This window comes from Gossypium hirsutum, chromosome D01 (genome assembly GCF_007990345.1).
Source record: "Gossypium hirsutum isolate 1008001.06 chromosome D01, Gossypium_hirsutum_v2.1, whole genome shotgun sequence".
NCBI lineage: Eukaryota > Viridiplantae > Streptophyta > Magnoliopsida > Malvales > Malvaceae > Gossypium > Gossypium hirsutum.
Window position 1 is genome coordinate 7,022,111 of NC_053437.1, and position 72,089 is coordinate 7,094,199.

General features: G+C 36.1%; 2 protein-coding genes, 1 long non-coding RNA gene and 1 other non-coding gene across 5 annotated transcripts in view; 2 read left to right on the forward strand and 2 right to left on the reverse strand.

Moving 5' to 3' along the window:
* The window catches only part of LOC107917174 (disease resistance protein RUN1), a 9,173-nt gene extending 4,673 nt beyond the window's left edge, over nt 1–4,500 (forward strand). The window contains exons 4-5 of the mRNA XM_016846550.2: nt 4,048–4,341; nt 4,447–4,500. Coding sequence (XP_016702039.2) covers nt 4,048–4,341; nt 4,447–4,500 — 348 coding nt within the window. The remainder of the gene's footprint in view (nt 1–4,047; nt 4,342–4,446) is intronic.
* A 6,126-nt stretch (nt 4,501–10,626) lies between these two features.
* LOC121213791 (uncharacterized) lies at nt 10,627–11,248 on the reverse strand. Its single transcript, XR_005909243.1, has 2 exons — nt 11,208–11,248; nt 10,627–10,935 (listed from the first exon to the last, which is right to left on the reverse strand). It is a non-coding gene; the product is annotated as an uncharacterized lncRNA (long non-coding RNA).
* A 5,901-nt stretch (nt 11,249–17,149) lies between these two features.
* LOC107917176 (TMV resistance protein N) lies at nt 17,150–58,704 on the forward strand. 2 transcript variants are annotated; one of them, XM_041086912.1, is made up of 8 exons: nt 17,150–17,868; nt 17,993–19,097; nt 19,258–19,298; nt 56,156–56,393; nt 56,509–57,588; nt 57,668–57,953; nt 58,041–58,299; nt 58,391–58,704. In XM_041086912.1, the coding sequence occupies exons 1-8, from the start codon at nt 17,339–17,341 to the stop codon at nt 58,479–58,481; spliced, it is 3,630 nt and encodes a 1,209-aa protein (XP_040942846.1). In that variant the 5' UTR covers nt 17,150–17,338; the 3' UTR covers nt 58,482–58,704. The 2 variants fall into 2 exon arrangements, with proteins under 2 accessions (XP_040942846.1, XP_040942845.1); XM_041086911.1 differs by having other exon boundaries at nt 57,668–58,299.
* On the reverse strand, nt 29,500–29,591 carry LOC121214353 (small nucleolar RNA U30). Its single transcript, XR_005909936.1, has one exon. It is a non-coding gene; the product is annotated as a small nucleolar RNA U30 (small nucleolar RNA).
* Nucleotides 58,705–72,089: the final 13,385 nt, after the last annotated feature.

Consider the following 72,089-nt stretch of genomic DNA (forward strand, 5'->3'; position numbering starts at 1 on the left):
TCAACAAAAATTGAATGAATTATCTATTTTATTAATTGAAAAAGATATCTTATACGATATTTATTTTAATAAATTTGCATCTCTAAAGTGTGAGGGGATTGATACTGAGTTCTAATTTTAATATGGTGCAGTAATGGCTCGTCTGCCCTTAATTGCACAAAGTGTGAGGCGTAAAAGAATCGGTGCTGCATTGACAATTTGGTTGGAAATCTGTACAATCGCAATTTGGTTCTTATTTAGAATGGGTGCCAGCCTTAGCCTACATACTTGTAGACCAAGGATTAGGTCCTATACCGTAGATTTTTATGCACAACGGGATTATGTGAAGAGGCTTGTATATGCTAGTGACAAGACTTGTATTGAACAAGTTAGGATGAATAGAACTGCCTTTTTTAAACTATGTGAGATGTTAGAATCGATAGGGGGATTAAAGTCGTCAAGGTTCATGCTTGTTGATGAGCAAGTAGCAATGTTTTTACATATCATCTCCTATCACCTTAAAAATCGAGTTATCAAGCATCACTTTAGAAGGTCCGGGGAAACTGTAAGCAGAGCATTTCATAGTGTTTTAAATGCTGTCATACGCTTACAAGATGTCTTATTTAAAAAGCCGGAGCCAATTACAGCCGATTCTTCTGACACAAGGTGGAAATGGTTTAAGGTATTCGACTGAGTTTTATATATAGCTTGTACAACATTTAGTTGACTTAGAATTAAATTAGTATTCTAACTCAATGTTTTATATCATGTGATATAGAATTGCTTAGGTGCTCTTGATGGAACCCACATCAAGATTAGGGTGCCAACAGTTGATAAACCTAGATATCGAACCCGAAAAGATGACATAGCAACAAATATGCTAGGTGTTTGTACACCTGAGATGCAATTTGTTTATGTTCTTCCTGGTTGGAAAGGTTCAGTTGCCGATGGACGGGTGCTTCGAGATGCCATTAGTAGAAGACATGGACTAAAAGTTCCTCATGGTACAGTGTATAGTTAGAGTAATTTGAATTATTCATTAATATCAAACTTTGTTTGCTGAATTAATCATTTTTTAAAAAAATTATTTTATAGGTTGTTATTATCTAGTTGATGCTAGATACACAAATTGTGAGGGATTTCTTGCACCATTTAGAGGACAGCGATATCATCTGAACGAGTGGCGTCAGGGTTATCAGCCAAGTTCTCCGCAAGAGTTTTTTAATATGAAACATGCCTCAGCACGTAATGTCATTGAAAGATGCTTTGGCTTATTAAAACTTAGATGGGGAATACTTAGGAGTCCATCGTTTTATCCTGTAAGGGTGCACAATAGAATTATTATTGCATGTTGTTTGCTCCATAATTTTATTCGAACCCATATGAGTATTGATCCCATTGAAGCGGAGGTGGGAGAAGGATTACCTACTAATGTGGTGGATGACGATGAACCGAATATCACAAATATTCATCCATCGGATGCTTGGGCAACTTGGAGGATGGAACTAGCCAACCAAATGTTCGATGAATGGCAAACATCTAGAAATTAGTTAGGTTTAGGGACAAATTGAGTTTGAATTGATTTGTTGATGTTATTTTATGTATCTAGTTTATGAAACTTTGGTGGTCTTTGATTAAAATTCTGTATTGTACTAAACTTTGTTGAATTATAATTTAATTATCTTTTCATTCAGCATGTGTTATAAATTTAAATTTAGTATTGAACTACCGATATAATATTATAAACTGTTCACCTTTTGATTCATGATATTCAAAATAGTAAATAATGTTAATTTGTTTTTTTCTTAAGAACAATATCTCAGGTGTTCCACCAACGGGTGCTTCTTCTCAAGCTTCTCGAGGAAGCAAAAGAAAATGGGTTCCAGAAGAGGATGCAGCCTTGGTTTCTTGCATGGTGGATTTGCACAATGTAGGAACATTTAATGCTGATACCGGGTTCAAAGCCAGTTATTTGAACGAGCTAGAGAAAATGCTAGAAAAGGCTTTACCAAGAGCAATGTTGAAGGCGAAACCAAATATTGAATCTCGGATTAGGTGCCTAAAAAGGGAATGGTCAGTCGTCTACGACATGCTTGATGGCCAAAACAACAGTGGTTTTGGTTGGGACGAGCATAGGCAGCTCGTTGTTGCTGAAGATGCAGTTTGGGAATCATATGTAAAGGTAAAATGTATTTCAAGTATTTATTTGTTTTTTTACAAAACTTATAACTAATATGATTTCCTCATTTTTTTAGAGTCACAAAGAAGCCTCTCAGTTCAGACATCGTTCTTTCCCTTACTACAACCAGCTTACTGCGATATACGCAAGAGATCGGGCGACTGGGAAAGACGCTTAAACAGCTGCTGATGTTCTTGAAGAAATACATGCTGAGGATGAACGTACTATAGATATGAATGAAGAGAGAAACACATTCTATGACTGCGAAGCTGACGTCTCTTTAGACGACATGGATGTTTCTGGTACAGATCCGCGAGGAGATAGAGACCAAGGGGGTTCCTCATCTTCAAACAAGAGAAAGAAGAAATCTGATGCTCGTGATAATGTGTATTCTTCATTTGAGGAGGCTGCCACCTTGCTGGGGGAAAAAATCCAGGCCGTTGGCGATCAAATCAGTAGGAGTATTGCCTCCGAGGTGGTAGTTCAGCAGAAGTCAGAAGAAAAGATGGAAGAGAAAGCTTCAAATTTATATTCAGCCTTATGGTCAATTGAAGGTTTAACCGACGATCAGCGGTATGATGCTTTGAGTAAAATTCCCGATCATCCAACTCAAATGATCGTTTTCTTTAGTTTAGCTTCTGTTGCCCGATTGGAATGGGTCAGAAGATTTCTTTCTCACCATTAAATATCAATGTTCAAACTTTTTGATGTTGTAAAACTATATAACATATGGATTATAATGTACAATTTCATTTTCATCTAACTTTTTCTTAGTATAAGTTAATTATGTTTATGCAGAATATAATTCTCAAGTTATATATTGATTTTAGTAAATTCATAAGAACATTTTATGAAATTATATTTAATAATAATTATTTTAAATTGTATTAAATCATATATTTAATTAAAATATATTTAATATTAATTATTTCAAATTTTCATTTATAGTATCATATATTATGATTTGAGTAAATTCATATAAGAATATGAATTATTAAGAATTTTATTAAATTATATATTTTAATTATAATATATTTAATAATAATTATGTTTAAATATGATTAAATTATTTATTATTGATATTAATAATCTTATTAAAATTTAAATAACAATAACAATAATAATTTACCAAAACCAATTTCTGTTAATTATAAGAATTTTATTAAATTATATATTTTAATTAAAATATATTTAATAATAATTATGTTTAAATATGATTAAAATATTTATTACTGATAATAATAATCTTATTAAAATTTAAATAACAATAACAATAATCATTTACCAAAACAATTTTATGCTAAGGGTATTCTAGTCATTTTAGTTTTTTCCATTATGCTATTACACCTCTATTCCATTCAACCAAACACAAGATTACTATTACGCCTCTATTCCATTACATTCAACCAAACAGTTGATTTGCTATTACACCTCTAATCCAATACACCTCTAATCCAATACAGCGAACCAAACGCACCCTAAGTCTTCAAGTAAACATTAGTATTAAGTGCTACATTTGGTAGGGGTATTATTATTTTTTGCTTATTTAAGTATAGGAGTTAACTATAAATTAGTTATAATTGATAATTTTTAGCCACTCACATAATTTGTTTGTCACAAAGGGAGGTATCTTTTTTCTTATATTGAAGAGGTCTTATTTACTTATTATTTGTAAATTTGCACTAATTGTTTGTATTTTATATTTAATTATATAAGCTTTTTCTATTACTCTAGTAACTAAACTTGTCATAGTTGTTATATGCCGAGTTGAGCCATTAAATTTATTATTAATTGTCGATTACTCTGATTTTCAGGCTACGGAAGCTGTTCAAGGAATAGTCTTGGATTATACCGGGTACAAATTCATACATCTATCTGTTTATTTGTAGTTGATTACTCTGTATTTTTTGGAGGCCATTCATCATTTGCCCTTGGTTATCAGCGAACAAAATAAGACCTGGACTTTGAGTGCTGATGCCTTCTTGAAGATGAAAAGGTTAAGATTGCTCAGGTTCTTCAATGCCCCAAATTCTCGTGATATTAACTATCTTAGCAACGAGTTAAGACTTTTGGAGTGGCATGGGTATCCTTTCAAATCCTTCCCTTCAAGCTTCCAACCAGAAAAGCTTGTTGCACTTCTTCTGCCTTATAGCTGCATTCAAAAATTATGGAAGCCAGACATGGTAGGAATTACATTGTTTTATCAATTATTTGCCTAACACAGATAGCGGAAGTAACAAAAAAAATGACATTTCAATTCTTTGTTTTTCTATTATTTTTTTTTCCAGCAGCCTTTGCATAAGTTAAATTGGTCGACCTCAAATGCTCTAGAAATCTTGTGAAAGCACTAGATTTCAGAATGGTCCCAAACCTTGAAAGTTTGGTTTTGGAAGGTACTGGAATAGCAGATTTTCATCCAAGCATCAGGTTTCTAAGGAGGCTTAAGCTTTTGAATTTAAGAAACTGCAAAAGCCTTAGGAGTTTCCCATCCGAAATTGGAAAGCAATCTCTTGAAACATTAATTCTTTCAGGTTGTTCAAATATAAAATGGATTCCAGAGGTTGTGGGAGAAATGGAGTGTTTGAAAAAGCTTCATTTAGATGGGACTGGTATTAACGAACTTCCCTCTTCAATTGGACATCTCAGGAGTCTTGTGTTGTTAAATCTGAAAGATTGTTGTAAGCTTGAGAATCTCCCAAGCAGCATAGGTGGTTGTGAATTCCTCACAACTCTTGTTCTCTCTGGTTGCTCTAAGCTTGAAAATTTGCCAAAGAATTTGCAGCAAATAATGTTAGATAAATTTGGCAGCAACTAAATCAAAAAGGAAGTTTCACTAAGCAACAGCAAAACAAAACAATGGAAACAAAAGAAAGACTAAGAGCAGCGTGTAACCGATGAAGCAAAATCCTACAGCTTTCATTTCCATTTCAAAATATAAAGGAGTTACAAAAATAATAATAAGTCAGTTACCTAAACTGTAACTGCTCCTACCAAATTTGGCAAGTTGCCAACTAAAATATTACAAAAGAAAAGCTGAAAAATTCAGCTGTTACATCCATCAATTTCAAATCTAAAAATACTAGCTTTAGATATTAAGCTACTTGCCAACTTGTTAACATCACAAAAATACAAAATTTAAACAAAAAAGTTGCTTCTGGTTCAATCTTCAAACAAACATGCTGCTGCTGCTTAAGATGCTGGTAGTTTGTTGCATTGCAGACCAATGCTCAACACTCCTCCTTGGACTGTAGGCAACAAACACCAATCGAATCTCGTAAGAATTCAAACCTGATTGTGCCAAGAGGCTTTGTCAAAATGTCAGCCAATTGATCTTGTGAACTACAATATGCAAGATTCACATCCTTTGATTGTACTGCCTCTCGAACAAAATAAAATTTGAGCTTAAAGTGCTTCGTTTTGCCATGAAAAACAACATTCTTAGAGATAACTATTGCTGATTGATTATCAACCATAATCTCAGTAGGCTCAAATTGTTCCTCATTCAAATCACACAACAATTTTCTAAGCCAAATAGCTTGGCTTACTGCTCCAGCTGCTGCTATGTACTCTACCTCAGCAGTTGATTGAGCAACTGTTTGTTGCTTTTTAGAGCTCCAACAGAAAACTCCCGAACCAAGAGAAAAGAGGTAGCCTGAGGTACTCCTCATATCATCAATCGAACCTCCCCAGTCATTGTCTGAGTAGCCAGATAACTTCAGCTGACCTCCTGTCTTGAACATCACTCCAAACTTCAAGGATCCTTTCACATACCTGAGGATTCTCTTTGCAGCCTTTAAATGTGATGTGTTGCAGCTATGCATAAAACGAGATAGCAAACTGACCGAATGCATAAGGTCAGGTCTAGTTGCTGTCAAGTATAGCAAACATCCAATTAGACTTCTATACTCTCTTTCATCCACTTTTCTTCATCTCCATAGCTGCTCAACTTCTGTCCCATGACTAGAGGTGTACTCACTGGCTTGCAATTTTCCATATGAAACTTAGTGAGAATTTTCAAGGCAAATGCATGCTGGCTGATAAAAATGCCTTGATCAGACTGGTCTACTTCCATACCAAGGAAGTAAGTCATGATTCCCAAGTCTGTCATGTCAAACATGTCTTGCATATTCTTCTTGAACTCCTGAATCAAATCGACCCTGCTTCCAGTCACTAATAGATCATCCACATATATTGAGACAATCAGCAAAGTCTCATCTTTAGACTTCTTTATAAACAAAGTTGGCTCACTCAAACTTTTCTCGAAATTGAGCCTAGACAGGTAAGCATCTATCCTGTCATACCAGGCTCGAGGAGCCTGTTTTAGTCCATAGAGTGCTTTCTTCAGCTTGTAAACCTTGTCCTCCTTTCCTTGGACTTTAAATCCATCAGACTGTTCAACATAAATTTCCTCTTTAAGGAAGCCATTCAGGAAAGCTGACTTGACATCAAGCTGATGGACCTTCCACTGTTTCTATGCAGCGAAAGCAAATAGAAGCTTTATGGTATCCAGCCTTGCCACTGGAGCAAATGTCTCCTCAAAATCAATGCCAAACTGTTGATTGTACCCTTTCACCACAAGCCTTGTCTTGTGCTTGTTCAGAGAGCCATCTGCATTGAATTTGGTCCTGAAAACCCACTTGACACCTATGACCTTCTTCTGATCAGGTCTGTCTACCAAATCCCAAGTGTCATTCTTATGGATCATGTCGATTTCAACCTCCATAGCCTTCTTCCAGCTCTTGCTTCTTGCAGCTTCTTCATAGCTTGAAGGCTCAACAATGGCCATATTGCATCTTTGGTAGATATCAGCAATAGACCTGGTCCCTCTCACAGGAGCATCATCTACATTGGCATTACTGACTTCATTTTCTGCCAATTCCAGATTGCTGTCAATCTGCTCTTCTTCAAACTGACTTGTGTTAGAGCCATCTAGACTCCAAAACCTTCCTTCATCGAATTTGACATCCCTGCTTACCAAAATATTCTTGGTTGAAGGATCAAATACTCTGTAGCCCTTCTTGCAGCTACTGTAGCCAACAAATATACCAGGAACTGACCTCTTCTCGAGCTTGGTTCTTCTTTCTGCAGGGACAAGTACAAAAGACTTGCAACCAAACACTTTTAAATGGGAAACAGTTGGTTTAAGATCATACCATGCTTCAAAAGGAGTTTTATCATTCACAGCATGTGTTGGCAGCCTATTGAGCAGGTACACTGAGGTGTTGACACCTTCAGCCCAAAAAATGCTTGGAAGCTTGCTTTGAAACAACATACACCTGGTCATGTTCATCACTGTTCTGTTCTTCCTCTCACACACTCCATTTTGCTAAGGAGTGTACACTGTGGTTAACTGATGATGAATCCCAGCCTGCTCACATAGCTTCTGAAATCTTTCAGACAAGTATTCAGAACCATTGTCTGTCCTCAAGGCCTTAATCCTGCAGCCCGTTTGATTTTCTGCCAATGCCTTGAACTTTCCAAAAACTTCAAACACTTCTGACTTTTGTTTCATGAAATAAACCCAGCAAAATCTGGTTAGATCATCAATAAATAGTATAAAATACTTACTGCCATTCAGTGAAGGGGTCTTCATTGGTCCACAGACATCTGAGTGCACCAACTCAAGTCTTTCTCGAGCCCTCCATGCTTGGTTAGCTGAAAAGGGCAACCTGGCTTGTTTGCCAAGCTGACACACCTCACAAACACCTTCACTTGCACTAACCTTCACCATGTCCTCTGTCATGTTCATTTTGTGCAGCAAATCAAGTGATTTGAGGTTAACATGGCCAAACCTCTTGTGCCAAAGATCAATATTGTCAACTGAGCTTGTTTATGCACTTTTCTCAAGCTGACTCACATCCAGCATAAAACATTTATCTCCCATAGGTGCTGAGACAATCTCCCTACCATGAGCATCACTTATAACACAAGAATCATTCTTGAAAACTAGTGAAAAGCCTTTCTTGACTAGCTGGCCTACACTGAGTAAATTTTGGTCTATTTCTGGCACATAGAGCACATCAGAAATGATTTTGTTACCTGAACCAGTGTGAATCACCACATCACCTCTACCTTTTGCTTCAATCAAGTTGCCATTGCCTATCCTGACCTTCGAGACATAGCTCCTATCAAGGTTCTTGAAAAGGCTCTCATCTGCAGCCATGTGGTGTGAGCAGCCACTATCCACAAGCCAACTGCTCTTGCTGTTAGCTGCAAAACATGAAGCTGTAAATACATGCTCCTCCTGAGCTTGGACATCCTCGGCAGACTTGGCTTGTACTGGTTGTGCTTGTGCCTTCTCATGACTTCTACAGATTTTCTCATGATGACCAAACTTCTTACAGCTTTTGCACTGTATATCTGGTCTGGTCCAGCAAAATTTTTCCAGGTGATTGGTCTTCTTACAGTGAATGCATGGTGGAAACCTCCTTCTACCGGCATCTTTCTTTGATCTTTCCCTCTTTTCAAACCAAGGCTTCTTAGCTTTCTGGCTTGAGCTGGAGCCTTCTTTGACCTTTGCTTGAAAAGCACCTTCAAGACTCTCCTCCTGCCTACTTGCTCTTCTCTGCTCAAGTGCATAGAGTGAGTTAACCAACTCAGACAAAGAAATGGTTGTGAGATCTCTCGAGTCCTCCAATGAGGAGATTTTTGACTCAAACCTTTCAGGTAAGGTGGTAATAACCTTCTCAACAACCCTGCTATCACTGAAATCTTCTCCAAGGAGTCTAATATTATTGACAGTAGCCATAATCCTATCAGAATATTGCTTGATAGCTTCTGACTCCTTCATCTTCAAATTTTCAAACTCCCTTCTAAGGTTGATGACTTGTTGCTGCCTGGTCTTGTCTGATCCCATAAATTCCTCTTTCAACCTGTCCCATGCCTGCTTGGGAGAGTCACAGGCTATGATACGAGTGAAAATAACATCTGATATTCCATTCTGCAAACAGGCCATAGCTTTGTGTTTCTTGGCTCGTTCCTCACCATGTTGCCTGATCTGAGCAATGGTAGGATTTGCTCTTAATGGTGCTGGCTCAACATCATTCTCAACTGCACTCTAGAGGTCAAGTGCTTGAAGATATGTCTTCATTTTGACAACCCAAATGTGGTAGTTGTCTCCAGCAAAAACTGGTGGTGGAGGAGGAGCAAAACTCATGCTGCCAAGACTGACTTTGAAAACACAAAAAACTGACTTTGCTTTGAAAAAACTAAAACATAAACAACAGAGGTCCTCAAAGATAGGAGGCTCTGATTACCATTTGTTAGATAAATTTGGCAACAACTAAATCAAAAAGGAAGTTTCACTAAGCAACAGCAAAACAAAACAATGGAAACAAAAGAAAGACTAAGAGCAGTATGTAACCGATGAAGCAAAATCCTACAGCTTTCATTTCCATTTCAAAATATAAAGGAGTTACAAAAATAATAATAAGTCAGTTACCTAAACTGTAACTGCTCCTACCAAATTTGGCAAGTTGCCAACTAAAATATTACAAAAGAAAAGCTGAAAAATTCAGCTGTTACATCCATCAATTTCAAATCTAAAAATACTAGCTTTAGATATTAAGCTACTTGCCAACTTGTTAACATCACAAAAATACAAAATTTAAACAAAAAAGTTGCTTCTGGTTCAATCTTCAAATAGACATGATGCTGCTGCTCAAGATGCTGGTAGTTTGTTGCATTGCAGACCAATGCTCAACAAATAAAATCTTTGGAGAAACTTGACTTGAGTGGAATTGCCATAACAACACCGCCGTCCTTCATTTTTCATATGAAAAATCTGAAGTTTTTATCTTTTCGAGGATGCAAGGGACCACCATCTAGGGTACGAGCATATTGGCCTTTTATTTCGAGCGCAACAAAAGGTCCTAGTTGAGACTGTAAGAGTTTGAGGCTACCTGCAATTTTGTCAGGTTTGAGTACTTTAAGAGAGTTGGATTTAATTGATTGCAACCTTGATGAGGGGGTTATTCCTAATGATATTTGCAGCTTGTCCTCGTTGGAAATTCTACAGCTTAGTGATAACAATTTCATCACCCCACCTGCAACCCTTGGTGGACTTTCCAAGCTTACTTCTCTAGTACTGACTTGACTGCAAAAGGCTTAAATCATTTCCCGAGCTTTCAGCAGGCTTAGAATTATGGATAGATGGTTGTGCTTCATTGGAAGTAGTTGCACCTTCAACAACAGCTTTCCCTTCAGGGGTTAATGGGTACATTTGTGCTGTTAACTGCTTCAAATTGGCAGAGGATAACAATGCAGTAGCAATGCTGAAGACAGGTCTTAAGGTTAGTACCTTTAATTTTTGCTATTATCGCTCCCATTGATTTATGGTACTAGTTTCAGCAAATGTGTCTTTTTTTGCAGCTAGTAGCAAATGCAAGAACAGAACGTTATAACATTGTCATACCGGGAAGTGAAATCCCACAATGGTTTAGCAGTCAAACGGATGACTTTTCAAAATCTATAATAAAGATGCAATTGCCTCCAAATTTTCTGAATGATACACAGTTCTTAGTGTACAAGCCCAATTTTAACCCTTCCCAAACCCATTACAAAACAACCCACCAGCCCAATTCCACTACCCAAAATTTCAGACCCAAATTGCCTAATACCCAAACCCAACTAAATTAACCTAAACCCTAGCCCATTTTCAGAAAAGAAAAAAACAGCAGCCACCTAACCCTAGGTGCGCCGCACCTAGGGTCATCCACTTGCCCTGGTCGCCGGCGCCGCACGTCACGTCTCTGCCATCACCGACTCCACCCACTTGCCTGCAAAATCAGAGAAAGAAATGACAAGTAAAAAAATAATAGATCAAAATATTGTAAACATGGCTATAAAGCCATAACAACCAATGTAAAAAGGGGATCTTTTTTTTTCCTACGAGATTTTGAATGAAGAGAAATAGAAACAGAAAAAGATGGTTACCGATTTTGATCTAAAGGTTTCTTTTAATTTTTACTTCTTTTTACTCTATTTATTTTTGTTTTTATTTTAAAATATACGAAAATACAAAAAAAGAATAAAAAAGAAAGATTTTTACCTTCGTTGGTGGCGCAGGAGTGCTCAAGGAGGCCAAGGGAGCGTGTTGAAGAGAAAAAGAGGAAACTTTTCAGTTCCTGCCGTCGTGTACGGTGGTGCTGGCGCCGGCAACCGGCGGCCGGTACTGTGGCTCTCGGCCGGACCGTTGGCCGGATTCTGGGGAGAAGAAAGGGGGAAAATGAAATTTTTTGGAAAATTTTTGGAATATATAGGATATTAAAAACGGCGCTGTTTTGGAGGAGTTCAGAAAGCCTCAAAAACGACGTTGTTTTGACATGGATCGGACCGACCCAACCTGAACCACCTAGGGTCCGCGTGTTTCTGGATAAAAGGGGTTATTTGCGCCCCTGGTCCTTGCGCTTTTGAGGCTGTTTACGATTGGATCCTATTTTGTTTTTATTTTTCAATTTTGCCACAAAATTCCTTTTTTTTCTCGATTTGGTCCTCAATGAAGTTGTGCGTTTTAGAGAAGAAGGGAAAATTTCCCTTCCAGCGCCTCTATGTTATTCGCGTGTTCAATGTGGTCCCTTCCCTTTAATTTATTTATGATTTAACCCCGAATTTCGTTTTAAATTTTTAGTTTAGTCCTTTTGTTATTTTGTTTATTTTCTTAATAAATTTATTATTATTATTATTATTATTACATATCATTGTTATTCTCATTATATATATTTTCATTTATATTTACTTATGTAATTTTAAATATATGTGTCTTATTATATTAATATTATTATATATTTGCTTATATATGTATATATGTATATGAATATGTATATGTATATGTATTCTTTTTCTAACTTATTTAATATATACATAAATACTTTTTTTTATATATGTATATCTATATATATGTATATGTATATACTTTCCATTTTTTCTCACGAATATACGTATACATATTTATATATTTTTTATATGGCTTCTTTTATATCTATACATATATATATTTATCTTATTTTATTAATTTTTTTATATCTCACATGCACATTTATATATATATTATATATATTTATATAATATTTATATGTATTTGCGCATTTTATTTATATGTTACGGTTTATTATTTCGCATGTTATCGATTTGTTCTTTTTCTTTATTTTATTTTAGTATTATTGCCCGTATTATTTTTATACTTTTGTATTCATCATGGTTTTGCCATGCATAATAATGTAATTTGCTTTCACATTTTTACTACGACTTCGTGTTTTTATTTCACTCGATATAACAAAATTTGTTTTAAAAAATGACACTTCATGTTTAGATTCGAGAAGATCGTACCCTAACTTACTGGGTTTTGATTTTCACAATAAATCTAAATATACGAATCTTTTCAAATTCAAGTTTTTAAATGATCTCGGGAATTAAGAAAAGATCGTGTCCTAACTTACTGGGCAAGATCCCTTTCCTAAACCCGAGATAATAAAATATCTTTTAAATAAATAAAATTTTGGCATTCATTCGCGTATTGAAAATTCGAGACATTGTGTCCTAACTTACTGGATATGATTCTCTTTCTCGAATAACGTGAAATATGTCCCTTTTCTGAAAATTTTCAATGTTTTAATACAAGGATTGTATTTTTAAAATTCTTCAAAGTTCTCAATCTTCGACACTAAGACATTAAGTAATCAACTAGGTACCAATTTTGGGCGTATCGAGGGTGCTAATACTTCCTCGTGCGTAACCGACTCCCGAACCCGTTTTTCTGAATTTCGTGGACCAAACTTGTTGTTTTAATAAAATCAAATTGTTTATTAAAAACAAACACTTTTCGAGGTGATCCAATCACACCTCATAAAAAAGGATTGGTGGCGACTCCTATTTTTTCGTTTTCGTCAAAACACAAGAAACAAACCAGGTATATATGTTCAATGACTTTAAGAAAGCTGTGACTAAAGAATTTGAAATGACAAATATTGATGAGATGTCATGTTTTCTTGGATGCAAAGTGAAGCAAATGGAAGATGAAATATTTGTGTATCAAAAGAAGTATGTGGAACAAATCTTAAGCAAATTCTAAATGAAAGATTGCAAGCCAGTAGCCACGCTAGTGGAACCTGGTATGAAGTTAAGTGTTAATTGTAGCAAAAAGAATTTTGAGATATGTTAAAGGTACAATGGATCATTGTTTATACACGCAAATTTCAAAATTGGTTGGTTAGTCAAAAAATGATTATGGTGGTGACTTGGACTATCACAAAAGCATGTCTGGATATTTATTCCATATTGGCTCTACAACATTTCCAGGGTCATCAAAAAAGCATCAAATAGTAGCCCTCTCAGAATGTGAAGCAGAATACACCGCTATAGTTTGCCCTTGTCAAGCAATTTGGTTGAAGAATATTTTGAGCGAACTAACTCTTACACAGGAAGGTTCCATTACAATTTATGTTGACAACAAGTCTACAATATCTCTTGCAAAGAATCTTGTGTCCCATAGCCAAAGCAAGCTCATTGATACAAAGTATCACTTTATTTGAGAGTTGGTGAAGAATAAGAACATCAAGCTAATCTACTACAGAATGAAAGACCAATTGGTAAACATTTTACGAAGCAATTGAAAGAGGGCGTATTTAACAAACTTATAAAGAAAAACTTGGAATAAAGATCTCGGTTTAAGGAGAAGTGTTAGAAGTCAAACCGACTTCTCAAAGTCGGAAAAGCATGAAGCTAACAGTGGCTTTACAAATTGGTTTAAAACGTGGCATGAAATTAGTGGCAAAACAGCAACATGAAAGCTTGCTGAAAGTTTCTTAAGGATTGAAATTGTGTAATGATAAGGATAAACAAAGCATTAACAGTGGAGCTTATTGGATAACCATGGATTTGCTCGAAGCTTTACAAGCTTATTACAGCAGCCTTTAAGTCTATTTATGTTATGTTATAAATAGCCCTTATGTTAGTGTGTGTGCATCACAAGTGAAAGAAATAGAATAAAAAAAAAACAAAAAACAAAAGGAATATTGTGTGTGCAGTAGAAAGTGGCGTGAGTAAGAGTAAAAAGAAACTAGCGGCAACTAGTAATTGAGAAATATATATATATATATATTTGTAATAATTTGCTCTTGTTTTATAGATATTGTGTGAGTAAGAAAGTTGTTTCGATTTTAAGGGTTAACTATGCTTCCAACATTTATCAACTCTGCCCGTATGCATTGCACACTGTACTCAGCATGGTTACTAGTCACTCTCGATCAACATTACTTAACAATCCGCAGCTGTTAAGAGGAATTACCCGTATTTAGTATCTTTCCACCTTCAACATAATATATTTCAAGGCTCTTTGAATCATAACCTAGAGACTTTTTTCGAAAAAGAAACTTCGAGAATTTTCTTTACCTAATAGAATTTAATAACACGTTATCTACATCCTACTGATCAAACTCATTAACAAACCCATTCACATAACTGAATTCTAGGGTTCCTATAAATTTCCCCCATGGCATGCAGTACCTTTATTTAAATTATCCAAATCCAGGTAAGCTTTTTTCTTTTGGTTTCTATCCCCATTGTGGCTTGTCTCCTTCCTCCATTTCTAAGTTCTATCCATCATCAACGTTGTTCCAAACTTTTTCAACCACTTAAAAAAAAATTATATAAAAAATTATTTTTTTTCTTTTTTGGCTATTTTTTTCTCAATAAAATAATTTTTTAATAAAATGAAAAAGAGTCATGACAATGATGTCATGTTGAAAGCAAACCCCAAAAGTTTTCTTGGTTACCTTATCTTGAAGGGGCTCTAAAAGATAAAGGTTTTTAACTGTTTTTTTTTTTGAAAGTTATTCAAGAGTTTCAATTTCTTTTGTAAAATAAAATTTTATTTCTTGAATTTTATTTTATTTCAGGGTTTTTATTTTATCTTCACCGAATTCATTTATGAATGTGAAGTTGGATTATTTAATTTTTGGATGTAAAGTAAGATTTCTAAGTTGGTATTATCAATAAAAAGATATTTTTATGGAAGGAAGTAAGGATAATGTTAAGGAGAAATTTCTTCATGAAAATTTTCTTCCTTTCATTTTTCGAAGTAGATTGAGATAGAGTGGGATGGATTTGAGTGAAAAAGAAAGGTTGATGTGTAAGGCATAATAATATTATTGGGAGGATTATATCCTGTATCATAAGAAGAGTTTATTAAATTATTTCTTCAATTGAGAGAAATTACATTATATTTTTAAAGTTGGTGTTACGGATTAATCATATATTAATTTAGTTGAAAAAAAGATTAAATTTTTTTAAAATAATTATAATGATGATTCTTTGTATTTTCATACATTTATGTAGCATTTAAATAAAATAATTAAAAACCACATATCCAAAAATCTAACATATATTTAATACGAGATATATACAAATATTTTTTATATATAATTTCTTCCCCTATACATTATAGATGCTACATAATCTATTGCTAATAACATTACAACATTATATAAAAAAGCCATTTGCTTTTTATTTTTTGTTTTGTTCAACGGTGGTGTCAATCTTCGGGCTAGCTATTGTCCATCTATTTCTTCTCCCATCAACCATTTCTTTCTTCCTTCTTCTCATCCACTACACATGTCTTCTCTCTTTTCAGTTTATAAATCTATTTTGTGGGTATCTTTATTGTCTTCACAAGTTGTGATGGACAGATGACGGTGACTGTCGTTCATTAAAACTCCACTAACCACCAGTAATTTTTCTTGGAATGTGGGTGGCTCTTCGTCAACTTCTTAATATGTTTCTGTTTTGAAAGTATTTTAAATTAATAAATGACTTCACGTGTCTATTTGGATCCGTATTATCTTAAGTTTTATATTTTTTTGTTTGTTTGTTTTTTCATTGTTTAATAAGTCTTCAGTTTTAGAAGTTTTTGTCTGCTCTTGTAGCACATTTTTTAGTGTTGCTTATGCAAGTAATCTTAGTTTTACAAGTGATTTTAGGGATGATTTTGTTGTCGTCCTCTCTAGTTTGATGGATGCTCGATTCTTTTGTCGATTTTTGCTCACCGTTTTGGACCATTCAGGGCTGATTTCCTTATCGTATTAAGTACTTACAATCATTCCAGATATGTTGTGCTTGAGTTGTGACAAGCCAATTGTCAACGTGTCATAATGTTTAATTGATGCTGAGGCTAAAGCTTTTGTTGTGTTGATGGAGCTTGTCATTCACCATCTACGACAAGTGTTTACTATTTTTTTCTCTAAATTGTATGGTTTTATTTATTGAATGAATTAATGAATTTACTTTAAAAAAAACACTAAAAGATATGATGAAAAAGTAACCATGTGTACCATGTTGGAAAAGTTTAGAGCAGTACATATAATTAAGGAACCACATAAGTTAATACTAGACAATTTGGTAGTACTTGGTCATCAAAGACTGGAACAACTTTTTATGATTAAAATATTTATTTAGTAATTGTTTTATTTAGAGAATATATAGTTTACTTTTTAAAACTATATAATTTTAATATCTTTTTAAATTACAAAAAAGCTCAAACTAATAATGAGAATAATGGTAATTAAGTTTAATTATTACTAATAATGTGAAATAGTATAGTAAGAAGCACTTAATCAATATATTCAAATATGGATGAGAAATTAGCAAGAGTAATTGAGCCCCAGTTCTCTGTTGCTCAGACTCGATAAAATGAGAGTTATATTTGTGTGGACAGGGAAAATGTGTTGGATTTGTGGGATTCTTATAATTGAGTGAGAAAAGAAAAAGAAAGAAACAGAATCAAATGAAAATCGGGAAAATAAAGTTGAATGTGTCAAAAACAAGTAGAATGTTTTTTCTTTTCAACGTCTATTTCATGTGAATTACTATTCCATCAACTTGGTTTGTCTTTTGCAATCATTAAAATATTTTATTATAATGCAATCTAAGGTGATAATCAAGTTTATTGTAGATTAATCATTAATCTCTAGTATAAGAGCCTAGTTACTACTACTCACTCTCCATCAACTTTCCTCCAAATATAGCACTTCTTAATGTTTGTTTTGAGAAACTACCTCTCCTCTTTTGTTCTCAGTTTGTTTAGAGATGTGTTAATTGGCCAGCCTTTCTGCGACAAAAAAGAATCTTGAAAATCTCCAAGTACCAAGTAAATCCCATCGATTTCTTCAACTTAGCTACTAATTTCCAATGGTTAGATTCGATAATGAGACATCCTCCTCTTCCTCCTCCTCCTCATCATCATTGGAATCATCTTCTTCAGTTTCTCGAGGGAAATATGACGTTTTCTTGAGTTTTAGAGGTGAGGATACCCGCCAGAACTTCACGGATCATCTTTATGCTGCGTTCAAAAGGAGAGGAATCATCACTTTTAGGGATGACGAAAAGCTCGAGACAGGTGAAGCCATAGCACCTGAGCTCTTCAAAGCAATTCATGAGTCATGGTGCTCTGTAATCGTTTTGTCGGACGGGTATTGTTTTTCGAGTTGGTGCCTAGAAGAGCTTTCCGAGATTATTCAACAAAAAAACGCTAAGGGACATAATGTCTTCCCCATTTTCTATTATGTGGATCCATCAGATTTGAGAAAACAAACCGGGAAAGTTCAAGAAGCTTTTCTTAAGCATGAAAATAATTTTGAAGACAACAAAGAGAAGACACAAAGGTGGCGATCTGCTTTAACTCAAGTAGCTAACATCAAAGGATGGCACTTGAGTAACAGGTAACTATCATATTCTTTCACTTCAATAATATCTTACCAGTATCAAGTTTGAAATTTGAGGCATTAGCTAAGGATTGTGCCCTTAAAGTTTCACTAAGCTATTTCCTTTGCTTTGTATTTGAAGGCATGAATCAGAACTTATTGGAGAAATCATTGAAAAGGTATCAACAAAATTATGTCAAACATTTGCAAGTGCTCCTACTGACATGATTGGAATTGAATCACGTTTGGAAGAGTTGCATTGCAAAATAGGCATAGGGGAGGAAGATGATAGTGTTCAGATTATAGGGATTTGTGGAATGGGCGGGTTAGGTAAAACAACTCTTGCAAGATTTGTTTATGCGCAAATATCAAGTCCTTTTGAGGGCAAAAGCTTTCTTGCCGATGTTCGTGAAGTTGCGGAGAAACATGGGCTTGTTTATTTGCAGAAACAACTTCTTTCCCAAATTTTTCCAGAGGAAAGTTTCAACTTTTTTAATGTTCATGATGGGAATGACATCATAAGTCGTATGTTATCTCATAAAAAGATTTTTGTTGTTATTGATGATGTGGATAACATACAACACTTAAAATGTTTGATAGGCAAGCGTGGTTGGTTTGGTTTAGGAAGCAGGATCATCATAACAACAAGAGACGAGCATCTGCTGCAAATCTACGGAGTGGATGATGTGTATAATCCGACGAAATTGAATGCCAAGGAAGCACTTCGCCTTTTCAGTTTGAAAGCTTTCAAAAGTGAAACACCTGCAATGGAATTTTTTGAGCTTTCTAAACGTGTAGTGGAATATGCCAATGGCCTTCCGTTAGCTCTTGAAGTTTTTGGTTCTTTTCTGTCTGGCAGATCAGATGAAGCTCAATGGAGAAGTGCTATTAAAAGACTTAAAAAGGAGTCCAACAAAGAAATTCTAGACAGGCTTCAAATAAGCTTTGATGGGTTAGAACAGTCGGAGAAAGATATATTTTTAGATATTGCATGCTTCTTCAAAGGAGAAGACAAAGATATGGTAACCAAAATTCTCGATGGTTGTGGCTTTTTCCCGGATATTGGAATAGATGTTCTCATCAAGAAATCTCTTGTAACAATTGATGAAGACAACAAATTGTCGATGCATGACTTGTTACAAGAGATGGGAAGGAAAATTGTTTACCAAGAATCTCCTAATGAACCTGGAAAACGTAGTAGATTGTGGGAGGAAAAGGATACTGATTATGTGCTAATAGAAAACACTGTAAGTCTTTAGCGCTATTAACTGTTACTCCACCCTTGAATATTTGTTGATTCATACGATACTAGGATGCAAGTCTAGCTTTGAACTATTTTTGGACGTGCATTGCACTGTTAAGTCATTAAATTTACCATATTAATTAGTTGATTGCTCTGATTTTCAGGCAACGGAAGCTGTTCAAGGTCTAGTCATCGATTCTATCAGGTGTAAATTCATACACCTATCTGTGTATGTGTAGTTGATTACTCTGTATATTGTAAAGCTCATTCCACTTTTTCCTTTGGTGGTTATCAGGAAACAGAGCACTTGGACTTTGAATGCTGATGCCTTTTTGACGATAAACAGGAATGTCCCAAATTCTCGTGATTTCAAATATCTTAGTAACGAGTTAAGGCTTTTAGAATGGCATGGATATCCTTTCAAATCCTTCCCTTCAAGCTTCCAACCAGAGAACCTTGTTGAACTTTTTCTGCCTTATAGCCGCATTGAAAAGTTGTGGAAGCCAAACATGGTAAGAGTTACTTTGTTTGATCAATTAATTTTGACCAAGATAACATAAACACAAAATACCAAAAATAAAATGGCATTTCATCTTTGGTTTTCTTTTTCATTGTTTTCTTTTACAGGCTTTATATAAGTTAAAATTGGTCGACCTCAAAGGCTCTAAAAACCTTGTGAAAACACCAGACTTCAGTATGGCCCCAAATCTTGAAAGTTTGATTCTGGAAGGTACTGGAATAGTAGATTTTGATCCTACCGTCAAGTTTCTAAGGAGGCTGAAGCTTTTGAATTTAAGAAACTGCAAGAGACTTAGGATTTTCCCATCCAAAATTGGGAATGGATCTCTACAAACATTAATTCTTTCAGGTTGCTCAAATATAGACAGGATTCCAGAGATTGTGGGGGAAATGGAATGTCTGAAAGAGCTTTGTTTGGATGGGACTGGTATTAAAGAACTTCCCTCTTCAATTGGACATCTCAGGAGTCTTATGTTGCTAAATTTGAAAGATTGCAGTAAGCTTGAGAGTCTCCCAAGCAGCATAGGTGGGTGTGAATTCCTTAAAACTCTTCTTCTCTCTGGCTGCTCTAAACTTAAAAATTTTCCAGAGAGTTTGCGACAACTAGAATCTTTGGAGGAGCTTAACCTAAGTGAGACTGCCATAACAACACCACCATCCTTCATTTTTCATATGAAAAATCTCAAGTTTCTTTCTTTCCAAGGATGCAAGGGACCACCATATAGAGTACGATCACATTGGCGTTTTATTTCTACGCCCGCACCACGACTTAGTACGAACTCTATAACCTTGAAGCTACCTGTTATTTTGTCTGGTTTGAGTTCTTTGAAGGAGCTGAATTTAGATGACTGCAACCTTAATGATGGGGCTATTCCTGATGACATTATCAGGTTGTCCTCATTAGAAGCACTACGAATTTCTGATAACAATTTCAGGACCTTGCCTACAACCCTTGGTGGACTTTCCAAGCTTATTACTCTAGTACTGACTGACTGCAAAAGGCTTAAATCATTGCCCGAGCTACCAGCAAGCCTAAAATTATGGTTGGATGGTTGTGGTTCTTTGGAAGCAGTTGCAAATTCGACTACAGCTTTCAATTCACGGGTTACTGGATATATTTGTGCTTTTAACTGCTTCAAATTGGCAGAGGGTAACGATGTAGTAACAATGCTGAAGACACGGCTGAAGGTTAGTACCTTTATTTTTTTCTATTATTGCTCCCATTGATTTATGGTACTAGTTTCAGCAAATGTGTCTTTGTTTGCAGCTAGTAGCAAATGCAAGAACAGAATCTTATAACATTGTCATACCGGGAAGTGAAATCCCAAAATGGTTTAGCAGTCAAACGGATGACTCTTCAAAATCTATAATAAAGATGCCATTGCCTCCCAATTTTCTGAATGATACACAGTTCTTAGGATTTGTTTTCTGCTGTATTTTTTTCTCTGACTTCAATAATAAACCTCGAAGGGTGGAGCATATTTCCTATACATTTGTTATCCATGGTAGAAATTTCTCTCGGGAATTTAGAACAGATTATTTTCATTTAGAAGGTAAATCTACGAGAGTGACCGAAGACCACCTTTGGATACAATTTTTGCCTCGTAATGGCATTGATTTGTCATCCCTGGTGGAATTAGAATGCGAAGAAACTGAGGTTTCTGGATCCAGCACAGATATGTTGAAGGAAAGATTTGAAATTGAGGTTGCATTCGAAATCTGGGGCATCAATTCCATGGTGAAGAAATGCGGGGCTCGAATAATGTGTGAGGAAGATTTGGAAGAGATGGACCAAACCATACATGAACATAGCGGGTCAACTTCTTTAAATTTTGATGATATGCATTCAAACAGTGGATCAAACGGGAATAATAATGGCGCTCTTGTCAACAGAAAACGGTTAAGCCTTCACTTATTTACAGTGATTGATATATGCTGTTGACTCCTATTTTATAAGGCTAATTTACTTCATATCTTCGTGCTTTTCCAGGTTGAATGCGAAAGCAGGCGATCAGCGGAACAAAGCTCTATTTTGTCGAATCTGTCAATCATATGTTGTAAACCATCGACTACTCTCCTAGCTTTACATTGTTTTATGTTGGTGCAAGAGGCAGCAGCAAGCTGTTACTAGTCTTGCTTGAGTAGTAAGCCTCGAGGCTTGGTGAAGAAGCAAACTCGAAAGCAGAAAACAGAAAGATGAAGCTAGCAAGTGAAAAACAGAAAAGAGAGAAAAAGATTGAATGAAAATGAGCTGATGTCTTTCATTAAGCAAGCCAACAAGGCATTAAGCCATTACATATATCAGTCAACAAGTAAAACAAACAAGTAATCACCTAATAACATACCTAACACCACTAAATTGCCTAGTAACTTGGTAAACTTGATTGAAAAACAAAAAGCTTCTACCTAAACTTGTCATTCAGCACCTAATTACATCAAAATGCAGCTACCAACTAAGTTTGATCCTAACTAAATACAAAACATTCAATTAAGGAAACTAAATGGATAGCTTCAGCTTGCTGCACACCATGGCACCACTGCCTGCTGCGATTCCAGAAGCATGACCACCTTTGCATGTCGTGCATGGCCACCTTTGCATGGGAACTAAACTTAACACTCCTCCTTAGTTTCCATGCTAGTAACACCTAATTCCCTTTTGAATTTAACAAATTTAGACACATTGAGTGCCTTTGTGAAGATATCAGCAATTTGCACTTCTGAATTGCAATGAATCAGCTCGATTTCATGAGCTTGTTCCATCTCCCTTATAACATGCAACTTAATATTGAAATGCTTGGTTCTGCCATGAAAAATGGGATTTTTTGCAATTGCAACAGCAGATTTGTTGTCACAATAAATCTCTGTTGCCTCCTTTTGGTTTTGGTTTAAATCAGTCAAGATTTTTCTAAGCCATATGGCTTGGTTCACAGCAGATGCAGCAGCAACATATTCACCTTCTGCTGTTGACTGTGCCACCAGACTTTGTTTCTTAGAACTCCAGCAAAACATGCCTGAGCCAAGACTGAATGCATATCCGGATGTGCTTCTCATGTCATCACTTGATCCAGCCCAGTCACTATCAACATAGCCTATTAACTTCATGTTTTTGGCCCTTTTGAACAATACACCATGACCAATGGTGCCTTTGATGTATCTCAGCACTCTTTTAGCTGCTCGAAAGTGCTGATCATTGCAGCAATTCATGTATCTTGATAGCACACTAACAGCAAACATGATATCGGGCCTTGTGGCAGTCAAATACAACAGACTACCAATGAGACTCTTGTACATGGTCTCACAAATTGGTTCACCACTCCCTTGCCTCGAAAGCTTCACTCCAACAGCCATTGGTGTGCTTGTTGGCTTGCAGTTCTTCATAGAGAACTTGTCCAGGATCTTCATAGTAAAAGAACTCTGACAAAGAAAGATTCCCTTTTCTGTTTGGTTCACTTCCATTCCAAGGAAGTAGTTCATTCTGCCTAAATCAGACATTTCAAACATTTCCATCATTTTTCTTTTGAAATCTTCCAGCATTCTTCCATCTCCTCCAGTTATCAATAGATCATCAACATAGAGTGACAGAATAAGCTGAGTTTGAGCTTGGTTCTTCTTCACATACAGTGTTGGTTCACTGGGACTTCTTTCAAATTCCAAACTGAGCAAGTAAGAGTCAATTCGAGCATACCAGGCTCGAGGAGCCTGTTTCAGGCCATATAAAGCCTTTTTCAGTCTGTACACCATGTGTTCTTTGCCAGTGATCACAAATCCTTGAGGCTGCTCGATGTAGATCTCTTCTTCCAGGAAGCCATTGAGAAATGCAGACTTAACATCAAGCTGATGAATGGTCCACTGATGTTGAGCAGCCAAGGCAACTATCATTCTAACTGTGTCAAGCCTGGCTACTGGTGCAAATGTCTCCAGGTAGTCCAGACCATACCTTTGGCTAAATCCTTTGACAACAAGCCTGGCTTTTAGCTTGTTCAGACTGCCATCTGCATTCTGTTTTACTCGATAGACCCATTTTACTCCAATTGTCTTCTTTCCAGCAGGTTTATCAACAAGCTCCCATGTCTGGTTCTTTTCAATCATGTTGATTTCATTGATCATAGCTAGTTTCCAGCCTTCATCTGCCTCAGCCTCTTCAAAACTGCTAGGTTCTGCTATTGCAATCTGTGCCCTTTCATAAATATCATCTAGGGACCTTGTGCCTCTCACAGGCACATCATCAACATCCATTTCAGGTCCTAGCTACTCAAGTTCAGCTTGGTTAGGCACTAGGTCTTCTGAAACTGCTTCTGGCTCATTTTTCTCCCAATTCCAGCAGGCTTTTTCATCAAAGATGACATCTCTGCTCACCTGGACTTTGTTTATCAAGGGATCCAGGACCCTGTAGCCCTTCTTGACTGAGCTGTAGCCTACTAGAACACCTGGTTGAGCCCTTTTAGAGAGCTTGTCTCTCTTTGCTGCTGGTATTTGTGCATAACACAGGCAACCAAACACCTTCAGATGTGCTAAGGAAGGCTTGAAACTAGACCAAGCCTCGAAAGGTGTCTCGGATGCAAGAGCTTTAGTGGGAAGCCTGTTCTGAAGGTAAACAGCAGTGTTTACTGCCTCAGCCCACATGGTCTTGGGCAGTTTCTTCTCAAACAGCAGACATCTGGCCATATCCATCAGACTTCTATTCTTTCTTTCAGCTACCCCATTCTGCTGAGGTGTGTAGACATTTGTAAGCTGATGTTTGATACCAGCATCATTGCAAATGGCTTGAAACTGAGCTGAAGTGTACTCAGTGCCATTATCAGTCCTTATCGATTTCAGCTTGCAACCTGTTTCTGTTTCTACAGCATTTTTAAACTTCACAAACACTTGAGCTACCTCAGACTTGTGTTTTAAAAAGAAAATCCAGCAAAACCTTGTAAGGTCATCAATAAAGAGGATGAAATACCTGTTTTTGCTGAGTGATTCAGTCCTCATCGGGCCACATACATCAGAGTGCACCAGCTGCAGTCTTTCAGTAGCTCTCCAGGTTGAATTTGTAGGAAATGGCAGTCTTGCCTGTTTCCCCATTTGGCAAACTTCACACACATCATCATGCTCTACTGAGCTGATGAAGTTCTCTGCCAAGCCCTCTTTGGCCAATCGAGCCATTGATCTGAAGTTGGCATGTCCAAGCCTTTGATGCCAAAGCTTGGAGTCTTCAACAGAGGCTGTGTATGCTGAGTTTGAGTCATTTGTCCAGTGAACCTCAAAGCATTTATCAGTCATTGTGACTGTCATGAGGCTTGATCCACTTGGATCAGTAATATGGCATTGTTTATCCTTGAACACAACAGAATAACCTTTCTCGAGCAGTTGAGCTATGCTGAGAAGGTTTCTGTCAATCTGTGGTACCAACAGCACATTTGGAATGATCTTGTTGCCTGTGGGAGTACATATCAGCACTTCTCCTCTTCCTTCAGCCCTTATAAACTGACCATTTCCAACCTTGACCTTGGTTTTATAACTTTTGTCCAAGGTTTTAAACAAGGAGGCATCTGGTGACATGTGGTTAGTGCAACCACTGTCCAGCAACCGGCCTTTAGAGCATGTCTTCTCAGAAGCTACACAGGAAACAGCAAAGACCTGTTCTTCTTGGTCACTACTGTCCTCAGCTACTCGAGCTTCAACCTTTGACTGCTGAAATTGATTCTGCCTTGGCTTACTTCTGTTTTTGCAGACCCTTTCAACATGGCCCTTCTTCTTGCAGTGTTGGCATACTGCATCTGGCTTAAACCAGCATCTGTCTTCTGGATGGCCAGGCTTCTTGCAATATCTGCAGGGCTGGTCATTGCTCCTTGCAGCATCAGGCTTAGGCCTGTTTTTCCAAGGCTTTTTGCCTCTTTGAGCATTAGTGCTCGAGGTTTCTCTGGCCTTGGCATGAAATGCACCTTCTTGGTGATCTTCAGCTCTACTAGCTCTTCTTTGTTCCTGAGCATAAAAGGTGTTGATTAGCTCAGTCAAAGAGATGCTAGCAAGATCTCTTGAGTCCTCTAGAGAGGATATCTTGGCCTCATATCTCTCAGGCAAAGTGGAGAGGACTTTCTCCACAATTCTTGCCTCATCAAAGTGCTCACCTAGGAGCCTTATGCTGTTAACCACTGCCATAATTTTATCTGAGTACTGCTTCACTGTTTCTTCTTCCTTCATCTTCAAATTCTCGAAATCCCTTCTCAAGTTTAACAGCTGCTGTTGCCTTGTTCTCTCAGTGCCTTGAAACTCCTCCTTGAGCTTATCCCAGGCCTGTTTTGGAGTCTCACAGGCCATAATTCTGGTGAAGATGACATCTGACACACAGTTCTGGATGCAGGACATGGCTTTGTGCCTTTTGGTCCTCTCATCAGCATGTTGCCTAATCTGAGCTACTGTGGGATTAGCCCTCAGTGGTGCTGGCTCAGTATCTGTGTTGACAACTTCCCACAGATCGAAGGCCTGTAGGTAAGTCTTCATCTTGACCAGCCATATGTGAAAGCCTTCTCCATTGAAGACTGGTGGGGCTGCTGGTGAAAATCCTGAAGAAGCCATCAAGTTCCTTGTTTTGAAGCAACAGGTCCACTAAGACAAGAGCTCTCGATACCAATTTTTGGTGCAAGAGGCAGCAGCAAGCTGTTACTAGTCTTGCTTGAGTAGTAAGCCTCGAGGCTTGGTGAAGAAGCAAACTCGGAAGCAGAAAACAGAAAGATGAAGCTAGCAAGTGAAAAACAGAAAAGAGAGAAAAAGATTGAATGAAAATGAGCTGATGTCTTTCATTAAGCAAGCCAACAAGGCATTAAGCCATTACATATATCAGTCAACAAGTAAAACAAACAAGTAATCACCTAATAACATACCTAACACCACTAAATTGCCTAGTAACTTGGTAAACTTGATTGAAAAACAAAAAGCTTCTACCTAAACTTGTCATTCAGCACCTAATTACATCAAAATGCAGCTACCAACTAAGTTTGATCCTAACTAAATACAAAACATTCAATTAAGGAAACTAAATGGATAGCTTCAGCTTGCTGCACACCATGGCACCACTGCCTGCTGCGATTCCAGAAGCATGACCACCTTTGCATGTCGTGCATGGCCACCTTTGCATGGGAACTAAACTTAACATTTTATCCATTTTCTTTCATATGGATTTATCTTTTTCGGACAACTTGTGTTTCAATTTTGTTATAGACGGAAAATACAATTGGTTAAAATCATTTAATTAGCTAATTCAGTAGAGTTTTCTCTATCGGCTTTGTTATCGAATTTTTCTCAACTTACTGACTAGTCATTGAAATAAAGAGAAAAAACAGAGTGAAGAAGAAAAAAACAAAGAGGGAATTTTGTGCAATTATGGAATTTAAAAAGAGAATATTTAATAAATTTGAGATCCTAACCATGAAAGAAAAGATTTCCACTTCTTGGTCTTGTTTAAAGTATACGTAATGTTATATGAATCAAAATCAGCTAAAGCCACTTCGATTGTATCATTGATTGTGATCAAATGTCGGCACGGTATGAATGACATAACCAAACATTTGGCTTAGATGATTTATAAAGCTTTGAAAGCTTCACAAAGGTTTATAATCATAGAGCCATCTATCATTTTTGTTGAAAACTAAAGGACGAGATGAATAATTCCTATGAAAAAGGAAGATATAGAGAAAAGCAGAAGCATGATCAAGAGGAATTGGCAATCGTCATGCCTAGATATGTACATGGATTGAGTTAGGGGTGTTTAAATTTTGGTTAAAATCGAATTAATTGACCGAATCGATCTAATTTGGTAAATCGGTAATCAAATTCGGTCGGAGGTAGGTTAATGGTTTTTTGGAAGTTCGGTTATCAATTAATTCGGTTCGAAATCGAGTAATTAATTAAATTAATCGAACTTAATAATTAATAATACAAAATATATGTAGTTTTAATTCAGCCAACTGAACATTACCAATTTTTTTTATATGTTTTATATTTGTTTTAACGAAAAAAAAAACATATCAATTTCGGTTAATTCAGTTAACCGACCGAGTTAACCGAAATATTTCGGTTTAGTTATTTTTTTTTGAAACAATTTTGATTCGGTTAACTATTAAAAGATTAAAAAATTCAATTAATTCAATTAATACTAATTCAATTTGATTATCCGATCAATTAACTATTTGAACACTTTTCAAAAATATTTTCAAGCAGCTTGTGATCCCATACATAAAATTCTTGTTGAAGCTCATCACAAGTCGGGCTGAGCCTGGCGGGCTCTTAAAATTTGATATATTATATTAATTGCTTACTTAATATTAAACAAATTTATACATAATTTAATTATTTTAGTTAATAGTATAATTTTTTGATATCAAGACATTAATTCTTATTTCTATTTAGGCTAACTTCAATCGAATTACTACTTAATAAATTTTATTATTTTTTAATAATAAAATGGAATACAAGTTAATCGAGTCTATCTTAAGTCGGGTTTAACTAATAATAGAAAATTTAAAGCATTAGATAATAACAGTCATTCTATCCTAGGATAACATTTTGACATGTGCGTTCAAGAAGAAATTCAAGCGCAATCATTTCCTTGTTTTGAGTAACCATTGTATCCTAGGGATGACATTTTCAGACCATTTGTGCCACAGTAAAGAAACTATATCATACAGAAAGCTTCTTGGAATTGTCTCATTCTTTTATTCTTTTCGCATTATTCTACTTGTTTTGACATGTGCGTGTACTCTAGGGGTAAGATTTTCAGACCATTCGTGCCATAGTAAAGAAACTATCTCATACAGAAAGCTTCTTGGAAGTGTCTTGCCTATAACCTTTCTCATTACTTATTCTTTTTTTTTTTCTAGCATTATTCTACTTGGTTCTATTAGTCCATCCCAAAACCACTTTATACAACAATTTTAGGATAATATATAGTGTATTACAATGGCTAGTATTGTAATCAAACCATGTCCATATGTTTATAAAGTGGATAAACTTGTTCAAACATCTTAACTACAAGAGATATAAGCATGAAGATTTACTCTTGAAAGCAGCCTTTTGAAAGTTGTATATGTACTACATGAAGATCTAAACATTTGCTTCCATAAAATACTAGCATCTAGATGATGGTCACTATACTACATGGATTTTGGGTGAATTCGGATAAAGATATGTGTTTAATGTTGATATACTCAATTCTTGTTTGAAGTTTTCTTAGGTATTTGGAGGATTATATCATGGATCCATATCCAAATGTGTCATACGCAATTGTAGCATACATATACTTCATGAAAAATGAAGAGTCTAAGGTAACATAGATTGAGAGATGCATAGAACTAGAGTTCAAGGTACAAAACAGGAAAATTGAAATTAAAGTTGAATTAGGAGCCAACAAATTATTAACTTGGTTTTATTCTGGTTATTAACCTATTAATTTTTTTTATTTAGTCACTAAACTTTATGAAATCAAATATTTTGGTTCTCCCGTTAGTTGTCATTAGATGAGTCACAACAAGCTTACGTAAGCTTTTTTTATTAGTCTAATAACAAATTTAGCCCTCTAATATTTTGATATTCTATCAATTTGATCCTAAATATAAATTATTCAACAAGTTTAGCCCTTAATGTTTATAAAATTTGTCATTTTAATTCAAATTCTCAAAAATTTAATAAATTTAACCCTCAACATTTACAAAATTTACCAATTTAGTTCTAATTCTAAATTTAGCCCTCAATTTAGTATAGATGATATAATTAAAAATAATAATTCAAGTTTCCAAAACATTGTGCTTATTTTAGTTCTTTTTAATTTTGCTTCACATTTTTTTGTTGATAAAATAAGAATAAACAAAATATGGTAAAAAGATTGTTCTTGCAAAGAGAGAGAAGAGGCTCAGAAAATGTTTAAGAATGGATGGAAAGTTTCATCCTCAAATTTACAAATCAGGTTAACGAGATTTAAATTTCTATAATCATCACCGCCTCTTTCAATAATACATAAACATAAACTTAAACTTAAACATTGGCATCAATTTTCAAGTCAATGAATGATATAGTTATTGGTAATGCAAAATAGGAAATATTTTTTTAAATTATTTTTATTATAGAATATTTTTCGGTTGAGGAAAATCCTCTAACTGTTGCAAAATATTTTCTATTGAGGAAAATCTTTTACTATTTTTGGAAATTGACACTGTTATTTTACCATTTTACCCTTTTCAAAAACAATATAAATAGCAGACTATTCTATTCATTTTTTACAACATAGAAAAACAAGAAAACTCATTTCTCTTTTTTCTCTCCTGTTCTTGCTCTCTAAAATTTCGATATTTTACTAAATTACATTAGTGCGATATTTTGTTTAGGAGATTGGGTTTTAAGCGGGACTGTCTGTGACCCCTCCAATATTTCCTGGGAATTGAACCTAGTGTGGTTTACCCTAGTTTTTTTTAGTTTATTTCCCGACTTTCACGAGAAGAGCAATCCTTTTGAGTTCCATCTTTCTCATTCGAGTGTACGAATTTGGAAGTACCGTGTTAACCTTGGGGCCGACATCCATTTCCGATTACACCAATCAGGACGAAATCACTTCTAAGGCAGTGGTTCTTCCATAGCATAATGATTGTTTTATTTATTTACACTTAGTTTGGTTTCTAGTTAGTGCTAATATTTTTGTTTGCAGTTGTATATTTTCAACAAGTTAGAAGTGACTTCTTTGCTATTGTTTAAACGTGAGAATCATTTTCATTTCCAGCTGTTGGAACCAATGAAGGCTCCTACAGGTAATTTAGAAGCCAAGCTTGGTAATACGAGCTTGTAGGGGGCTTTAAGGTGTTGGAACACAAGTTTGGCTTTGTTGATTCAGATCTCGAGTGGTTTAATTCTGGCTTGCCCATTCCAAGTTGAGAGTTGAGCCTATAAGACTTGATTGTACACTCTAAGTATTGTGAAATCCTAAAAGGTCTTAAGGTTCGAATCTCGGAGGAAAAAAAACAATCAAGGGAAAATTGGATTTATAAATATGTTGGTGTGATATTGAGGCAATCGGTTTGAAGGCACTTGAGTAGTGTAAAAGTGTGTCTAAGTAGCACCGGCGCAATTGCAAGCTCCATCTATGCTGGTTAGTGGGCCATTGCAGTCAAGATGGGCTTAGAAGGCCTAACGAGCTGGAGTTTGATTGGGTCGAAGGACCCTTAAGTTTGAGTTGGTTAAAGAACCATGAGCGGATCACTGGAGATTTGTGGAGCTAGTTCAAGCATCACAAAATTTTTAACCAAAGTAAATTGTAGGATTATCGAGTCTGAGATCTTGAACAAGAGAACTAGTAGGGGATGTCTTGTTCAGTCAACCTATGAGATTGTGCGAAGAAAGAAGTAATGTGATAGAGTTTGTGTGAATGATCATTAAAGTCCAAAAATGATATTGAGATCAACCTAGTTCAATGGTGCCACATATGTTGCGATTGGCCAAGATGGCCACACCTAATGGGGTAACCATGGAGGGACCGATAGGGCTTAAGTTGGGGATGAACAATGTGTCTATATTTCCCATGTTGAGAACTTTAGTGTTGGGATCGCAATGGGCGGTTGGCATAAACCACGTTCAGAGGGATGCATTTAGCGGGATGTCACAAGAGTGTGATTAGTGTCACATCTAGAGGAATACATTTTTAAGTATCAAAGTCCTAGTAATATTCTGTTGGCAATGGATCAAACCATTAAAGGTTCCTCGAGGCTATAACCTAATGATTATATGTTGTGGCATTGAGTCCAAGTGTTTGGTGGAGGAATGGGCATAGACAAGACTACACCAATGATTGAGATGAAACCAAGTTCAAGTCTATGTCCGATGTGCATTGAATGAATCATAATCTTAGGCCTTAAAGGCCCAAGATGAACTTGAGACTAAAATGTCAACTAGATGCAACAAGGTTACTAAAGTGGCTTTATGTCGATGAGGATATCAACATAGTACGTGGGGGAAAAAGTCATGGTTCGCAAGTTACTATGTTATCAAGGTTAAACTTCCCCAAATGATTTTGAGTGAAATTAAAGTATAATAACTTGGAAGTTGAAATTTTTTGGATACCCTGTAGTCCTAAAGAGATATTGTGGGGCAAATTGGGTAACTGATAAAGTTAGCTCTGTAAGTGGGTATGTCTTTATTTTAGATGGAGAAACTATTTCTTAGAAGTCTGCTAAACAGACGTGTATTGCTCACTCCATGATGTAATCAGACTTTATAAATCTTGACTGAGTTGGGAAAAAGGTCGAGTGGCTTAGGAATCTGCTTGCAGAGATTCCTTTATGGGGAGAAACCTACACCTCCTATGTGTCCTTATTATATGATTCACAAGCCGCCATTTGTTTTGCTCAAAACCAAGCTTACAATGACAAGAAAAGTCATATATGAATAAGACATGAATATGAGATACGCATAATAAAAAATGGAGTACTCGCCATAGAGTACGTAAAATCTAAGACTAACATAGATGATCCACTAACCAAAAGGTTATGTAAGAAAATGGTTCTTGATTCGTTAAGAGGGATGAGTCTTAAGCCTACTGGTTAAAGAATTCATGGTGGATACCCAACGTAGTCTTCTAAGTTCAATGTGATCAAACAAAACCATGGAAAGACTTATAATGTACATCTTTACCTATCCCTATGGCACATAATGTACATATACAAGGATGAGCTCCTTACTCTTAATGAGTTCATAGCCCAGAGTTTGCGTGGTCTTAGTAAGATGAACTTGATGAATTCACCAACGTGTGAAGTTGAGTTTCTTACTCTTAATGAATTCATATCCAATAGTTTGGGTGGTTCTGTTGAGACGGACTTGATGAATTCACCGAATTATAAAATTGAGAGGTTAAGCTTATTAAATGCTCTTAATGATTCCATAGTCCTGGTCCGGGTAGTCTATACTAAGATAAACTTGATGAAATCACCTACGTAAGTGTGAAGTATTAGCCACCTTTTATGAAAGACGTTGGGTCATTTTTTTAGAGTACTTATCAACATTCCGAGGTATATTAGCTAAATTGTTTATCTATTGTGGAACTCAATTGGACTTGAGATTAGTCGTGTGTCTTGAGTTTAGTCTTATCATAACAAGTTCAAGATTCATTCACTTGTTAAAGAGAAGAATCACTAATTTCACTACGTACTAGTTCAAATCCACAAGATACTAGTGCTTAAGTGGCTAATTTCGCTATTACTCTTCTCACGTTTTACCTTTTTCTCATATTTAAAAAATTTTCCAATTCTTTTGCATTAACGGGGGAATGTTGGTAATGCAAAATCAGAAATATTTTTTCCAAATATTTTCTATTGTATAATATTTTTCGGTTAAAAAAGATCCTTTGACTGTTGTAGAATATTTTCTATTGAGGAAAATCCTCTATTATTTTTGGAAACTAACACTGCTATTTTATCATTTTGCTCCTTCTGGAAACAATATAAATATCAGACTATTCTACTCATTTTTCACAACATAAAAAAAAAGAAAACTCAGTTTTCTCTTTTCTCTCCAATTCTTGCTCTCTAAAATTTCAGTATTTTACTAAATTACATTAGTGTAATATTCTGTTTAGGAGATTGGATTTTAAGCGGGACCGTCTATGACCCCTCCGATCTTTCTTAGGCATTGAACCTAGTGTGGTTTACTAGTTTCTTCCAGTTTATTTCCCGACTTTTACTAGAAGAGCAATCCTTTTGAGTTCCATATTTCTCATTCAGGTGTACGAATTTGGAAGTATTATGTTAACCTTGGGAGCGATGTCCATTTTCGATTACACCAATCAGGGCGAAATCACTTCTAAGGCAGTGGTTATTCCATAGCACAATGATTGCTTTATACATTTACACTTGGTTTAGTTTCCTGTCAGTGCTAACGTTTTGTTTGCAGTAGTATATTTCAAATAATTTAGAAGCGACTCTTTTGCTACTGTTTAAACGTGAGAATCATTTTCGTTTTTGATAGTTGGAAAATTGCTACGATTATTGATTTTTAGGCCAATGATTGTTCTTGATTGGAATGATATATATACAGGTATAGTTCTAGGTTCATGTCTATTTAGTTATGGCAATAATTGCAGCATGTTACCTATATAAAATGAACAAGATGAAAAAGGAGAATGATGCAAAATTTGAGTTGTTTTTAAGATTACATGACTCTCAAACCCTCAAGGAATATTTATGATTTACAAAACAATTTAAGAAAAAGTTGGGTAAAGGAACCTATATTTAAAGGAACACTTTAGTGAGATTTATATTGTTGTGAATATCCTAAATAATTCCATAGGGGATGAGAAGGAATTTATGTTAAAGATAACGTTATTTTTAACATTTAAAATATTTTTAATATTATTTTATTTTAACTAGATTTGTTATCTTTTAATGACCAATCATAGTCCTTGTTGAAAATTTTGGATAAATTTTAGGATAAAGATGATGACTGAGATTTGGATAAAGATTGTGTTTTGGATAAGAATGATGATATGAACACAAATGATTTGTGCTTAGAATATAGTTTAGATAAAGTTTTTTTTACTATAAATATGTGTAACATCTTTAATTTAAGCATTCAAGTAAGAAACAAAAAAAAAAAAGATTTTGTTCTTAGATTTCTCTCTTTCTTTAAGTTTTCCTCCCAAAGTTTCTTTCTTGTTTCTTCTCTCTCTTTCAAGAACTTGGTATCAGAAACTTTTAATCTTACAGGGCCTACAAATATTTAAGAGTTGTGATAAGAGTTAGTTAGCATTTGTCAACACCAAATGACTTTAAATATTTGTTCTTTGTGTTCACCATCTTTCTTTTCGAGTGAAAATTATTAAATGTAGGTTGTCAAAATGAAAACATGTCTAAGTGCTTTTGATCTTTAGGATGTGGTTGAAAATAATAAAGAATCACCCTAACTTCCGGCCATTCCAACTGTAACCCAGTTAAAGAAAGAAAAGAGTTGTATTGAGTCATTCGTTTCTGATGAAATTTTCATGGCACATTGCATGTGAGATTGCAAAGCAAGCTTGGGAGATGCTCAAAGAGGAGTTGCAAGGTGTGATAGGACTAGACAAATACAAGTGTTCAACCTCACAAGAGAATTTGAAATCTTGAAAATGAAATAGTTTAAAACTCTAAAAGAGTACAATACAGACTCTATAAAGACCATGAATAAGCTTAGATTACTTGGAGAGGAGATGACAAACAAAAAAAAGTTGTAGAGAAAATTCTTTTCAGTTTACATAAGCAAAGTTTTGAAGTTGAAAAATCTCAAAGAGCTTGGAGACTACTGAAATTGTACACTTTGACATAGTAGGTCCTTTTGATATACCATCAGTTAGAGGAAACATGTATTTTCTTACCTTTGTTGATGATTTTAGTAGAAAAAATTAAATATATTTTCTTAAAATAATATTAGAAGTATTTAATAAATTCATGGAGTTCAAAACTATGGTGGAAAAATAGAGTGAACATTATATTAAGATATTCAAATCTAATAAAAAGGGAAAGTATATATCAAAACTGTTTAAAAGCTTTTGTAAAGAGCACATAATTATTCACCAATTGATAGTTGCATATACACCACAACAAAATGGAATTGCTGAAAGAAAGAAATGCACTATTCTTGATATGGAAAGAAACATGGTAAAAGGTAAACATCTACCAAGAACTTTTTGGGCTAAAGTTGTTCAATGTGCAATTTACCTATTAATCGATGCCTAGTAGAAGGTGTGAAATATAAGACGCCGAATGAAGTTTGGAACGATCAAAAGCCATGAGTTGGACAGCTCAAATTTTTTGGATGCATCGCATATGCTCACGTTCTTGATTAGACGAGAGTGAAGCTTAATAAAAAAAGGCATGAAATGCATCTTTATTGGATATGAAAAAAGAAGCAAAGCATATAAACTACACAACCCTCTCACCAGGAAAGTTGTTATTTCAATAAATGTTGAGTTTAATGAAGCAAATTACTAAAGATGGAACAAAAAATAAAAGTAAATTGAAGGACTATTTTTTAGTGATGATAAAGATAATGACTTCATCAATCAAGATGAAGAAGGTGATGATCAAAGCCCTCTACCAAGTCATGTTGCAACTGTTAGTTCAAAACTCCGGTAAGGAAAATCTCGAACACACGATCGAAACTCGAATAGAAAAAGAAGAAATAGGACAGGCTCCAAGGCATGTATCAAGCCACTATCTTTAAGGTTATATTCGCCCCCACCTACCTTCGGTGTGCAAATGAGTTCCAAGCAAATTAACCTCGAGGATACAATGAAGCCAATGACTATTTACGTTTTGCACTGACGAGAATAGTCCACTATGCACTGAGCAATGTATAACAAAAAACTCAATTTCTACAAAGGATTTCTGCAGTAATACTTTATAGAATAATCTAATAATATTAGAAAATGAAGGAAGGAAAGAAAGATTATTAGAATTTGTTGATATATTTCCAAATGAAATATCATTCCTATTTATAGAAATTTTCATGTCTCTTCATAGAGACATCTTTCAATAGGTGTCTTTATGAATAAATAAATAATAATTATTCATTTAATTTTGTATCTATTCAAATAATATTTTTTTGAATAGTTATAATTTTTTTTTAAAAAATCAAATGATATAACTTTTGACCAATGACCAAAAGATTTATCTTTTGATTAAATTACACCCGTTCATTTAGAGTTATTGGGATACTATAAAAATTTTGAAAATGTCCCAACAGCAACAACTCCTACAAAATCGTCATCACCAAGTAGTAGTAGTTTAAAGGAAGTGTCTACAAGAATGCGCAATCTACACAACATTTATGATGCTACTGAACCCATAGAGACAACTCTTGATTATTCATTATTTTGTTTAATTACAAAATGTGATCCTATAACATATGAAGAAGCAATTGAAGATATTAAATGAAAGAAGGCAATGTATGAAGAAATTGCAACAATAAGAAGAAATGATACGTGAGAGTTAACAAGTTTGCCAAAAGGACACAACCCAGTTGAAGTTAAATGGGTGTACAAGACAAAGACCAACAAATAGGGGAAAATGGAGAAGTACAAAGAAATTCTAGTTGTCAAAGGCTACAAGTAAAGACATGGAGTGGATTATGATGAAGTGTTTGCTTTAGTAGCCAGAATCGACACTATAAGTCTTTTCACAAAAATTACAACACAAAACAATGGAAGATTTATCAAATGGACGTGAAGTTAGCATTCATTAATGACTACTTAAAATAAGAAGTTTACATTGAACAACCACCTGGATATAGAAAACAAAGACAAGAAGACAAATATATCGCTTAAAGAAAACTTTATATGGTTTAAATCAAGCCCCAAGAGCATGGAACACAAGAATAGCTGAGTACTTTCAGAAGAATAAGTTCATGAAAAGTCTATACAAGCATGCCTTATATACAAAGAAAAATGAAGATAGTGACATCATGGTCGCATGTTTGTACGTAGATGATATGATTTTCACAAGAAACAAACCAGGTATATATGTTCAATGACTTTAAGAAAGCTGTGACTAAAGAATTTGAAATGACAAATATTGATGAGATGTCATGTTTTCTTGGATGCAAAGTGAAGCAAATGGAAGATGAAATATTTGTGTATCAAAAGAAGTATGTGGAACAAATCTTAAGCAAATTCTAAATGAAAGATTGCAAGCCAGTAGCCACGCTAGTGGAACCTGGTATGAAGTTAAGTGTTTATTGTAGCAAAAAGAATTTTGAGATATGTTAAAGGTACAATGGATCATTGTTTATACACGCAAAGTTCAAAATTGGTTGGTTAGTTAAAAAATGATTATGGTGGTGACTTGGACTATCACAAAAGCATGTCTGGATATTTATTCCATATTGGCTCTACAACATTTCCAGGGTCATCAAAAAGCATCAAATAGTAGCCCTCTCAGAATGTGAAGCAGAATACACCACTATAGTTTGCCCTTGTCAAGCAATTTGGTTGAAGAATATTTGAGCGAACTAACTCTTACACAGGAAGGTTCCATTACAATTTATGTTGACAACAAGTCTACAATATCTCTTGCAAAGAATCTTGTGTCCCATAGCCAAAGCAAGCTCATTGATACAAAGTATCACTTTATTTGAGAGTTGGTGAAGAATAAGAACATCAAGCTAATCTACTACAGAATGAAAGACCAATTGGTAAACATTTTACGAAGCAATTGAAAGAGGGCGTATTTAACAAACTTATAAAGAAAAACTTGGAGTAAAGATCTCGGTTTAAGGAGAAGTGTTAGAAGTCAAACCGACTTCTCAAAGTCGGAAAAGCATGAAGCTAGGAGCGGCTTTACAAATTGGTTTAAAACGTGGCGTGAAATTAGTGGCAAAACAGCAACATGAAAGCTTGATGAAAGTTTCTTAAGGATTGAAATTGTGTAATGATAAGGATAAACAAAGCATTAACAGTGGAGCTTATTGGATGACCATGGATTTGCTCGAAGCTTTACAAGCTTATTACAGCAGCCTTTAAGTCTATTTATGTTATGTTATAAATAGCCCTTATGTTAGTATGTGTGCATCACAAGTGAAAGAAATAGAAAAAAAAACAAAAGGAATATTGTGTGTGCAGTAGAAAGTGGCGTGAGTAAGAGTAAAAAGAAACTAGCGGCAACTAGTAATTGAGAAATATATATATATATATTTGTAATTTGCTCTTGTTTTATAGATATTGTGTGAGTAAGAAAGTTGTTTCGATTTTAAGGGTTAACTATGCTTCCAACGTTTATCAACTCTGCCCGTATGCATTGCACACTGTATTCAGCATGGTTACTAGTCACTCTCGATCAACATTACTTAACAATCCGCAGCTGTTAAGAGGAATTACCCGTATTTAGTATCTTTCCACCTTCAACATAATATATTTCAAGGCTCTTTGAATCATAACCTAGAGACTTTTTTCGAAAAAGAAACTTCGAGAATTTTCTGTACCTAATAGAATTGAATAACACGTTATCTACATCCTCCTGATCAAACTCATTAACAAACCCATTCACATAACTGAATTCTAGGGTTCCTGTAAATTTCCCCCATGGCATGCAGTACCTTTATTTAAATTATCCAAATCCAGGTAAGCTTTTTTCTTTTGGTTTCTATCCCCATTGTGGCTTGTCTCCTTCCTCCATTTCTAAGTTCTATCAATCATCAACGTTGTTCCAAACTTTTTCAAACACTTAAAAAAAATTATATAAAAAATTATTTTTTTCTTTTTTGGCTATTTTTTTCTCAATAAAATAATTTTTTAATAAAATGAAAAAGAGTCATGACAATGATGTCATGTTGAAAGCAAACCCCAAAAGTTTTCTTGGTTACCTTATCTTGAAGGGGCTCTAAAAGATAAAGGTTTTTAACTGTTTTTTTTTTAAGTTATTCAAGAGTTTCTATTTCTTTTGTAAAATAAAATTTTATTTCTTGAATTTTATTTTATTTCAGGGTTTTTATTTTATCTTCACCGAATTCATTTATGAATGTGAAGTTGGATTATTTAATTTTTGGATGTAAAGTTAGATTTCTAAGTTGGTATTATCAATAAAAAGATATTTTTATGGAAGGAAGTAAGGATAATGTTAAGGAGAAATTTCTTCATGAAAATTTTCTTCCTTTCATTTTTTAAGTAGATTGAGATAGAGTGGGATGGATTTGAGTGAAAAAGAAAGGTTGATGTGTAAGGCATAATAATATTATTGGGAGGATTATATCCTGTATCATAAGAAGAGTTTATTAAATAATTTCTTCAATTCTGAGAAATTACATTACATTTTTAAAGTTGGTGTTACGGATTAATCATATATTAATTTAGTTGAAAAAAAATTAAATTTTTTTAAAATAATTATAATGATGATTCTTTGTATTTTCATACATTTATGTAGCATTTAAATAAAATAATTAAAAACCACATATCCAAAAATCTAACATATATTTAATACGAGATATATACAAATATTTTTATATATAATTTCTTCCCCTATACATTATAGATGCTACATAATCTATTGCTAATAACATTACAACATTATATAAAAAGCCATTTGCTTTTTATTTTTTGTATTGTTCAACGGTGGTGTCAATCTTCGGGCTAGCTATTGTCCATCTATTTCTTCTCCCATCAACCATTTCTGTAATAGCCCGATTTTAGGCTTAGTCGGAACAGTGGTTTCGGGACCACAAATCCGACGAAAAAAAATGTAATGGCTTGAATTTTCAGAGGTGTCGGAACGGTGATTCGAGATCACTAAATTCGACAAATGGGTAGAAAATATTATTAATTTAGTAAGTATAAGTTAAATATGAAGTTAGGAAAATTTTTGAAATAGTGAATAGTGCACTAGAAATAAATATTAAAATAATTAGAATCGAAATGAGGTATCAAGACCTCGGGGATTTTAAACTGAGCCATAAATATTTTTATAAATATTTATGGAGTGTTAAAAAGTTAGTATTAAAGTTTCGTTAAGAAATTTTAAAGTTCCGATAATTAATTGAACAAAAAGGATTAAATTGTAACAAATGCAAAATTTTGGGAAATGATTAAATAGCTTAAATGATAAAAGGAAGAGGGCTTAAAAAGCAAATAGCCCCAAGGTCTATTTGGGCTGGACGTCATAGGCACGAAATCAGCAAGAAAGTAAGGAGAATTAAGGGCAAAATTGGAAAATTGCAAAATTTGCTTAATAAAGTTAGGACCCAAGTGGAATTATCTAGATTTCTCTTCATTTTTCTGAATTCTCATCAGCTAAAACACCATGGAAGGGCTTCTTCAAGCTGGTTCTTCATATTTTTATTACAAGTAAGTTCAATTCTTGACTATTTCTAGAAATTTTTGTATTTTTATGACTTTTACAACTAGGCCCACTTGTTAAATTCATTAGTTTTTGATTTTATGAAAGAAGTTGAAAGTTGATATGAATATGTGCTGGAAGTATATGATGATTTAGCATGAAATTAGAGCTTTAAATTGTTCATATGCTGATTTTATTGAAAGAATTGAATAGAAAGTGAATGTTTGGGACCTAATAGTAAAAGAGTTTGAAGATAGAGTTATATGTGGAAATTCTGAATTTCAATAGTTGTGTAACAACTTATAATGTCTAGTAAAGTACTAATTGAGAAAATTAGATTAATTGAGGGGTTAATTGAGAAAGGACCGAATTGTATAAACTGTGAATTTGGGGCAAAATGGAAATCAACATTTTGCACTAAAGCAGTTTTGGACAGCAGCAGTAGTGTAACTTTAAAAAATCACCAAAAATTGTAGAGATTGAATTAGAGGATGAATAAAATATTAAATTAAAGCTTATTGAGTCTAGTTTCTTATAAAAGAAATGATGTGAGCAATGGAATTGTAAATCATGAGATATAATAGATTTTGTGAGACAAGGTCAGAATGAATTCGGGTTCCCCTGTTCTGACTTTGGAAAATCATTAAAAATTGTACAGAAATTATTATGAGTTATAGTTTATATGGTTAGAATCCTTAACGAGTCTATTTTTAGAATAAACAAGCTAAAACATCATCCAAATTCTGTACAATGAGATAATTAATTTTTAGTGAAGATTGGTCGGAACTGTCGGACAGTGAAACAGGGGAAACTTTAAAGAATAAACTGTACTATTTGGCTGAACCAAAAATTATAAAAATTTTATGGTATGAAGATATGTGAGTCTAGTTTCATGGAAAATTAACAGATCTTAATTTGAAGCTCTGTAGCTCCGGATAAAAATAATTTAGTGACTCTGACTCGGATAAACAGCTTTGAATATACATGTTAGTGAATATTGAAATTATGGTTAATGTTGTTTAAGTGTGTTATACACATTAAGGATGTGGAATGGAGAGGAGGAGGAGGAAAATTGGGAAATATATGAATGATTCGTGTATAAATGGTCATATGTTTGATTATAACTCATAAACGATGAAATATGAATGATGCTTATTTTTGTGCATTATTGGTCATGGTTTAAGTTCATGTGTGAAAATAAAGTTTCATAGTATGTGTGTATGGTATATTCAGTATATGATTTGGCATGAAATAATACCATGAATGGTTTATGAATTAACACATGTTGGTAAGCCTGATATATGAATAAATGATCAAATTGAGCGGAACGCCGGATTTGAGTACTTCTGATCAAGTGATAAAGTGATAAGTGGTAGCTTTAGCTACACTTATCTGATCAAGTGACAAGTGGAAAGTGATAAGTGATAGCTTCGGCTACACTTATCTGATCAAGTGACAAGTGAAAAGTGATAAGTGATAGCTTCGGCTATACTTATCTGATCAAGAGACAAAGTGATAAGTGATAGCTTTAGCTACACTTATCTGATCAAGAGACAAAGTGATAAGTGGCTACACTTATCTGATCAAGAAACAAAGTGATAAGTGGCTACACTTATCTGATCAAGAACAAGTGATAAGTGATCATACGTAAGACCATAGTTATACTATGGCAAAGTGAAAGTGAAGTACTCAATTTTCCGTGACCGTTCCCTAATTTGATTAAGGATGGTAAGTGACAAATGGGCCCAAAAGAATTAAAGTAAATGGATAAGTGGTAGTGTATTTATATCAGGACGATGTTGTTATTCAAACTAAAGTGATATTTTCATTGCTAAATTGAGAATTTCATAAATGTGTTATTGAATGGTATAATCAATAAACATTGAGTTAAATGGTAAATACGTATTAGTTTTGAATTTGATGTCATTGAATTGTAAGTGAATTAAATGGAAATTTCTAGTGATATGATTTAAATTATGAGCATGAGAAATTGCGAATTGAATGAAATGGAAATGAAGCATTAAATTGCATGAGCATGTATCGGGTCTCGCAGGCCCTAATTATTATGATTATAATATTTTGAGGATATATTGTGAAAAGTTATAGAAACATGTTAATTATTTTTGAAAGTTTTAATTTTGATGAAATTTTATAACGCGGTTAAATACGTTTACAAGTGTATGTGTTTTGGTAATGCCTCGTACCCTATTCCGGTGTTGGATACGGGTAAGGGGTGTTACAATTTCTTTCTTCCTTCTTCTCATCCACTACACATGTCTTCTCTCTTTTCAGTTTATAAATCTATTTTGTGGGTATCTTTATTGTCTTCACAAGTTGTGATGGACAGATGACGGTGACTGTCGTTCATTAAAACTCCACTAACCACCAGTAATTTTTCTTGGAATGTGGGTGGCTCTTCGTTAACTTCTTAATATGTTATTGTTTTGAGAGTATTTTAAATTAATAAATGACTTCACGTGTCAATTTGTATCCGTATTATCTTAAGTTTTATATTTTTTTTGTTCGCTTTTTTATTGTTTAATAAATCTTCAGTTTTAGAATTTTTTGTCTGCTCTTGTAGCACATTTTTTAGTCTTGCTTATGCATATAATCTTAGTTTTACAAGTGATTTTAAGGATGATTTTTTTGTTGTCCTCTCTAGTTTGATGAATGCTCGATTGTTTTGTTGATTTTTGCTCGCCGTTTTGGACCATTCGAGGCTGATTTTCTTATCGTATTAAGTACTTGCAATCATTCCAGATATATTGTGCTTGAGTTGTGATAAAGTCAATTGTCAACGTGTCATAATGTTCAATTGATGCTGATGCTAAAGCTTTTGTTGTGTTGATGGAGCTTGTCATTTACCATCTACGACGAGTGTTTGCTATTTTTTTCTCTGAATTGCATAGTTCCATTTACTGAATGAATTAATGAATTTACCTTTAAAAAGAAAAACTAAAGATATGATGAAAAAGGAATCATGTGTACCATGTTGGGAAAGTTAGAGCAGGACATATAATTAAGGAACCACATAAGTTAATACTAGCCAATTTGGTAGCACTTGGTCATCAAAGACTAGAACAACTTTTTATGATTAAAATATTTATTTAGTAATTGATATATAGTTTTATTTAGAGAATATAGTTTATTTTTTAAAACTATATAATTTTAATATCTTTTTAAATTACAAAAAAAGCTCAAACTAATAATGAGAATAATGGTAATTAAGTTTAATTATTACTAATAATGTGAAATAGTATGGTAAGAAGCACTTAATCAATATATTCAAATATGGATGAGAAATTAGCTAGAGTAATTTGAGCCCCAGTTCTTTGTTGCTCAGACTCGATAAAATGAGAGTTATACTTGTGTGGACAGGGAAAATGTGTTGGATTTGTCGGTGTTAGGAATGGTAAGTCAGTAAGCTGAAGTTAGTTAGTTAGTTGTTAGCTGTTAGTAAGTCGGTTTGTTAGTTATAAAGTCTGTTAACTAGCACAAGGATAAATATGATGTACTACTCTTTCATTAATGAATATACAGAAATATTTTTGATACAGTATTGTTTACTTTGTTAATCTTGACATGGTATCAGAGTTAGAGTATTTCTTGGGATAATTCAGTATTTTTTTCTCATGGCAGACGATGCAATCCATACTGGTGATACGCCTCCTCATTCTTCTAATGTTGAAGAAGCAGCTCACTCATAAGGGCTTAGCAGTGGTGTTTCACAGGCCATCCATCATTTTTCTAAACATGATACGACAAAACTCGGGCAGCATAATTTCTTGTTGTGGAAACATCAGGTGCTGTTGATTCTTGAAGGCTATGATCTTGAAGGGTTGGTTCTTGGTACAACTCAGGCTCCTCCTACTCATGTTCGTGAGTCTGATGGAAGGTTTGTTGATAATCCGTTGTTCTTGTTACATAAAAAGCAGGATAAGTTCCTGGCTTCTTGGTTACTCTCCAAAGTAACTGATGCTATTTTAGTTCATCTTACAAAGGCTAAGACGAGTTGTGATATTTGGAATAGTATTGAAAGACGGTTTGGGGAAAAGTCTGATGTAAAGCTCTCGAGCGTGCGCCATTCATTGTATTCTCTCAAGAAAGGAAGTCTTACTGTTACAGAGTATTTGGCTAAGGTGAAAAATCTTACTGACAGTCTTACTACTGCTGGTAGTGAGATTTCTGAACGTGAACAGGTGAGTGTCATATTGGCTGGTCTTCCGCTTGAATATGAATCCGTCCGTGTTCTTGCTTCTACCACGATAGTGTCTCTTGAACTTTTAAGAGAGATACTTCTTGATTATGAAGCGCGTCAATTGGCTTCTTTGACTGAGGAACCATTGCAAGCGAATTTAACAACTCAATCAAAGGCAAACAGTAATGTTGATTCTAATAATTCTCATACTTCTAGTTGTGGTCATCAAGAGTGTAAGTATAGTCAAAGAGGGCAAGGTCGGGGTTGGTCTCGAGAAAAGAATCATGGTGGTCGGAACTGGTCACGATCTCAGCCCCAGTGCCAATTGTGTGGAAAGATTGGTCACCTAGTACAAAAGGGTTATCATCGTTTTGATGAGACTTTTTCTGGGGTTGCTCCTACTCAGACTGTAGCAGTTAACTATCATCAGTTCCAAGATTAATGAGGTTGTTCCATGTTAATGCTTGCTCACATGTTTCTTCTTCTATGTCTGGTTCTTGTCCACGAACATCTTCTACTCAAGATCAGGCCTGGTATCCGAATTTTGGTGCTACCAATCACATCACCCCTGACGTGAAGAATCTCTCAATAGTTTCTCCCTATACAGGTACGAGGCATGTTTCTCTGGGGAATGGTTCTTCTGTTTTGATTGCTAATGTTGGTATGTCCAGTATGCAGGTCGGGTCTCGGCTGTTACGTCTAAAGGATGTTCTTCACGTTCCCGATGTGTGCAAGAACTTACTCTCTGTTGGACAATTTGCCAGGGATAATGCTGTTTATTTTGAATTTCACCCATTGTTTTGTTTTGTGAAGGATATACTAACCAGGAAAACACTCCTAGTGGGCCGCATGCATAATGGTCTTTACAAGTTTGATACCTCTTGTTTGTCTTCAAGCAGTCATGATTCTTGTCAACCTCGTATGTCGTTGTTATACATAACTCAAAACATGCCTTCATCTTCACTATGGCATTGTCGACTAGGTCATCCCTGTAACAGTGCTCTTGTTGATGTTTTACGTAGTTGTATTATTCCTTTCAAGCGTAATACTATGCCATCTGTTTGCTCAGCTTGTCAGTTACGCAAGACGCATAAACTACCGTTTAGTTCTTCGACAACATTGTACTCTTTTCCTTTTGAATTAGTTGAATCTGATGTTTGGGGCCCTGCTCCTGTGAAATCGAATGGCTTTGCATATTATATTTCTTTTGTAGATACGCATAGTAGGTACACTTGGGTATACTTCATTCAGTCAAAGTCTGATGTCTTCAAGTGCTTTCTTCTTTTTCGTTCCATGGTTTAAGTTCAATTTGGCTGCTCTATTAAACAACTTCAAACTGATTGGGGAGGTGAATATCGGTCAGTTTCTAGAGAGCTTTCTTGGTTGGGTATTCAACATCGAGTCACTTGTCCTCATACCTCCGAGCAGAACAGAGTTGTTGAACGGAAGCATCGGCACATAGTGGATATAGATTTAACTCTTCTTGCGCAGGCTGATTTACCACTCACTATCTGGTCTCATGCTTTTGCCCATGCAGTATATTTAATTAACAGGCTTCCTACTCCATGTCTACAGAAGCAAAGTCCTTATGAGGTTCTCTACAAGGTTCGGCCTACATATTCTCATCTCAAGGTTTTTGGGTGTGCATGTTTTCCCAACCTACGACCCTATCAAAGGAACAAGCTACAGTTTCAGTCTCGACAATGTGTCTTTCTTGGAGTTACCCCGAATCACAAAGGGTACAAGTGCATTAATAAATATGGCCATGTCTTTATTTCACGAAGTTTTGTTTTCGATGAAGAAGTTTTTCCCTTTAAGACTGGTTGTTTTTTTCATTCCAAGTCTAATCAGGTGAGTTTTGATCATCAAAAGTCCACTCTTCCCGTGGTGGTTAATATGAGAACTCCTTCCTCTTTGACTTCAGCTAGTCACGAGGTTCCTTCATTTCATGTGGAAGGGGTACTTCAGTCTCCTGGTATACAGTCTTCTGAAGCTCGGTCCGAACCATCGAGTACTCCCGCAGATTTCCCAGCAGCAGCCCTTCCTTCTCAGACTCTTCCGCCTCAGTCTGATCCCGTTGTTGTGCCCATAAATATGCATCCGATGACTACTAGGTCTAAGCGTGGCATATTCAAGCCTAAGGTTTTTGCCACCACCGTGACGGAAAAAGAGCCTTCTACTATTCTTGAAGCATTTCAAAGCCCTGCATGGACTGCTGCTACCCACACTGAGTACAAGGCTTTAATAGCAAACCACGCCTAGGATCTTGTTCGCTTACCTGAAGGACGTTGGGCTGTGGAATGCAAGTGGATTTTTAAAGTCAAGAGGCATGCCGATGGGTCTGTTGCTCGGTATAAAGGTCGGTTAGTTGTCAAAGGGTATCTTCAAGAGGTAGGGGTTGATTTTCAAAAGACTTTTAGCCCGGTGGTCAAGCCAACAACCATTCGGGTCGTTCTCACTTTAGCTGCCTCCAGGGGCTGGCCTCTTCGCCAAGTCGACATCAACAACGCTTTTCTGAATAGTGAACTAAAAGAGGAGATATACATGGTGCAGCCACCAGGTTTTGAACAACAAGATAGTAGTGGTTAGCAGTTAGTTTGTATTTCGTGTTCATTCGAAGGTCCGAGTCCCATCTACTTTATGTTCTTGTATATGTAGATGATATAATTGTGACTGGATCTGATTTTTACGCCATTGACAAGTTTGTTGAACAACTTGATGTTCAATTTTCCTTTAAAGATCTTGGCAGGTTGAGCTACTTCTTAGGGATTGAACTTACGTATACTGAAGATGGAGTTTTTCCGAGTCAATGGAAATATATCGTTGATCTACTTGCGCGAGCATCCATGGATAAGTCAAATGCATCGCCAACGCCAATGACGGTCACTTGCCATTTGACAGCTAATGACGGTGTTCCTGTTGAAGATACACAATTATATAGAAGTATCGTTGGTGCCCTGCAGTATATAGTTATTATCAGACCGAAGATAGCTTTTTATGTTAATAAAGTTTATCAATACATGCACAAACCCTCCGATCACCATTTTAAAGCTGTTAAGAGAATTCTGCGTTATTTGCAAGGGACGCTGGATTATGGCGTTAGTTTTTCTCGGAGCTCAAAGCTTCTACTTGAAGGATTCTCTGATGCTAGTTGGGGTTTTGACAGTGATGATCGACGCTCTACGTCTGGTTACTGTATTTATCTCGGAGGAAATCCTATTTCTTGGAGTTCGAGGAAACAACAAGTTGTTTCCCATTATACAGCTGAGGCAGAATACCGAAGCCTTGCGCATGTTACTACTGAGGTCATTTGGATTCAATCTTTACTATACGAATTAGGTGTTGTTCTTAAAGGCAAAACTCTAGTCTGATGTGATAGTTCTGCTGCTATAGTAGCTGCAGGCAATCCAATGATGCACTCAAAGTTTAAACACGTCAAACTGGATTTGTTTTTTGTCTGAGAAAGAGTTGCTCAAGGGATAGTGCAGGTTGGACATATTCCAAGTTCTGAACAAGTTGTAGATGTGTTTACAAAACCATTATCTGCAGGATCTTTTCAGAAGTTTTGGAGTCGACTAGAGGTGACTATTTGTGATGATACAAAGAGGCAGTCCAGTAGTACGAGGAATGTTAGGAATAGTAAGTCAGTAAGCTGAAGTTAGTTAGTTCGCTGTTAGCTGTTAGTAAGTCAGTTTGTTAGTTATAAAGTCTGTTAACTAGCACAAGGATAAATATGATGTACTACTCTTTCATTAATGAATATACAGAAATATTTTTGATACAATATTGTTTACTTTGCTAATCTTGACAGTCGGATTCTTAAAATTGAGTGAGAAAAGAAAAAGAAAAAAACAGAATCAAATGAAAATCGAGAAAATAAAGTTGAATGTGTCAAAAACAAGTAGAATGCTATTTCTTTTTGTTGCGCGGAAGCGTGTAAAAGAGTAAAATTATTGTACTAAAAAATCACACTAAGTTCAATTCCCAGGAAAGAGAGGTGGATCACGAAGATCGCTTAAGTACCAGGTCTTTACTAGCCAGAATATCCCTCTATCGTAATTTAATAGCACAATAAATCACTACAATCACACTCGCAAAATATGTGGACTAGACAATAAAGAACACTAGAATTTTAACAAGGTTCAGCAAATTTTGCCTACGTCCTTGGACACTATCAATTATATTTCACTCCAAAATACAAGTGAAATTTTACAAACAATGAGAGATAATAATGCCTTAAGTAGAGAATGGCATTTGTGGGATGGTGAAAATGAGAAATAGCTAGGCCTATTTATAGTTGAAGCTTAAGGATCAACTTGCAAAGTCCCTATACAATTAGGGACCAAAAATGCAATTATTCCATGCCAAATTTCAAACCAAATTTCGGTGCCTTAAATGCTTAGATTTTCCGGTGCCAATTGTTTGACACCATCCATCTTTGAAAAGTCAAAGATTGATGCTAATAATCTCCACCTTGAAGATTTGATTAGGATAATCTTATCTTCACACAATTCTTTCTGCCTTTGACAACAATACTTGATAGTGCCTTCTTCAACTGTTAAACTTGCAGGATATTGATCAAGTTCAAACAATGTTCGAACTTGATTGTTGTTACCACCTTGGTCATCGTATCTGCGGGATTATCTGTAGTCTTGATCTTCTGAAGACAAATTTTCCCCTCATCAATAATTTCCCGCACAAAATGGAATCGTACGTCGATATGCTTTGTACGTGCATGATAGACTTGATTCTTTGCTAAATGAATAGCACATTGACTATCACAATACACGTCAATATGCTCCTGAACCAATCCCAAGGTTTTAACCATGCCTTGTAACCAAATAGCTTCTTTACAGCCTCTGTTACAGCCATGTATTCGGCTTCTGTGGTTGACAACGCAATTGTAGACTGTAGTGTAGACTTCCAACTTATTGGTCCTCCAGCAAGTGTAAACACATAACCGGTGGTTGATCTTCGTTTGTCCAAATCACCGGCATAGTCAGAATCAACGTACCCAATAACACATTTACCAAGTGTAGTATCCTGCTTGAGCAGTAATCCAACATCAACGGTCTTTAGAATATACCGTAGAATCCATTTCACAGCTTGCCAATGTCCTTTTCCAGGATTATGCATATACCTGCTCACTATACTAACTGCCTGTGAAATGTCGGGTCTTGTACACACCATTGCATACATCAAGCTACCCACTGCATTAGAATACGGAACTTGTAACATGTATTCTTGTTCCGTATTCGTCGAAGGATATAGTTGTGCAGAAAGCTTGAAATGAGAAGCCAACGGGGTACTTACAGGTTTGGTCTGCTCGTTCATGCCAAACTGCTGTAGTACTTTCTTCAAATACTGCTTCTGAGACAAGCTAACTCTGCCTTGAGCTCTATCTCTACATATTTCTATGCCAAGAATCTTCTTAGCTTCACCTAGATCTTTCATCTCAAATTCAAGATTAAGTTGAGTCTTCAATCTCTTAATCTCAACTTTGCTCTTAGATGCTATCAGCATATCATCAACATATAAGAGCAAGTATATGAAAGTTCCTACTTGTAGCTTCTGAAAATACAAGCAATGATCAAATTTACTTCTTGTGTACCTTTTCCCTTTCATGAACTGATCAAATCGCTTGTACCACTGCCTCGGAGATTGTTTCAATCCATAAAGCGACTTCGTCAGTTTGCAAACCCAATTTTCTTTATCAGCAACCTTGAATCCATCAGGCTGAGTCATATAGATTTCCTCTTCCAAATCACCGTGTAAAAAAGCCGTCTTCACATCAAGCTGAACTAGTTCAAGGTCATATTGCGCAACCAAGGCTAGCAAAATCCGAATAGACGAATGCTTCACAACTAAAGAAAACACTTCATTGTAGTCTATTCCTTCTTTCTGAGCGTAACCCTTTGCTACCAATCTAGCCTTGTATCGAATTTCATTTTTACTAGGAAATCCTTCCTTCTTTGCATATACCCATTTGCATCTAATTACCTTCTTTCCCTTGGGCAGTGTCACCAACTCCCAAGTCCTATTTTTATGAAGAGACTGCATTTCTTCATTCATAGCTTGCTTCCACTTTACACCATCAGGGTTACTTATTGCTTCTGTGTAAGTAGAAGGAACATCATCATCTGCAATTGGAAGTGCATAGGCCACTATATCATCAAAGCGAGCAGGCTTACGAATCTCTCTTCTTGGCCTCCTATATGCAATTGAATCTTGTTGCTATAGAAGTTCTTGGGTCGAAACTTCATCATCATTTGTTTCTTCAATATTAGCTGGATCATCATTAACCTTTTCAAGCTCCACCTGCTGCAAAGCGCCACTGGTTTTGTCATCCTTTTGTGAATCTTTGTTCTTCATCATGGTTGATTCATCAAAAGTCACATCTCTACTGAAAACAATCTTCCTTGTATCGGGACACCAGAGGCGGTATCCTTTTACTCCACCAGTTATACCCATGAATAATGCTTTCTTTGCTCTTGGGTCTAACTTAGATTCTTTTACATGATAATATGCAGTGGAACCAAAAACATGTAAAGAATCATAATCAGTAGCAGGTTTACCAGTCCACATCTCTATAGGAGCTTTCCATTTATTTCAGCTGATGACACCCGATTAATTAGATGGCATGCATATGTAACTGCCTCAGCCCAAAATTCCTTGCCCAATCCAGCATTGGACAACATACATCGAACTTTCTCCAGTATAGTCTGATTCATACATTTTGCCACCCTATTCTGCTGTGGTGTATCTCGAACAGTAAAGTGTCGCACAATGCCCTCATCTTTACATACTTGTAGAAATGGATCATTTTTATACTCAGTACCATTATCTGATCGAAGTCGTTTGACCTTCCGACCAGTCTGAGTCTCCACCATCTTTTTCCACTTCAGAAATGCATCCAAAACTTCACTTTTTCTTTTCAATAGATACACCCATACTTTTCTTGAATAATCATCAACAAAAGTAACAAAATAGTGCATACCTCCCAAAGAAGCCACTTTGGTAGGTCCCCACACGTCACTATGAACATAGTCCAGAATTCCTTCCGTACTGTGAATTGCTGATCCAAATTTTACCCTCATCTGCTTGCCCAGAACACAATGTTCACAGAATTCCAATTTGCAAGAATTTGCACCTTTCAACAAGCCTTGCTTCGCCAAAGTTTGCAAAGCTTTTTCACCAGCATGTCCCAATCGCATATGCCATAACCTGGTAGCCTCTGAATCTGCATCTTTCACAGAAACTATTGATGTTAATCCAATAACTGTACTTCCATTTAAATAGTACAAGTTATTTCTTCTAGTGCCTTTCATCACCGTCAATACCCCAGCTACTACCTTTAGTAATCGATCTCTCAAAGTGACTATGAGCCCTTTAGATTCTAGGGCCCCTAATGAGATGAGATTTTTCTTCAAGCTAGGTACATAGCGAACATCTGTCAAGACTTAGATTGAGCCATCGTGATTCTTCAATTTGATTGTACCTACTCCCATTGTCTTATAGGCACTGTCATTGCCCATAAAAACAACTCCACCTTCTAGTTCTTCAAGACTAGAAAACCAGTCCTTATTAGGACACATATGGTAAGTACATCCCGAATCCAAGATCCACTCATCCGTATGACATGTCATTGCCATACCAACCAAGCTAAAGTCTGACTCCTCATCATGCTCCGCTATACATGCATCAGAAATAGCCTTGCCCTTTTGTAACTTAGGACAATTCTTTTTCCAGTACCCTTTCTCACGACAAAAAGCACATTCTTCTTTGGCGGGTCTCCCTTTAGACTTGCCCCTTCTACCAGGTTTGTTGCTGTGTGAACGACCTCTTACTGCTAAGGCTTCTGCAGTTGCATATCTGTGATCTCTTTTATCTTTCTTTCGAGTCTCAGATCTATACAACGCGCTGCAGACTGCATCAAATATGATCGTATCCTTCCCATGAAGCAATGTGGTGGTAAGATGATCATATTCATCGGGAAGAGAATTCAACAACAATAATGCCTTATCTTCATCTTCAAACTTCTCATCCAAATTTAGCAAGTTTGCTAAAATTTTATTGAATGAGTTCACATGGTCATTCATCGACATACCAGGTGCATACGTGAACCGAAAAAGTTTCTTTTTCATATAAAGCCTATTTTCAAGACATTTCGTTAGAAACTTTTCTTCCAGTGTATCCCACAACTTCTTCGCTGATGTCTCCCTCATGACAGAGTATTCTGCTCTTTGGCCAAACATAGGCGGATTGTACCACACACCTGTCTATTGATCTTGGCCCACTCCTTGTCATCCATCTTGTCAGGTTTTTCTTCAAGGGCTATATCCAGCTCTTGCTGACATAAGACATCCAGGATCTCACATTGCCACATACCAAAATTATTGGTACCATCAAATTTCTCTACTTCAAATTTTGCATTGGTCACGGTAGTCTTTGTTGATGACGATGCCTCTGCCATTCTTCTCCTCAATCCCAACTACTGTACATGTGAACAGTACCGTCTACATGAATAGTTTCATGGATGAACAATACCGTATACGTATAGAATCGTAAACGGTCGTATTCCCCAAGTACGAATCTAGCTCTGATACCAATTGTTGCGCGGAAGCGTGTAAAAGAGTAAAATTATTGTACTAAAAAATCACACTAAGTTCAATTCCCAGGAAAGAGAGGTGGATCACGAAGATCCCTTAAGTACCAAGTCTTTCCTAGCCCGAATATCCCTCTATCGTAATTTAATAGCACAATAAATCACTACAATCACACTCGCAAAATATGTGGACTAGACAATAAAGAACACTAGAATTTTAACGAGGTTCAGCAAATTTTGCCTACGTCCTCGGGCACTAACAATTATATTTCACTCCAAAATACAAGTGAAATTTTACAAATAAGGAGAGAGAATAATGCCTTAAGTAGAGAATGGCATTTGTGGGATGGTGAAAATGAGAAATAGCTAGGCCTATTTATAGTTGAAGCTCAAGGATCAACTTGCAAAGTCCCTATACAATTAGGGACCAAAAATGCAATTATTTCATGCCAAATTTCAAACCAAATTTCGGTGCCTTAAATGCTTAGATTTTCCGGTGCCAATTGTCTGACACCATCTATCTTTGAAAATTCAAAGATTGTTGCTAATACTTTTCAACGTCAATTTCATGTGAATTACTATTCCTTCAACTTGGTTTGTCTTTTGCAATCATTACAATATTGATAATAAAGTTTATTGTAAATTAATCATTAATCTCTAGTATAAGAGCCTAGTTACTTCTACTCACCCTCCGTCAACTTTCCTCCAAATATAGCACTTCTTAATGTTTGTTTTGAGAAAATACATCTCTTCTTTTGTTCTCAGTTTGTTTAAAGGTGTGTTAATTGGCCAGCCTTTTTGCGACAAAAAAGAATCTTGAAAATCTCCAAGTACCAAGTAAATCCCATCGATTTCTTCAACTTAGCTACTAAGTTCCAATGGTTAGATTCGATAATGAGACATCCTCCTCTTCCTTCTCCTCCTCATCATCATTGGAATCATCTTCTTCAGTTTCTCGAGGGAAATTTGATGTTTTCTTGAGTTTCATAGGTGAGGATACCCGCAGGAATTTCACAGATCATCTTTATGCTGCATTCAAAAGGAGAGGAATCACCACTTTTAGGGGATGACGAAAAGCTCGAGACAGGTGAACACATAGAACCTGAGCTCTTCAAAGCAATTCATGAGTCATGGTGTTCTGTAACCGTTTTGTCAGAAGGGTATTATTTTTCGAGTTGGTGCCTAGTAGAGCTTTTCGAGATTATTCAACTGAAAAACGAGAAGGGACATAAAGTCTTCCCCATTTTCTATTATGTGGATCCATCTGATTTGAGAAAAAAAACCGGAAAAGTTCTAGAAGCTTTTCTTAAGCATGAAAATAATTTCCAGGACAACAAAGAGAAGACACAAAGGTGGTGATCTGCTTTAACTCAAGTAGCTAACATCAAAGGATGGCACTTGAGTAACAGGTAACTATCATATTCTTTCACTTCAATAATATCTTACCAGTATCAAGTTTGAAATTTGAGGCATTAGCTAAGGATTGTGCCCTTAAAGTTTCACTAAGCTATTTCATTTGCTTTGTATTTGAAGGCATGAATCAGAACTTATTGGAGAAATCATTGAAAAGGTATCAACAAAATTATGTCAAACATTTGCAAGTGCTCTTACTGACATGATTGGAATTGAATCACGTTTGGAAGAGTTGCGTTGCAAAATAGGCATAGGGGAGGAAGATGATAGTGTTTAGATTATAGGGATTTCTGGAATGGGCGGGTTAGGTAAAACAACTCTTGCAAGATTTGTTTATGCCCAAATTTCAAGTCCTTTTGAGGGCAAAAGCTTTCTCACTGTTGTTCGTGAAGTTGCAGAGAAACATGGACTTGTTTATTTGCAGAAACAACTTCTTTCCCAAATTTTTCCAGAGGAAAGTTTCAACTTTTTTAATGTTCATAATGGGAATGACATCATAAGTCGTATGTTATCTCATAAAAAGATTTTTGTTGTTATTAATGATGTGGATAACATACAACACTTAAAATGTTTGATAGGCAGGCGAGCTTAGTTTGGTTTAGGAAGCAGGATCATCATAACAACAAGAGACGAGCATCTGCTGAAAATCTACGGAGTGGATGATGTGTATAATCCGTCGAAATTGAATGCCAAGGAAGCACTTCTCCTTTTTAGTTTGAAAGCTTTCAAAAGTGAAACACCTGCAATGGAATTTTTTGAGCTTTCTAAACGTGTAGTGGAATATGCCAATGGCCTTCCGTTAGCTTTTGAAGTTTTTGGTTCTTTTCTGTCTGGCAGATCAGATGAAGCTCAATGGAGAAGTGCTATTAAAAGACTTAAAAAGGAGTCCAACAAAGAAATTCTAGACAGGCTTCAAATAAGCTTTGATGGGTTAGAACAGTCGGAGAAAGTTATATTTTTAGATGTTGCATGCTTCTTCAAAGGAGAAGACAAAGATATGGTAACCAAAATTCTCAATGGTTGTGGCTTTTTTCTGGATATTGGAATAGATGTTCTCATTAAGAAATCTCTTGTAACAATTGATGAAGACAACAAATTGTCGATGCATGACTTGTTACAAGAGATGGGAAGGAAAATTGTTTACCAAGAATCTACTAATGAACTTGGAAAACGTAGTAGATTGTGGGAGGAAAAGGTACTAATTATGTGCTAATAGAAAACACTGTAAGTCTTTAGCACTATTAACTGTTACTCCACCCTTGAATATATGTTGATTCATACGATACTAGGATGCAAGTCTAGCTTTGGACTATTTTTGGACGTGTATTGCACTGTTAAGTCATTAAATTTACCATATTAATTAGTTGATTGCATGATTTTCAGGCAACGGAAGCTGTTCAAGGTCTAGTCATCGGTTCTATCAGGTGTAAATCCATACACCTATCTATGTATATGTAGTTGATTACTCTGTATATTGTAAAGCTCATTCCTCTTCTTCCTTTGGTGGTTATCAGGAAACAGAACACTTGGACTTTGAGTGCTGATGCCTTTTTGACAATGAAGAGGCTAAGACTTCCCAAAGTCTTCAATGTTCCAAATTCTCGTGGTTTCAAATATCTTAGTAATGAGTTAAGGCTTTTAGAATGGCATGGATATCCTTTCAAATCCTTCCCTTCGAGCTTCCAACCAGAGAACCTTGTTGCACTTCTTCTGCCTTATAGCCGCATTGAAAAGTTGTGGAAGCCAAACATGGTAAGAGTTACTTTGTTTGTTCAATTAATTTTGACCAAGATAACATAAACACAAAAGACCAAAAATAAAATGGCATTTCATCTTTGGTTTTCTTTTTCATTGTTTTCTTTTACAGGCTTTATATAAGTTAAAATTGGTCGACCTCAAAAGCTCTAAAAACCTTGTGAAAACACCAGACTTCAGTATGGCCCCAAATCTTGAAAGTTTGATTCTGGAAGGTACTGGAATAGCAGATTTTCATCCAAGCATCAGGTTTCTAAGGAGGCTTAAGCTTTTGAATTTAAGAATTTGCAAAAGCCTTAGGAGTTTCCCATCCAAAATTGGAAAGCAATCTCTTGAAACATTAATTCTTTTAGGTTGTTCAAATATAAAATGGATTCCAGAGGTTGTGGGAGAAATGGAGTGTTTGAAAAAGCTTCATTTAGATGGGACTGGTATTAACGAACTTCCCTCTTCAATTGGACATCTCAGGAGTCTTGTGTTGTTAAATCTGAAAGATTGTTGTAAGCTTGAGAATATCCCGAGCAGCATAGATGGTTGTGAATTCCTCACAAATCTTGTTCTCTCTGGTTGCTCTAAGCTTGAAAATTTGCCAGAGAATTTGCAGCAAATAAAATCTTTGGAGAAACTTGACTTGAGTGGAATTGCCATAACAACACCACCGTCCTTCATTTTTTATATGAAAAATATGAAGTTTTTATCTTTTCGAGGATGCAAGGGACCACCATCTAGGGTACGAGCATATTGGCCTTTTATTTCGAGCGCAACAAAAGGTCCTAGTTGGGACTGTAAGAGTTTGAGGCTACCTGCAATTTTGTCAGGTTTGAGTACTTTAAGAGAGTTGGATTTAATTGATTGCAACCTTGATGAGGGGGTTATTCCTAATGATATTTGCAGCTTGTCCTCGTTGGAAATTCTACAGCTTAGTGATAACAATTTCATCACCCTACCTGCAACCCTTGGTGGACTTTCCAAGCTTACTACTCTAGTACTGACTGACTGCAAAAGGCTTAAATCATTGCCCGAGCTTTCAGCAGGCTTAGAATTATGGATAGATGGTTGTGCTTCATTGGAAGTAGTTGCACCTTCAACAACAGCTTTCCCTTCAGGGGTTAATGGGTACATTTGTGCTGTTAACTGCTTCAAATTGGCAGAGGATAACAATGCAGTAGCAATACTGAAGACACGTCTTAAGGTTAGTACCTTTAATTTTTGCTATTATCGCTTCCATTGATTTATGGTACTAGTTTCAGCAAATGTGTCTTTTTTTGCAGCTAGTAGCAAATGCAAGAACAGAACGTTATAACATTGTCATACCGGGAAGTGAAATCCCAAAATGGTTTAGCAGTCAAACGGATGACTCTTCAAAATCTATAATAAAGATTGAATTGCCTCCCAATTTTCTGAATGATACACAGTTCTTAGGATTTGCTTTCTGCTGTCTTTTCTTCTCTGACTTCAATAATAAACCTCGAAGGGTGGAGCATATTTCCTATACATTTGTTATCCATGGTAGAAATTTCTCTCGAGAATTTAGAACAGATTATTTTCATTTAGAAGGTAAATCTACGAGAGTAATCGAAGACCACCTTTGGATACAATATTTGCCTCATAACGACATAGATTTGTTGTCCCTGGTGGAATTAGAATGCGAAGAAATTGAGGTTTCTGGATCCAGCACAGATATGTTGAAGGAAAGATTTGAAATTGAGGTTGCATTCGAAATCTGGGGCATCAATTCCATGGTGAAGAAATGCAGGGCTCGAATAGTGTATGAGGAAGATTTGGAAGAGATGGACCAAACCATACATGAACATAGCGGGTCAACTTCTTCAAATTTTGATGATATGCATTCAAACAGTGGATCAAACGGGAATAATAATGGCGCTTTTGTCAAGAGAAAATGGTTAAGCCTTCACTTATTTACAGTGATTGATATATGCTGTTGACTCCTGTTTTATAAGGCTAATTTACTTCATATCTTCGTGCTATTCCAGGTTGAATACGAAAGCAGGTGATCAGCGGAACAAAACTCTATTTTGTGATGGATGTCAATCATATGTCGTAAACCATCGGCTACTCGTCTAGCTTTATATTGTTTTATCCATATTTTTCTTTCATATAGATTTATCTTTTTCGTACAACTTATGTTTCAGTTTAGTTATAGACGGAAAATACAATTGGTTAAACTCATTTAATTAGCTAATTCAGTAGAGTTTTCTCTATCGGCTTTGTTATCGAATTTTTCTGAACTTACTGACTAGTCATTGAAATAAAGAGAAAGCAGAGTGAATTTAGCAAAGTGAGGAAGAAAAAACTAAGTTCGTTTTCTAAACGACTTGTGGTCCCATACATAAAATTCTTGTTAAATGTTGATATATTATCTTAATTGCTCAGTTAATATTAAACAAATTTATATATAGTTTAATAATTTTAGTTAGAATATAATTTTTCGATATAAACATTAATTCTTTTTTCTATTTAGGGTACTTAATAAATTTTATTATTTTTGAATAATGAAATAAACTTCAAAGTTAATCGGGACTATTCTATATTGGGTTTAATTAATAATAGAAATTTTAAAACATTGGATAATAGCATAGTCATTCTATCCTTGGATAACATTTTGAAATGTGCGTTCAAGAAGAAATTGAAGCGTAATCATTTCCTTCTTTTGAGTAACCATTGTATTCTAGGGACAACATTTTCAGACCAGTTGTGCCACAGTAAAGAAACTAAATTAAGAAAGCTTCTTGGAAGTGTCTTGCCTATAGCCTTTCTCATTACTTATTCTTTTAGCATTATTCTACTTGGTTGTATTAGTCCATCCCAAAACCACTATATACAACAATTTTAGGATACATATACTTCATGAAAAATGAAGGGTCTAAGGTAACATAGATTGAGAAGTGTATAGAACCACAGTTTCAATGTACAAAACAGAAAATTTGGAATTAAAGTTTAATTAGGAGCCAACAAATTTTTACATTGCAAGCTAGAGATTTATAGTTTGAATCTCATTGTTAGATTAAGCCTTTCATGTTCTTGACAGATTGGTCAAGTTTGCAAGATGAGTTTCTATTTCTTAAAAGTTTTTATTTTTATAATTGTCACGCTCTTATGATCACCAACCCGAAGACCAAATAAGGTTCGGGTCTCCTACCTGAGACCTAAATAGGGCTCACTAGATGGATGCGGGCAAGCCTCACAGTATGAAGCTCACAAGAGGTGTTCGCAAGAGGAGCTCACGGATCCTGCTCACTCATGATAGGGGGTGTTCGCAAGGGGAGCTCGCGATCTCAACTCGCATATGCCTAAGGAGTGTCTAGTAGGCAACCCAAAACAATACACGTTTCCAGCATGCATAGAGTTCGCTAGGAACGTCAATTCTATGAAAAGAAGCTATGTATATAAATATTCTATTGTCCCCTCTAGTGAGACATAATGAAAATTTACTTAACAATTGGTGCGGTGAGCGTGGACAAATTTCCAACTGACAGATTTCTTTCAAGTTTGAGAAAAATTACCAGAAGTGAAGATGGTTCACCCAAATAAGAATTTCCCTTTCAATCTTTCGTTGAGACAGTTTGGAGCCTCGAGTTCTAGCAGTTAACCTAATGAAGCAGATTTGTTTGCCGATCAACCAGAGAACTTCGACAATGCAGCCTATCAGGGAGTTTCTGATTCATTGGGCTTGAACATATCCACTAGTTGTGGGTTGCCACTCCCTCCCAACCAATAAGCATTGTCACATTAGTTCCTTGCTCTCCAAGAGCAGATGAAGTTAATGAAAGATCAAACGGTTGCGCAAGAGGAACAGTTCGAGCAACAATAGACTTTTTAGAAAGAGTTAAGAAGGAATGTAAACTTTGACACTTCTAATTTTTGTGACAATTTGAGTGCACAGAACAAAGCTTCAGGTATGCAAGCAAGAGAATAGCAAAACGAGATGGATGAGTTGCAAAGGGACGTGAGAACGTTGCACCCTAAGTCTCAAGACATGGATTGACACCATTTAATGTAATACAATTATTATAGCTGAGAGCATTGGATTTAAAAAAGTGTAAAGCATTTTCCACGACACTGAAAGGGAGTGCGGAAGATTGGTACTTGTCCCTTTCTCAAGGCTCTGTTCAAAGTTTTTCTCAATTGGGTCAGATGTTCTTGGAAAGATTTAGGCTCCACAAGGCAACCATGAGCATGCCTAGGGGTTAATGTCAATGAAACAGAGGGAAGGAGAGTCTCTCCAAGATTATGTGAAGCGGTTTCATGCAACGAATTTGAACACGAAGAACTTGGAGGATCAGTGGGCTATCGATGTTTTCATCATGGAGGTACAAAATGATCATGTACAATACTCTTTTATCTATAACAGGCGACAAAGTTTGGCAAGTTTGTACCAGTGAGCCTACAAGTTCGTAAAGGCAGAGGAGATTAAAAGGGTATCACATAGTATTGTTCAGAGGGAAGACAAGCAGTTTAGAAACTGAGAGGCAACTCGCAGCAAACAAGGCCCTCCTAACCAGTCATTACGAGCAAGAGGTGATAGCTGGTAGAGAAGTCATATGCAAGGTGATTTTCCCAGGGCTCTCTAGAGGTCTCAACTAGAGCATACTAGGAAGTACATTCCCTAAGGTGTGTTTAAAGTTTACACTTATTTGAATGCTACCCATTCTTACATTCTGAACCAAGTAAAAAGTCTTGGTATCCTGCCCAAGCCATCTCTAATGAGGCATAGAACATGGAGGTCCAACTAGAGAGATAGGTGTGCCTTCCACAATGATGTTAGACACAAAACTAAGGATTGTTTCACTCTAAAGGATGTAATCGAAGAACCAATGAGAAACAACGAGCTTTCCTAGTTTGTTGATCAAGGTGTTTCCCAACAAGGTCAGACTTTACATGGTGATCCCAAGGGTAAACAAAAGGTTAAAGGTACCATCCATGTAATTGTAGTAATAGATGAAAAGTGAGTAGGTTCTACTGCAAAAAAGAATGTGCAGATGAGAAGTGTAATATCTATTAGCACCCCTAAAATGTCATGTCAACAGGAAAGATAGAGCGTTAAATTTGGTAATGATGATGAGGAGCTGGTATGTGACGAAGAGGGTAATGATCTAATGGTTATGTCTATAACAATAGTAGCTTTTAAGTTTAAAAGGATACTTGTAGACAGTGGTAGTGTAGTAGAAGTGTTATCTTGGGAAACGTATCAGAAGACAGGGCTAAAGGAGCAAGCATTGTCCAAAGCTAGCACACTGTGTGGTTTTGCAAACTATCCTGTTGAGGTGAAAGGCTCGATCACTTTTCCTGTCACCTTGAGGGATAACGAGCATACAACTACGGAGTATGTCTAGTTCTTTGTTGTAGACCATCCCATGAAAGACAATGCTATCTTTGGGCTACCAATAATGAGGATGAAAAAATTGGTTACTACAACGTTTTACATGAAGATTAAGTTCCCAACAAGGATGGTGGTTGGGTTTTTGTGATTGGATCAGTGAATTATGAGGTAATACCCTATGTTGTTGGTTAAGCAATTCCAACAGCCAGTAGTTAGAGGATAGAGTTCGCAGGGTGTAGAGTTACCAAGTCAAGTCTTGACTTGAATAATGTGGATGTGAGGGATGAAGAAAGAAATAAGAAGCAGCAAAGCATACTGAGACTTTACAACTATTCTGTGACAATGAGGAAAGAATTGTAAAGATTTCATCAGCATTGGTAACAGAAGACAATAGCATATTGATTCGGTGTCTGAAGGAAAACTCAGACGTTTTTGCTTGGCTAGCGGCAGACATGCCAGGGGTAGATGGATACAATTGGTGCGGTGAGCGTGGACAAATTTCCAACTGACAGATTTCTTTCAAGTTTGAGAAAAATTACCAGAAGTGAAGATGATTCACCCAAATAAGAATTTCCCTATCAATCTTTGGTTGGGACAGGTTGGAGCCTCGAGTTCTAGTAGTTAACCTAATGAAGCAGATTTGTTTGCCGATCAACCAGAGAACTTTGACAATACGGCCTATCAGGGAGTTTTCGGTCCATTGGGCTTGGACATATCCACTGGTTGTGGGTTGCCACTCCTTCCCAACTAATAAGCATTGTCACAATAGTTCCTTGCTCTCTAGGAGTAGATGAAGTTAATGAAAGATCAAATGGTTGTGCAAGAGGAATGGTTCGAGCAATAATAGACTTTTCAGTAAGAGTTATTGAAATAGAATAAAGAGTTAAGAAGGAAGGTAATCTCTGACACTTCTAATTTTCGTGACAATTTGAGTGCACAGGACAATGCTTCAGGTATGCATGCAAGAGAAATAGCAAAACGAGATGGATGAGTTGCAAAGGGACGTGAGAACGTTGCACCCTAAGTCTCAAGACATGGATTGACACCATTTAATGTAATACAATTATTATAGCTGAGAGCATTGGATTCAAAAAAGTGTAAAGCATTTTCCACGACACTGAAAGGGAGTGCGGAAGATTGGTACTTGTCCCTTTCTCAAGGCTCTGTTCAAAGTTTTTCTCAATTGGTTCAGGTGTTCTTGGAAAGATTTAGGCTCCACAAGGCAACCATGAGCATGCCTAGGGGTTAATGCCAATGAAACAGAGGGAAGGAGAGTCTCTCCAAGATTATGTGAAGTGGTTTCATGCAACGAATTTGAACACGAAGAACTTGGAGGATCAGTGGGCTATCGATGTTTTCATCATGGAGGTACAAAATTATCATGTACAATACTCTTTTATCTATAACAGGCCACAAAGTTTGGCAAGTCTGTACCAGTGAGCCTACAAGTTCGTAAAGGCAGAGGAGATTAAAAGGGTATCACATAGTATTGTTCAGAGGGAAGACAAGCAGTTTAGAAATTGAGAGGCAACTCGCAGCAAACAAGGCCCTCCTAACCAGTCATTGCGAGCAAGAGGTGATAGCTGGTAGAGAAATCAGATGCAAGGTGATTCTCCCAGGGCTCTCCAGAGGTCTCAACTAGAGCATACTAGGAAGTACATTCCCTAAGGTGTGTTTAAAGTTTACACTTATTTGAATGCTACCCATTCTTACATTCTGAACCAAGTAAAAAGTCTTGGTATCCTGCCCAAGCCATCCTGCCCAAGCCATCTCTAATGAGGCATAGTACAAGGAGGTCCAACTAGAGAGATAGGTGTGCCTTCCACAATGATGTTAGACACAAAACTAAGGATTGTTTCACTCTAAAGGATGTAATCGAAGAGCCAATGAGAAACAACGAGCTTTCCTATTTTGTTGATCAAGGTGTTTCCTAACAAGGTCAGACTTTACATGGTGATCCCAAGGGTAAACAGAAGGTTAAAGGTACCATCCATGTAATTGTAGGAATAGATGAAAAGTGAGTAGGTTCTAGTGCAAAAAAAAATTTGCAGATGAGAAGTGTGATGTCTATTAGCACCCCTAAAATGTCATGTCAACAGGGAAGATAGAGCGTTAAATTTGGTAATGATGATGAGGAGTTGGTATGTGACGAAGAGGGTAATGATCTAATGGTTATGTCTATAACAATAGTAGTTTTTAAGTTTAAAAGGATAATTGTAGACAGTGGTAGTGTAGTAGAAGTGTTATCTTGGGAAACGTATCAGAAGACAGGGCTAAAGGAGCAAGCATTGTCCAAAGCTAGCCCACTGTATGGTTTTGCAAACTATCCTGTTGAGGTGAAAGTCTCGACCACTTTACCGGTCACCTTGAGGGATAACGAGCATACAACTACGGAGTATGTCTAGTTCTTTGTTGTAGACCATCCCATGAAAGACAATGCTATCTTTGGGCTACCAATAATGAGGATGAAAAAATTGGTTACTACAACGTTTTACATGAAGATTAAGTTCCCAACAAGGATGGTGGTTGGGTTTTTGTGATTGGATCAGTGAATTACGAGGTAATACCCTATGTTGTTGGTTAAGCAATTCCAACAGCCAGTAGTTAGAGGATAGAGTTCGCAGGGTGTAGAGTTACCAAGTCAAGTCTTGGACTTGAATAACGTGGATGTGAGGGATGAAGAAAGAAATAAGAAGCAGTAGAGCATACTGAGACTTTACAACTATTCTGTGACAATGAGGAAAGAATTGTAAAGATTTCATCAGCGTTGGTAACAGAAGACAATAGCATATTGATTCGGTGTCTGAAGGAAAACTCAGACGTTTTTGCTTGGTTAGCGGCAGACATGCCAGGGGTAGATGGATACAATTGGTGCGGTGAGCGTGGACAAATTTCCAACTGACAGATTTCTTTCAAGTTTGAGAAAAATTACCAGAAGTGAAGATGGTTCACCCAAATAAGAATTTTCCTTTCCATCTTTCGTCGAGACAGGTTGGAGCCTCGAGTTCTAGTAGTTAACCTAATGAAGCAGATTTGTTTGCCGATCAACTGGAGAATTTTGACAATGCGGCCTATCAGGGAGTTTCCGGTCCATTGGGCTTGGACATATCCACTGGTTGTGGGTTGCCACTCCTTCCCAACTAATAAGCATTGTCACAATAGTTCCTTGCTCTCCAGGAGTAGATGAAGTTAATAAAAGATCAAATGGTTGCGCAAGAGGAATGGTTCGAGCAACAATAGACTTTTCAGCAAGAGTTATTGAAATAGAATAAAGAGTTAAGAAGGAAGGTAAGCTCTGACACTTCTAATTTTTATGACAATGTGAGTGCATAGGACAAAGCTTCAGGTATGCATGCACGAGAATAGCGAAACGAGATGGATGAGTTGCAATAGGACATGAGAACGTTATAACACTCCATTGGCCCTTGAGATAGCAACAGTGAACTTGTCGCGTGATTTTAAAGTCCCAAAGGACATGTTTGAGAGGAGAAAAGACCTGTTAGCCCATTTAAGGCAATACAATTATTATAGCTGAGAGCATTAGATTCGGAAAAGTGCAAAGCTTTTTTCACGACACTGAAAGGGAGTGCGAAAGATTGGTACTTTTCGTTTTCTCAAGACCCAGTTCAAAGTTTTTCTCAATTAGGCCAGATGTTCTTGGGAAGATTCAGGCTCCACAAGGCAACCATGAGCACGCCTACAGGGTTAATGTCAATGAAACAGAGGGAATGAGAGTCTTTCCAAAATTATGTGAAGCGATTTCATGCGACGAATTTAAACACGAAGAATTTGAAAGATCAGTAGGCTATCGATGCTTGTATCATGGGGGCAGAAAATGATCATGTACAATACTCCTTTACCAATAACAGGCCATGGAGTTTTGCTGATCTTTACGTGCGAGCCTACAAGTTCGTATAGGCAAAGGAGATTAAAAGGGTATCGCATAGCACTGTTCAGATGGAAGACAATTAGTTTAGAAACTGAGAGGCAACTCGCAGTAAACAAGGCCCTCCTAACCAGTCATTACGAGCAAGAGGTGATAGCTAGCAAAGAAATCTGATGCAAGGTGATTCTCTTAGGGCTCTCTAGAGGTTTCAACTGGAGCATACTAGGAAGTACATTCCCTAAGGTGTGTTTGAAGTTTACACTCATTTTCATGCTACAAATTCTTACATTCTGAACTAGGTAAAATGTCTTGGTATCCTGCCCTAGCCATCTCCAATGAGGTATAGTACAATGAGGTCCAACTCAAGAGACAAATGTGCCTTCTACAATGATGTTAGACACTAAAATAAGGATTGTTCCACCCTAAAAGATGCAATTGAAGAAGCTGTGAAAAACAGTGAGCTTGCCAAGTTTGTTGATCAAGGTGTTTCCTAGTAAGGTCAGACTTTATATGGTGATCCCAAGGGTAAACAGAAGGTTAAAGGTACCATCCATGTAATTATAGGAATAGATAAAAAGTGGGTAGGTTTTAGTGCAAAAAAGAATGCGCAGATGAGAAGTCTGATGTCTATTAGCACCCCTAAAAGGTCATATTAGCAGGGAGAATAGAGCGTTGAATTTGGTAATGATGATGAGGATTTGGTATTTGACGAAGAGGGTAATGATCTTATGGTTGTGTCTACAACAATAGTAGGTTTTAAGTTTAAAAGGATACTTGTAGACAGTGGTAGTGTAGTAGAAGTGTTATCTTGGGAAGCATATTAGAAGATGGGGCTAAAGGAGCAAGCATTGTCCAAAGCTAGCCCACTGTATGGTTTTGCAAACCATCCTATTGAGGTAAAAGGCTCGACCACTTTACCTGTCACCTTGGGGATGACAAGCACACAACTACGGAGCATGTCTAGTTCTTTGTTCTAGACCATCCCATGGAGTACAATGCTATCTTTGGGCGGCCAATAATTAAACTCTTTAATTAACTCCAGGACTAGCCTTCATACTCGATGAACTTAGGATCCCCTGTCTCCCATTCACCTTTGAGTTGATAGATTACTAATGTAAAATCCCCATATACCTCTAGTATTTTGATATTGAGTTCTATAGCTATACGGATACCCATGATGCATACCTTGTATTCTGCCTTATTGTTCGTGCAATTAAAATCCAATTTACTAGTAAAGGGATAGTGATCTTCGTTTGGGGATACTAAGACAACCCCGATTCCGTTACCCATAGTGTTGGAGGCCCCATCAAAGTTTAGTTTCCAGGGATGTTCTTTTTGAGCACCTTCTTTAGTAGTCGCAACATACATCAGATTTTTATTTGAGAAATCGAAATTCAAAGGCTCATAATCTTTTAGAGCTCTACTGGCTAGAAAATCTGCTATTGGACTCCCTTTTATTGCTTTCTGGTTCACATAGGCTATATCAAATTTGGAAAATAGAATTTGCCATCGAGTCATTCTTCCATTCAGAGCAATCGACTCCATCACATACTTTAGAGGGTCCATCATTTAGATTACCCATGTTGTATGGTACAACATGTATTGTATTAGTCTCAGGGTTGTCCAGATTAAGGTGCAATACAACTTCTCAATTGGCGAATATCTTGTCTCCCATTCATTAAACTTCTTACTGAGGTAATATATTGCTCTTTTCTCCCTGACTCATCATGTTGGCCAAGTACGCATCCCATGGAATTTCCAAATATTGCCAAGTACAATATTAGTGGCTTTTCTGGGTAATGTGGCATCAGCACTGGGGATTTAGACAAGTAATGTTTGACCTTGTTGAAAGTCTTCTGGAACTTCTCATCCCGTATGCCTGGATTGTGTTTCATAAGGAGATGGAATATGGGGTTGCATTTCTCAGTTAGTTGTGAAATGAACCGGACGATATAATTTAGTCATCCTAGGAAACCTTGAACTTCATTTTGAATGCGCGGCAGAGGCAACTCATATATAGCTTTAACTTTAGATGGGTCGATCTTGATCCCTTTTTCACTAACTACAAACCCTAGCAATTGTCCTGCCCTAGCCCTGAAGGTACATTTTGCTGGATTGATATTTAGCTGGAATTTTCTCAACCTCAAAAATAATTTCCTCAAGACTTGCATATGCTCTTTTTCTGTTTTGGATTTTGAGATCATATCATCGACATAAACCTCAATTTCTTTATGCATCATATCATGAAACAAGGTTACCATGGCTCTTTGATACGTCACTCTCACATTTTCAGTCCGAATGGTATCACTTTATAGCAGAATGTTACCCACATAGTTACGAATGTCGTCTTTTTCATGTCTTCTTAAGGATGCATCTTTATCTAGTTGTAACTGGAAAAGCCATCCATGAAGAAGAACAGTGAGTAACCTGCCGTGTTGTCCACTAAGGTGTCAATGTGAGGCAATAAGAAATTATCTTTTGGGTTGGCCTTGTTTAAATCCCTATAGTCTACACACATTCATACTTTCCCATCTTTCTTAGGAACGGGGACAATATTAGCTACCCATTATGAGTATTTAACCACTTGTAGGAAACCAGCATCGAATTATTTCTTAACCTCTTCTTTTATTTTCAGCAAGATGTCGGGCCTCATCCTTCTGAGCTTCTGTTAAACTGGCTTGCACTCTTCCTTTATGGGGAGTCGGTGTACCACGATATTAGTGTTTAGCCCAGGCATATCTTGATATGACCATGCGAAGACATCTTTGAATTCTTGGAGCAACTCAATAGGGTTTCACTTTGTCTTTGCGGTGATACAAGCTCCGATCTTCATCTCTTTCTCTTCTCCTAAGCTCACAATTTCTACTGATTCTTTGTGAGGTAGGATTTGTTTCTCATCTTGTTCTACCATCCTTAACAAATTAGGAGATAGGTTACAATTTCGATCATCTTCAAAGTCCTGAAGTTCCTCTAGACACATATCTTACTCAAAAGGAGATTCTAAGTCAGTAACAATGTCGCTCATATCATTGATATCTGGAGACCTGTTATATGAACGAAGAAAGACCCAAAAAACAAATGAATCTAAGAATAATCATTTGTGTGGTATGAGTATGAATGAAATGGAAGAAATAAAAGAATGAATGAAATGGAAGAAATAAAAGAATATTTTCCAAAATGAAACACAAATATGCATTCTATTAAAATAAAGCTATTGGACATATGCCTCATTCACAAAAGGATTCTTATTGCTCACGGGCTTAGAGCAATAAGTGTGCTTTGAACATTAATCTGAATTAGTTCTAAAAATTGCAAGGATCTTTTTCAATCTAATTGTTCAGAACACTTTCGAGGATATAAGGACAAATGTCTGACAGGTTTTCTTCCCTAATTCTTTATTTGGATTTGGTGTTGATGCTTAGATTTCCCAACATTCTTTCCAGTCCTTTGACCTCTTCAAAGAATTCCAACTCTTTGTTATCCATTAGACTTTGTACCAAAGCTTTGAATTCAGCACACTCTTGGATTCCATGACCTTCTTTAGCGGGGAACTTGCAGTAGCTCCTCACTTCTTTAGGTTTCTCCTCTGAATCTTGCATAATTATCCTCCGTTTATCATCTTTTTCCAAACTAATTTTAGTGAGATTTTTACTTCCACCACATCAATTTTGGTTCTCTTTCCTCCACTTTCAATTATCGCGTTTACCCCTTGATCTGAATGACTGAGTAACAGATTTCCTACCACATTAGGTTCTGATGGATCATCGAACCTAACGATCCCATGTTGATGAACCTCTTAATCAACATTTTAAATGCAGTACAGTTCTTAATTAAGTGTCCTGCTATTCCTGCTTGGTACTCACGTTAAACATTCACATCGTATCATTTTGGGAATGTAAGTTGCATGGGTTTTAAGTAAAACAGGGATACCACATGCGCATTGAACATATTCTGACATAACTCCCTATATGTCATCGGGATAGGTGTGAACTGGAGTTTTTTTTGTGTTTGGTATTGAGTTAGATTCTTTCCTTGAGGGGCCTTGATGGCTGGTTGTTACGGTCTTTGGTTGGACTACAGTGACCGTCTTGAATAACCTTTATTATACACGCTCACGTTACTCACTTCATTTTCCTTATTCCTCGGGGTTGATCTTTTGGCGTTTTTCCCCGCGTCTATTTTCTCGCTCCTTACTACATTTTCAACCATCTCACTAGACATTACTATATCTGAGATACTCTTGGTAGTGTTTCCCAACATATGGTTAATGAACAGGGCTTTCAAAGTATTTATGAAAAGTATTATTGTCTCTTTCTCCAGAAGAGGAAGTTGGACTAGCATTGCCACCTCTCTCCATCTTTGAGCGTACTACCTGAAGCTTTCACTCTACTTCTTTTCCATGTTTTGCAATGTAATCCTGTCGGGCGTCATGTCAGTCACATGACTGTATTGTTTCATTAAAGTCTGTGCCAAATTTTTCATGAGCTTATTTTGGCACCATTTAGCTAGTTGTACCACTTGGCAACCGACCCAACCAAACTCTCTTAGAAGTAGTAAATTAAAAATTGGTCATTATTGACGTATCCCGTGATTCTTCAGTAGAACATTATGATGTGGGCTTCAAGACAACTAATCTCATTATATTTTTTGAATTCTTGAGTCTTGAATTTTAGTGGGAGTACTAGATCCGGGACTAAACATAAATCCTTAGCATCAACCCCGCAAAGGTAGTCAGCATTCTCCATAGCACTAAATTTCTCCTCCAACCACTTGCATTGATCTTCTAGCTATTTTGGCAATTCTACTCTTGCTCTATCCATTTCAGCCATGTCATCCAAATCAAAAAAACTGGGTTGGTCAGATTATCCTCGGGATTGGAATCTGAACCTGTTAGGTAATTCACCGATGCTGAGGTACCGACTTAATATTGTTAAGGTATTATGGTAACGAGTACACTTCGTGGATATGTTTCTGGTTGGGCTTGGACATTTACTGGGGTAAAGCCTAGGGGATATGTAGGGGAAAAGAAAGAAACAACCAAACAAAATTAAATGAAAATCGAGAAAATAAAGTTGAATGTGTCAAATCTCAGCAAAGTTTTGAAGTTGTAAATATCAAAGCGCTTGGAGACTACTGAAGATTGTACACTTTGACATAGTAGGTCATTTTGAAATTCCATCAGTTGGAGGAAACATGTATTTTCTTACCTTTATTGATGATTTTAGTAGAAAAAGTTAGATATATTTTCTTAAAATAAAATTATAAATACTTAATAAATTCATGGAGTTCAAAACTATGGTGGAAAAACAAAGTGGACATTATATTAAGATATTCAAAACTAATAACAAGGGCAAGTATTTATCAAAACTGTTTAAAAGCTTTTGTAAAGAGCACATAATTATTCACCAATTGATAGTTACATATACACCACAACAAAATGGAATTGCTGAAAGAAAGAAACGCACTATTCTTGATATGGAAAGAAGCATGGTAAAAGGTAAACATCTACCTAGAACTTTTTGGGCTAAATTTGTTCAATGTGCAGTTTACCTATTAATCGATGCCTAGTAGAAAGTGTGAAATATAAGACGCTGAATAAAGTTTGGAGCGATCAAAAGCCATGAGTTGGACATCTCAAGTTTTTTGGATGCATCACATATGCTCACATTCCTAATTAGACGAGAGTGAAGCTCAATAAAAAAGGTATACAATTTATCTTTATTGGATATGAAAAAAGAAGCAAAGCATATAAACTACACAACCCTCTCACCAAGAAAGTTATTATTTCAATAAATTTTGAGTCCAATGAAACAAATTACTAAAGATGGAGCGAAAAAAGAAAGTAAATTCAAGGACTATCTTTTAGTGATGATAAAGGTGATGACTTCATCAATCAAGATAAAGAAGGTGATGATCAAAGCCATCCACCAAGTCATGTTGCAACAACTCCTACAACATCGTCATCGCCAAGTAGTAGTAGTTCAAAGGAAGTGTCTACAAGAATGTGCAGTCTACACAACATTTATAATGCTATAGCACCCATAGAGACAACTCTTAATTATTCATTATTTTGTTTAATTACAAAATGTGATCCTATAACATATGAAGAAACAATTGAAGATATCAAATGAAAGAAGGAAACGGATGAAGAAATTGCAACAATAAGAAGAAATGATACGTGAGAGTTAACAAGTTTGCTAAAAGGATACAACCCAGTTAAAGTTAAATGGGTGTACAAGACAAAGACCAACAAATAGGGGAAAATGGAGAGTACAAAGAAATTCTAGTTGTCAAAGGCTACAAGTAAAGACATTGATACGAACTCACCTCGGTGATGAGTCAAGTTCATTGAGCTAGAATTGAGCTGATTTAAGCTCAACGAGCTAAATTTGAGCTAGGTCAGCTTGCAAAAAATGGCAAGCCTCGCTTGGTGAGCTGAACCAAAGGTGTTCCCGACCGTGATCGT

Bases quoted from the DNA above. Each gene is read 5' to 3' on its own strand.
- LOC107917176 (XM_041086911.1), top strand. From the start codon at position 17,339: ATGGTTAGATTCGATAATGAGACATCCTCCTCTTCCTCCTCCTCCTCA. The intron at 19,098-19,257 runs GTAAGTCTTTAG...TCTGATTTTCAG, and splicing joins ATGTGCTAATAGAAAACACT to GCAACGGAAGCTGTTCAAGG. The intron at 58,300-58,390 runs GTTAAGCCTTCA...GTGCTATTCCAG, and splicing joins GCTTTTGTCAAGAGAAAATG to GTTGAATACGAAAGCAGGTG.